At 37.3% G+C, this 72,089-nt stretch overlaps 2 protein-coding genes across 2 annotated transcripts in view; both read right to left on the reverse strand.

Moving 5' to 3' along the window:
• Positions 1–2,887: 2,887 nt before the first annotated feature.
• LOC140511738 (transmembrane protease serine 11B-like protein) lies at positions 2,888–43,335 on the reverse strand. Its single transcript, XM_072620913.1, has 10 exons — positions 42,766–43,335; positions 26,962–27,080; positions 14,983–15,101; positions 14,812–14,879; positions 11,957–12,117; positions 10,347–10,385; positions 9,940–10,114; positions 7,439–7,698; positions 6,156–6,298; positions 2,888–5,008 (listed from the first exon to the last, which is right to left on the reverse strand). Exons 1-10 carry the CDS (start codon positions 42,774–42,776, stop codon positions 4,847–4,849), a joined length of 1,257 nt encoding a protein of 418 aa, XP_072477014.1. The 5' UTR covers positions 42,777–43,335; the 3' UTR covers positions 2,888–4,846.
• Positions 43,336–67,453: 24,118 nt separating this feature from the next.
• The window catches only part of LOC140511739 (transmembrane protease serine 11B-like protein), a 10,838-nt gene continuing 6,202 nt past the window's right edge, over positions 67,454–72,089 (reverse strand). Inside the window, exons 3-5 of the mRNA XM_072620914.1 lie at positions 71,323–71,582; positions 70,201–70,343; positions 67,454–69,694 (exon numbers count right to left, since the gene is read on the reverse strand). Of these exons, the coding sequence (XP_072477015.1) occupies positions 69,533–69,694; positions 70,201–70,343; positions 71,323–71,582 (565 nt within the window). The 3' untranslated portion in view covers positions 67,454–69,532. The remainder of the gene's footprint in view (positions 69,695–70,200; positions 70,344–71,322; positions 71,583–72,089) is intronic.

Raw genomic sequence — 72,089 nt, forward strand, 5'->3', positions numbered from 1 at the left:
CCTCTATTATAGAGTTTCTTAATCTTTTTTATGTCATAGACCCCTCTGGCTTTCTGGTGGACTCCATCTCAAAATAATGTTTTCAAATATTTAAAATAAAATGCATAGGATGAGGAAGGAAATCAAAGGTTAGTGAAAATATTTTTTTTTCTCATTCAAGCTCATGGACAACCTGAAATCTTTAAAAAGGAATTCATGGGCTCCAGGTTAAGAACTCATGCTTTATGACAATACAATACAGATTGGAAGATACAATTTGTCAAAAAAAAAAACCACCCTTCAGACCTATAAATTAGTGTAAGAAGAGTATATTTTCCTGAGAGGTCTGAAATTTTCTCAGCATATAATGTCAAAAACTTGAAAAAAATGACTTAGTTCTATAGATAAATTAGTAGGTAACTAAGATTGTTAATGAACATGGAAAATGCAGCTCATAATAAATACCAGCCAGGGGATCCCTAAAGGATTGTGGAGCCCAAGGAAAGTCAGAGTCTATGGCAAAGCCCACCAGCATGTTAGCACAAATGAAAAGAGACAGGGATAGGCATGGAAACTCCCTCTACCAATACAAGTCAGCACCTTCTCTGCAATTTGTAACCTTAAGAGAATTTTTAGATTCCTGAGAGCATATGTGGCTTGCCCAAGTTTTACATAGTTAATAAGGTGTCAGGGATGGGGCTTGAACTTGGGTCTTTCTGACTGTGAAACTCTCTAGCCACTAGTCCATGCTTCCTCTCTAATAAAATCAGTTTAAAATGAGCAGTTGGTATACTCTTGAAAAGAAAAATAAATCACAAAATTATAGCCCCGTTAAGGAGAGGCAGAAGAGAAAATGATTTAGGAAGTGTTCTTCTTTGCCTTGAAAGTCTGTGGGAGCATTGTAGAGAAAGTCTGGGAGGGTCAGAAGTGGAGCCTGGAAAGGAATAAAGATATGGGGCCTCCTCCTTAAAACAAGGTTCTGAAAGGAATCAGCCAATTATGGATAGAGACCCAGTGGTGGTGATGAAGGTGAAGAAATTTATTGGTCATTGTAGAGAAGGTCCTGGAGAGTCAGCAGTGCAGCCTGAAAGACTTAACCCTTTCACCACACCTCCTCCATCATTATTCTCTGCTTGCCTCCACCCTCCTGATTAGTAGTTTTGTTTTACCTTACTTATTACCTTTTGGTTCTGGGCCTTCCATACTTTTCTTTGATCCCCACACGCAGCTTTGGGCAAGTACCCTCTTCCCACTCTGCCCCTTTCCAGTTCTTGTTCCATAATCAAATTAATATACTGTGGCTCCTGGAAAGACTATGTCATTCTCCTCTCCTATGGCTCATTTACCTGTAAGTGTCTGAACTAGAATACCCTTCCCTGGCCATAACACCTCTATGAGTTCTCTCTCCTTCTTACAATGTAATCTGCTTGAAGGCAGAGACCATCCTCCTTTCTTTATTTGTGTTTCTAGCACCTGTGCGTGATACATAGTAAGTGCCAAATACATGCTTTTTCATTCATTCATTCATTTATTCATTCATGCGCTGATTTTATGCTTATGAATTTCAAGGTATTATGAGCACAGCTGACCAGAACTGGATCTAGTAACTGTGACCAATTCACTCTAATCTATGAAGACCAGAGTACTAGAATCCTTACTTCTAAGTCATACTATTTTTGGAGCAGTGGGAGATAGTAAAGCTGCTGAAAAATTTGCATACCTACAGGACACTTAGGGTTTGCTTTGAATTTTTGCATGCATAAACACATACACATATGTGAGTGTATTTGTGTATGGGTACTTGTGTGTTTCTACTTATTTTTATTTCTCCCATTTAAATACAAGTTCTTGAGATCAGGAACTGTTTAACTTTTGTTGCCCCAAAAATTGCTTGTCACTTTTTACAAGCAAGATTGAGACTTGTCCGTTGACCATATTCATTATCCATGTTGGTGAGAGGAATGCTTTAAAGCAACCACTTGAGCCCACCATGTATTGTAGTGGTAAGCAGAGACAGTGTGCCCCAGTTCTGGAGGATATATTTTGACCTCTATGCTTGCTGTGCCTTCTCAGAAAGTACTTTTTGTCAAAGTTAATTTATCCTCAGTGCTTCTTGGAGCCATCTCTTTTCAAGTAGAAAATTATATTGAAGTTATAATCTCGGGCAGTTGATATTGACTGGGGACACATCAGAATGGGCACTAGAGCTGATGGTTTTAGAACAACCCATAGACCTTTAGTAGCACCTCTGGAGCACTGAGAAGAGACAAAGCAGTAGCCTTGCTCTGGGGACCCAGCCTACCAGCGGAATTGGCATTCAGTGATTGAGTCCAAAACTGGTTGAAAGAGCCATGCATACACGTTCTGAAGCCTCGGCATCCATTGGCCAGTTTGCCAGTACATTAAAAATAACTTAATGGTTTTAATGAAGAACTTACATGTGGAGCAATGAGGGCAATCAGCTTAGAGTTAAAAAGACTGATTCAAATCCTGTCTTCTTCACATTAACTGTGTGACCTGGGGAAAGTCATTTCTTTGAACCACAAGTATCAAATAAAGGAGGTTAAACTGTATATGCTCTAAAGGATTTCTCTAGTTCTAAATCTATGATCCTATGAAATTCAGTGTGTGAACACAATTTTCTCACAAGTAGCTTCTGGAATAGCTAATAGCAGTAATGAACATTAGTACCTGGAATCACATAGAGTTTGCAAACTGCGGATCATAAGAACTTGATACCTGTTTCCATGGGAAATAGGAGCAAATCTTAGATTGAATAAAATAAGTGAACAAATGTATTTTAAGTAGTGCCATTTAAAAGAAAAGTTACCATAGAACCCCCCCCCCCCATAGTGACCTTGAACAAAAATCAAGTAGATTGTTTTTCAATACATTTTAATTACAGAATATCACACATTTTGGAACCATATATTATAAGACTTCTACTTTGTCTATTTTCTTCTCTCTGTCTCTGCTCTCTGTCTCTCTCTCCCTCTCTCTCTGTCTCTCTGTTCTTCTGTCTCTGTCTCTGTCTCTCTCTCTCTCATGCACCTGGATAGTTTGTAATCTTTATTTTTTTACCTTTACATTTAATTTTATTTTCTTTCTCAATTACATGTGAACACAAAATTTTGACATTCTTTTTTATAAAAAAAATTGAGTTCCAAATTTTCTTCCTTTCTCCTTTCCCTTCCTGCTCCTTGAGAAGGTGAGCACTATGACAAAGATTGTACATATGCAGCCATGTGAGACATTTCCATATTAGCCAAGTTGCTAAAGAAAATACAGAACAAAACAATGAAAAATGGAAATAATGAAGAAGGTTTAAAAATATGTTTTAAATCTGCATTCACATTCCATCACTTCTTTCTCTGGAGGTGGATAGAACTTTTTCTCATAAGTCCTTCAGAATTGTCTTAGGTCATTGTATTTCTAAGTACATATCTTTCTTCTTCTTCTCCTTCTTCTTCTTCTTCTTCAATTGGGATTAAGTGACTTGCCCAGGGTCACACAGCCAGTAAGTGTCTGAGGTTAGATTTGAAGCCAGGTCCTCCTGACTCCAGGTATATATTTTCTTCATAAAGAAAGTTAATACTATTTAAAGTTTCTTCAGAAATCTACAGCTTCACTAATGATTTTTTTTTCTGTATTTAATCTATATGATTTCCTTCTTCCTGATTTACAGGAGTAGAAAGTCATAATTTAGTATAGGGGAAAAACTAATGAGTCTAGAATCAAAAGACCCCAGTTCAAGCCCCAGTTCTGCCGCTAATCAGCAGTGTGGGAGCAAATGATTTTACCTCTGCTTGTCTGAGTTTCTTCATCTATACAAAGGAGGCAAAACCTGTCCTGCTTACCCCACCCACATGGTAGAGAGAAGTCATTTATTTTGTAAATCAGAAAGTGCTGCATAAATGGCAGCTGTTGATTACACAGTGGTTAAAGACCACTGTTCATCGCCCCAGAACAAACAAGGGATTGGAACCCAGTGTTTGCATTTAGTGCTGAAACCACATATTTCCCCACAATTGAAGGCAACAAGAAAACAAATACTGTATTGTTAGATAAAATGGACTAAATTCTTCTAAGACCTGAATGGTTAAAGTCAAAGGCATTGCCAAATGCCAATAAATCCATTCAAGTAAATGAATGTAGGAAAACAGCAGAGCTCTGTGTGAAGGGTAAATTATAGTGCTAAGAACCATATGGATGGTTGCGATTTAAAAAAAAAAAAACCTATGCAAATCTGATAATGTTCCATGTTGATGGGACTGTAGGGGAGAAAAAACATAAAGACTTCTTCCTGATATTAAAAAGCAACACATTTTATGTATTGGCCATATTTTCTTTTTCTTCATTCAAACTTCTAGAATTTTTTTTTTTTATTGCTATTTATTACCTGTGTGATCTTGGCAAGTCAATTACGCTTCCTAGGCCTGAGTTCCCTCTTCAGAAAAATAAAAGGATTGGATTAGATGGTTTATGAGTTCTCTTTCAGAATTAAATCCTGTATAATATGTTAATGAATGGGGAAATAGGATATTTGGGTATGATATGATTCAACTAAATGTTAGACATGTGAGACACTGGGAACAAAAAAAAGATGTTTTTTTTAAAGGAGAATGTCACATGGTCCCTCCCCTTACAGAGTTTATATTCTGCTGGGGGTATAGAACATGTTTCCAGGTAAGCATAGTATATAGTACAGGGCATGATGGAAGCAAAGGAGAAATCAAAACAAAATTCTTTGCGGAGAACAGGAGCATTGACAATAATGTTTAAACATCCATTGGTCAAAAACATATTAAATAAGGTACAGCCATCATAGATATGTATGACTTGACATTATCTTTACAAAATGCTTTTCTCAAATACCAGTCTTGGAAGCAATCCATGGACGATAGGAAGTCACCCGTGTGTAGACACCAGGCTTATTCTCTTTGCCACAGTCATCTCCCCAGCTCACTATTCCAGTGAGGAACCAGATATTTCGAGAATTAGGGTGAACCAATGGTCCACCAGAGTCACCCTAAACACAGGAAGATATATTTATCATTATAACAATGTATTTTTCTAAACTACCCATGAAGCAAATTCCCCTAAAGCCCCCCTGAACCAATCCAGGCTTCCTGGACCCCTTAGGACTTTTGATATTTGGTTGCAAGACCACCTTCTTTCCTTCTTACTCCTCATCTAATCTGTTACTGACTGAAATAATTGGACCAAGCAATGAAAAGGTTGGAATGAGAAAGTGGGAGGGTAGAGTGGTACTAAGCATTATTTATAAACCTCTCAGGTTGATTCTTTGCTAACTTAGAGACTATTTAAATATGATGGGGGAAGCTAGGTGCTATAGTGGGTAGAGTGCCAGGCTGGAGTCAAGAAGATATATGAGTTCAAATTTGACCTCAGATAGCTGCGTAACCCCTATTTGCCTCAGTTCCTCATCTATAAAATGAGAACATCCTAGAGAAGGAAATGGCAACACATGTGTGTGTGTGTGTGTCTAGATGTCTAGATATATATATATATGTATATATATATATACATATATATATATATATATATACATATATATATATATATATGTATATATATATGTATATATAAAATCACGGGTCCGGCTACCCAAACCTTACCTCATACACCACAAAAGTAGTAGTAGGAATTGTAGTAACGGTGATGTAGGAATAGTAATGTAATAATGATAATAGTGGTAGCTGTAGTTGTAGCCATAGTAGTAGAAGGAGTCAGAGTCATAGTAGTAGATTACTACAATGTAACTAGCATTTATGTAGCACTTTTAAGTTTTGCAAAACACTTTACAAATATTGTCTCATTTGACCTTCACAACAACCACTGGAGGAACATACTATCATTATCATCATTCTGTAGATGACAGTGCTAATCTGTTATGATCAAGGAGTTAAGCGGCTTGCCAAGGTTATACAGACAGTAACGGTCTGAGGACACATTTGAACATATATCTTCCTGACTATAGGACCTTCACTCTATCCACTATAACATAGACTCCCCTCAGTAAATATAAACATATATGGAAATATAAAGTCATATAGATTAAAAGCTTATTTTTGTTAATGATTCCCATAGGTATCTAAATGAAATTCCTTATGGAAAATGCCTTTACATTGCTTCTCTTGTTGGTATGGACTTACCTGACAGGCATCAATGTGTCCTTCCATGTAACCCGCACATAACATTGTGTCAGTTATGAGACCGTCATAGGAATCTGTACTATTGCAAATTGCTGAGTCAATAACTTTCACTGGCGCTTTTTGAAGTAATTTTGGAAATGAACCTAAAGTAAATGAAAATGAGCAAATAAGCTTCCTTGAAGAATAGCAATGCTTGAGAAGAGAGAAGCCCATTAGCTGGGAAAAAACTAAACAAAGAAAACACAAAACCAACCCTATGTGATCATTGACTACTATTAGAATGGCATAAGCCTCTCAGGTCCCACTCTCTAAGGTCACCATTCAGGAACTTTGGACCATAGTGGAATGAACCCTGGACCAGGAGTGAGGAAGCCCAGGTTCAAGTCTAGCTCTGTGATGAATTAGCTCGAAGTCATTTCACCTCTCTGAGCCTCAGTTTCCTTATCTGTAAAATGAGAAAATTAAAATAGATAATCTCTGATGTCCTTTCCAGTCCTAATAATATAGCATTTAGGACTTCAGATCTAGGGAGAGACTTCCATGGATAGAGTATGAGTTATTTTTTTTCCTCACATCATGGAGATGGGGATGGGAAAGAAATGAACTATTCAATTGAATCCATCCAATATTTATTGTGTCTAGAATATGCAAGGCACTATGATAAGCTGTAGATACAAAGGTAATATGGTCCCTTCAACCAAGGAGCTGAAAGTACTAGAGGGAGTAAGAAAGTGTGTGTGTGTATGTGTGTGAAGAATTAGGTAACCATTGTAGGGGTGTGTATATGAATGTATGTGCGTGATGAAAGTAAGAAATGGGGGGAGAAGAGACACACACACACACACACACAGGCAGAGACAGACACAGAGAGAGCATAATGAAAAACTGATGGATGGGGAGTGAAATCTAACTAGACCTAAGCCTGCCTCAATCAGAGACTCCAGATCAGTGGTTCCAAGCTCTAGATTGTTGACCTGGAAGCTTTCAGGACCATCTGGATCACTTAGGGACAACACTGTTTGCATCAGTCATCTAGATATGTTCTGGGATTGTCCTTCCCTGGGATTAAGACATAGTAAACAACTCTGGCTTTCTCATATGGCATTGCCCCCAGGGGTTTTTCCTGTCAGCTCATAAGTGTCTTGAGAACAGGAGCTGTGTTGCTTTTTCATCTTTGTATCCCTAAAACCTAGGAGAGTGTACTGAACATATGAAAAACATAAATGTTTGTTAAATTGAATTCTATTCCATAAATGAATACAAATCATTATTGGCACATATACCATCCTTTTCAAGTGCTCCCCATCCTGTCACAACAACATCAGACCCTGGCAGAAAGTTCTGGGTAGCTTCTGGAAGACAAACTCGGTGCACATTATTTGTAAAAGAGACTGGTTCAGCAAGGAGCACAACAGCTATGTCATCATGGTGAGCACGTGGGTTGTAGTTTTCATGAACAATAAAGTCTCTTATTCTGTTCTTCATGTAGGGAGGATTTGCCACAGTCCCAAAACTGACAGTCCAGTCTGATATATTTTTGTACCTAAAGAAACAAAAATGGTGTCTTTGGTTCATAGGATGGAAGTGTTTTAAGGTTCTATTGGTACACAACAGTATACTGGTTTTGGATAGAATCCAACCACCAATTTTCAAATATATCTCAGATGGTAGGAGAGAGAACCATGTGTAAAGTACATCACATTAAAGTGCTACCTATCACCACCGTTATAAGTTAGCCCCAGGCATTGCTAAGGATTACAATATTTGGGAGCTTGGAGAGATCATAAAGATTTAGCTCCGCCCCATTATTATACATAGGAAGGAACTGAGACCCAAAGACTTCTCTTAGGTCACTTAGCAAAACCAGATTCGAATTGGTATGTCCAGACTGGCGTCCCAGGTGACTTTCCCTTTGTGTCACAGCTCCTCTAGGTTAACCATATTGAAGGTTTTCCATGGGAAAATAACTAATCTTACCACAAAGAAGAGTTTTATTGGACTTTTCCTTCATGATTTATGTTCACAAATTAACAAATTAAAATGTCTCCATTACTCGTTGAGTCTAGTTTAGTTTAGCCACTATGAATTTCACTTGTCCCTTACCATCTTGAGATATTTAACTTTCATCTTAGGAATCACCAGTGTTGGGCTGGAGGGAGGTAGGAAGGCTATAAACACTTATATGGTATCATATATGTGCCAGGCACTGTGCCTGGTATGTTACAAATATTATCTCATGTGATCCTTACAACAATACTTTGAGATAGGGGCCATTATTATCCACATTTTACAACCGAGGAAGCTGAGGCAGACAAGAGGGTTAACTAACTTCCCTAAGGGTCACATAGCTAGTGCATGTCTACAGTCATTCTTATGCCTCATTGAGTTTCTCCACATCCAGAACTCTCAATCTATCAAACTTATCACACTTATTCTTATTTTTATATGCAATTTTGTTTTCTCCCAATTACATGTAAAAAAAAATAAACTTTTAACATTCATTGGTTTTTTTAAGTTTTGAGTTCCAAATTCTACCCCTCCTTCTCTCTCCTTTTCCCCCTCCCTGAGAAGGTAAGCAATCTGATAGAAGTTATACATATGCAATTATGCAAAATATTTCCATCTTAGTCATTTTGTGCAAGGAAATGAAAGAAAAAAACAGAAAGAAACAGAGAAGGAAGGGAGGAAGGAAGGAAGGAAAGAAGGAAGGAAGAAAAAGAAAGAGAAAGAAAGAAAGGAAAATAGTCTGCTCAGTCTATGTTCAGATGACATCAGTTCTTTCTCTGGATGTGTATATCACTTCATCATGAGTCCTTTGGGGTTGTCTTGGATAAAAAGCAAGTTATTCATAGTTGTTCATCGTATAATATTGCTGTCACTGTGTGCAGTATTTTCCTGCTTTATTACACTTTTTATCAGTTTGTACAAATTTTTCAGAAGCCATCCTGCTAGTCATTTCTTATAGCACAATATTACATTACAATCATACATTACAACTTATTCAGCCATTCACCAATTTCCTCAATTTCTAATTCTTAGCCACCACAAAAAGAGATGCTACAAATATTTTTGTACAAATATGTTCTTTTCTCCATTTAAAAAACTCTCTTTGGGATAAGGACCTATTAATGGTATTACTGGATCAAGGGTATGCACAGTTTTATAGCCCCTTGGGCATAGTTCCAAATTGCTCTCCAGAATGTTTGAAACAGTATGCAACACTACCAACAGTGCATTAGTGTCCCAGTTTTCCCGCATCTTCTACAATATTTATCATTTTTCTTTTTTCTCATATTAACCAACCTGATAGGTGTGAGGTGCTGCGCCAGAATTGTTTTAATTTGTATTTCTCTAATCAATAGTGATTTAGAGCATTTTTTTCATATGACTGTATATAGCTTTGATTTCTCTGCCTGACATCCTTTGATCATTTATCAGTTGGGGAATGACTTATATTCTTATAAATTTGACTCAGTTATGTATATATTTAAGAAATTAGCCCTTTATCAGAAATACTTGCTGTAAAAATTTTCCCCCCAGTATTTTTGCTTTCCTTCCAATCTTGGTTTAACTGGTTTTGTTCGTGCAAAGAGTTATAAATTTTATATAATCAAAATTATCCATTTTATATTTTATAATCCTGTCTATATCTTGTTTGGTCCTAAATTCTTCCCTTATCCCTAGATCTGACAGGATTCTGTTTTCTTCCAATTTGCTTATGGTATCACCCTTTTTGTCTAAATCATGTCCACATTTTGCCCTTATCTTGGTATATGTCACTCACTCTTTAAAGCAATGAGCTGCAGTCACCAGCCATCTGTTGCTTATCAGAGATGCCCCACAATAATGTCGACCCCTGACCTTCAGGCTGGCTTGCCATGGCCATTCCCCTTCCTGAGCAGCAGATCCTCCTTTAATTCTGTCATATGCCGAGGATGTTTTTGCCCTCCTCCCACAGCCTGTCAGAAAGAAATAATCAATCAGTTTCCTTAAAAACAGGAATATTCAAGTTTCTCTAATTATGCTGCAGAGCCACAGCTGAAATGCTTCATGTTCTCTTATGAGGTTTTTAGGCAATGGATGCACTCTTTTCACCAGGGACTTTTGTATATCGTTCTTTACTCCAGAGTTCCAAAACATTATTATGTGTTATTGTTATTGTGGTTGTCATTCTAAATTTTCTCAACTTACAGTTGTTGACTGTCCTTTCAGCAATGACTTTACTGGTCTCTGAAATAGAAACAAATATAGGATAAATTTAGCACAGGGCATGTACTTCTGCTGACTTCAGTTTCTCCAAGTCATGATGTTCATGATTTGGGGTATGTGAAAGTCAGGGATCACCCAGATGGAACAGGATTTCAAGGCATACTGAAAGACAGCATCGATTCAGGAGAATAAGGATTCTACGAGATGACAGTGATTTGGGTTTTTGTCATTGGTCCACAACTACATAGTGTATACATCTTGTGCTTTCATCTAGGCTGTCCCCAATGACTGGAAGACATTGCCTCCCTATGTCCACCTCTTAGAATCTTTAGCTTCCTTTAAGGGTCATCTCAGTTGTCACCTCCTACCAAAACCCTTTCCTGATCCCTTTTCATGTTAATGGACTTCTCCTCTTCAAACTGTTTTTTCCCTGTCTATGTAAATGTTGTATCCCCAAGCAGAACAGAAGCTCCTTCAGAACAGGGAAGACTTAATTTCCTTGCTTTGGGTTTGCATCCCAAGTCAAGTACATATTGCTTGTTGAATTGAACTGAGTCAGATTGAGGCTATCCTAAAACTATCCCCCAAGGTGAATGTGCAATGTGAAGATATCTAGAATTCACATTTAGATTTATTACACAAATGATCAAAAATGGAACCTTTCTAGGTTCTCTTCATGGTACTACTACTACTACTACTACTACTATTACTACTACTACTACTACCACCACCACCACCACCACCATATTACTACTACCACCAATAATAACTATAGGAGCTAACATTTTTATTGTGCTTTAAAATTTGTAAAGCACTATAAATTAATTATCTTATTTGATGCTCACAACAGTCATGTGAGGTAGGTGCTATTATTATCCCTAGTTTACAAATTAGAAAATTGAAGCTGAAGGAGATTAAGTGACTTCTCCAGGTGACTTACCTGATGCAGGATTTGCATTTATGTCTTTGTGACTCCAAGTCCAGTGCTCTAGTCATTTAGGTGCTACTATGCAAGTAAGCTATGAGAATGCATGCCTGAAACTTCCTGAGATCCCTGCCAAATTAAAGAAGCGGCTAAAAGGATCTTCTGTCTGTTCCAAAGTGACTGAGAATATAGTATATACAGGCACATTAGGTAAGTGTAATAAATGCATCTGGCTGTGTAAATCTATATAAATCTATATAGTATATGGATAGAGAAATGACCCAGCACCAATGATCATTCATTTATTTAGCAAATATTATTGGGCATCTATAATGCACAAAACAAAGTGCCAGGTGATGTGGGGGATGTTAGATGTTATCTCACATGGTACTGAGGTCAATATACCCTTTGGAGGAATGTCATTAGGTGGAGAAGAAACAGAGTGGGGGAGGGTCATCCAAGTCCTGTGGAGGGTTTTAGGGATTCATCCTAAATTGGGTTGTACAATGACAGAGCAGTGACTTTATTTTTATAGCTAAGCTAAGAGTTGGAATAATGGTGGATTATATATTATATTATATGGCGGATTATATATATTATAACTATAAAATGAAGCAGAGATAGAATGACAGTCACATGAATGAATGAATGACATATTTACACTTGCCTGTAAGCCTAAGGGAAGAGGGATCAAAGGTTAAGGATGCAGAGTTATTCCTCAGCATGTTATTTAAGACACTTCCAATTTTTCTTCTCATATCCTCTTTCCTTCCTGGGGAAGACTTGAACATGAGCCAAATATCTGCTGTCACACCATCAGAACTTGGGCTGAAAAAAGCACAGTTGTTCATTATGTTGGCAAAGGCAGTTTTCCCCTGCATGGTCTCTGCACTGATGCTGCTTGATTGGTTCCAAAAATGTTTCTGAATGTGGGCAATTTTAGCTCAAAATAAAAACAAAGTTCCAACAATTAGTACTATAGGATATAGTGGAATAGGATGCCTCAGGAGGGAGTGTAATGAATTTCCCGTCACTGAAGATATTTTCAAGCTGAGTCTGGAAGACAGATTTTTGTGGACATAATATCTCTAATATTGCAAATAGGCTGTCAGATTTGGGTAACGATTGAATCAAATTACCTTTGAGATCGCTTCTAATACTAAGATCCAGTCCTTCATATATATGAGATGTTTATACAAAGACATTATGGATATATATATATATATATATGTATATATATATATACATATATATATACATAGTGTATGTATATCTATTAGTCAATGGCTAAAACAATACCTAGCTTTATTAATACTCTAAGGCTAATGGATACAAATTAGAGGCATATAAGAAGAGGTATGCTGTAAATATAAACTGAGATCATCTATTCATTCAACAAAGATTTATCGAACACTCAGATATAAGACACTGGGCTAGGTGTCATGGAGGACACAAAGATAAATAATGCCTGTCCTCAGTCAAGAAGAAGAGATCAAACACAGGCAAACAACTATAATACGAGGGAGAATGTGGCAAATTAGTATTTCTCTTTACCTCACCAACAAAGCTAAGTCCAGTACATTGCACATGGTAGGAATTCAACAACGTTTTGAAAGATGAATGAATGAAATGCATGAGCTAAGTTCTCTGAGAGTTTGAAAGAAGGAAAGATCACTTTTAGCAGAGGGTGTTACAAATAAACATGGAGGCATGCCATTGATTTGTGGGGCCATGAAGACATTCTTTATGGTCAATAAATCAATTGAGGTCTTTAGTCTCTCTACCATTCTGAGGCTGCTTATAGGTAACAGATAAAATCAAGGAAAACCAGCCCTTCTAGGCTAGTATTTGTTTAAAGCTGGTCCATTTTACCACAGTCACAAAGCTGACTGTCTTGAAAGAAAGAAGGGCCAGAGAGTTAGATGAGACTTCCATGTGGGAACACAGGAAAAGGTGGAGGGATGCAAGGTCACAGCATAGCCTTGCAACATATGGAATGTAAATCCTATAGGATATGAACTAGTTGGGGGCAAAGATTGATTTCTTTGTACAATCCCTTGCTCATAGTAGGCATTTAATGAATGTGTGTTAGATTGAATAGGCTTTGCTGACAATCACCTGGGATTATATAGAGAAAGGAGGTTATATATCTTTTTTTCTTATTGGGATAGGGATAGTCAATAAGTATTTATTAAGCTCTCACTGTGTGCCAGGCATTTTCCTAAAAGGATCGAACTAGACCTGTGATTTCATTAGTATAGGCCCAATATCAATGCATGAATTCCTGAATATGAAAACTCTCTCTACTGAGTTCTTATCCTAGAGTCTGTAAACTTGCTATAAAACACATACACACAAACTTATACATGCAGTGATAACTTCGTTTCAATATAATTAGCTTCTTTGTAATCCTATATATTTTATTTTATTCATTTTAAAACATTCTGAGAAGAGGTCCTTAGCCTTCATCAGACTGTCAAAGTTGTCCATAAGACAAAATTACAATTAAGAATATTTGTCTACAAGTTCAGGTCAGTATCTTCTCTGCAATATGTATTAGAAGGGAAGGGAATTTACATACTGCCTACTGTGTGCCAGATACTGTGTCAAACACTTTTGCAAATATTATCCCATTTGACCCTAACAACAATCTGTTATTATCCCCATTTTACAGTTGAGAGAACTGAGGCAATCAGAAGTTAATGACCTGCTGAGGGTTGTGTAATCACTATGTCTCAGAAGTAAGACCTGAACCAGGTTGTCCTGGCATTTAGGCCAGATTGGCATTTTGTCTTTGTTATAAATAATACGCAGCATCTTGAAAACGTATTTTCCCCTTCTATTCTGTCGCAATCCTAGTGAGAGGAAAGCCTCCCATAAGGTAAATTCTCAGACATTCAAAGGAAAAAATCGAACATGGATGATTAAAAGTCATCTGATATCAAAGTAAAAATAATAACTAGCATGTTGAAGGCATTTTAAAGTTTCTGAAGTATTTTACAGATAATTTAATTTTAATCCTTTCAACAACCTTCTAAGATTGGTGCTGTCATTATCCTAATTTTGCAAATAAGGAAACTGGGGCTGAAAGGTCAAATGACTTGCCCAGGACCACCTAGCTGGTCTGAGGGGGAATGCGAACCTGACTCCAAATATAGCACCCTACCCAATGGCGACCTGATTGCCCTATGTAATATTATATCAAGACCAGAGATCAGAAAATAATCGTTTATGATGTGAACACCTATTTAATGCTACGTATTTCCTGATTTATCATTTCACAGTTGAACAGTTTAACATTAAACTGTTCACACCTTATGGGAAAGGTATCTTTATTTTGGGGATTTACACTGAACATTAGACAGCCCCTTGGGTTAATGCCAGATATTGGCCTCTTATTGAATGTCAACTGTAAAACTCAGATAAGTTTTTTTTCTGATAGAAAGAACTTGCAAAATAAAGACTTGTATGATGAGTTAATCACTTTTCAGGCTGTTTGTTTCTGAATAAAACTTGACTTACGATAGCTTGGTGACTTGAGAATTGATATATTGATTGTGTATGCTAGAAGCTTGAAATGCGTCAATCATCTGTTAAGAAGAAAAAAAAATGAGTTAATAAGCCAACTCCAATAGCGTGTTTCTATTTCATGAGAATTTATAATGAGGTGAGTATAGGCAAATCTGAACTTACCCGAGTCTCAATCATTTTGCTCAGAGCTGCAGTTTCTTCTGAAGTCTCTTTTTCATAATTGCTATTGTATGGAATACCTCTAACTTTAAAATTCCCTTGATAGTAGTAGATCTTATTTTCTATGAAAGAAAGAAATGAAATGGGACAATATAATTGGAAGGAAACCCAAGTCCAGATCCCTCCAAGAAAAAAGAAAAGATATTCAAGACATATTTAATTTAGTAGATGACTCTACTATGCTCTAGAAACCTCTTTATCCCAGAAGCTCAGTCAGAACCTACAATGAACATCTTGGAACATCTTGGAACATCAGTCCTTGAGGCCTCTGCCTCTGATTGGGTGGTTCCTTCTAGAATCTCCATTTAAGTAAGGTGCTTAGAACAACATGACCTTCATTCCTCTCCAGTCTGCTCACAAGACCTTCTCTTCCATGCCACCTGCTCCCCACACAGTCTTTCTTTTTCACCCTCCTTTCATGCATTGTCTTCTGTCATTAAAATATAAATTTTTTGTGAATGGAGACTATCTTTCTATTTATATTTACATTCTCAGCGCTTAGCACAGTGTCTGACAATAAGTGGTTTAAAAATACATGTTGACAGACTGAAAATTGAAGGTAACCAAGCACATTTGACTTGTCTATGGATAGAAGTCTTGATACCAAATGAGCAGTGTAGAAACTTTTCCTTGAACCCAAAATAAAGTAGAGAAAGGAATCCAACAAGGATGAATTGGGTAAAGGTCAAAAGAGGTTTGTTGTTGTTGTTGTTGAGTTGTGTCTAACACTTTATGATGCCATTTGGGGTTTTTACTGGAGTGGTTTGCCATCTCCTTCTCCAGCTCATTTTATAGATGAGGAACCTGAGGTAAACAGAGTTAAGTGACTTGCCCAGAGTCACAGAGCTAACTGACTGAGGCTTCCTGACTCTAGGACCAGCACTCTATCCACTGCACCATCAGTCTGCCCCTATTAGTAAAGGTAGGTGTTCATTTTTATTGAAATAGTACCTCACATTTATATAATACATTAAGAATTTCAGAATGCTTGTGTATATCAGCTCATCTGATCCTCACAACAACCTCATGAAAGTTTTATTGTTATCTGTATTTTGGAGAAGTGACATATACTTTAGATAAGATTTTCTACTAGAATCAATTAATAAATATTGGGTACCTACTCTGCAACTAGGATTATTCTGATGGCAATGGGAGCCATCTTTCCTAGTGGAAAAGGTTCCTTCCTTGAAGCAAATCCCACCTCATTTACTGGGAGGAGAAGTGAGGTTGGTGACCTGCACAGACCTCCCTCACTCAAAACAAAGTCAAGTGCAAATCCTGTCATCATTTCTCCAATGGTACGATCACGAACACAATCTCTTGAGTAGACACATCTGGCTGAATGGGGACCCAGCTAACTGGGTAACTCAGTTCTTCCTCTCCTGTCTGCCTCCCCCTCCCCTTCCTTCTCCTCTCCAAAGAAAAGTAAATTTGGATGGCCAGAAAATGCCCAGTTGAATTGGGTTTTACTGGCTAGTTTCCTCCCCTCCCCTCCCCTCCCCTCCCCTCCCCTCCCTTTCTCTCCCCTCCCCTCCCCTCTTCTCTCCTTTCCTGTCCTGTCCTTTCCCAAAACCTTAAATCTACTGCACTCTGAAGCTGGGACGCCAATGGGCCCCTGCCTAAGGGCTCTTCTGGACCTTTCCAGCTTTAGAGTGATTATCAATAGTAACTGTTGCTTTTTCCCTCCCATCCTGATGTCTTTCTTTTTCTTGCCTTCATTAAAGGGGCTATGCCCTGGTTACTTCTTAAACAGGCCTATTCAATGAATGGGCATTACGTCAACCTAAATAAGTCCCTGCAAAGATCTCACCCTAAAGTACCCAAGGCCTCCCAGTGCATCCTGGGTGATCTCCAGTCATCCTGATGAATATCTGTTTGCTGGACCATTCAGATGACTCTGGAGGAGAAGTGAGGCTGGTGACCTGCACAGCCCCTCCGTCACTCAAAACAAAGTCAAGTGCAGGTCATGTCATCATTTCTCTGAGGGCATGGTCTTCTTCGGCAATGAAGGACCAACACAACGATATACCTCATTTACTTCCTTGTGTAACCTGAGCAATTTGTTTAGCCTATGAAGCTCAGTTTTTTCATTTGTAAATTAAGACTAATATTATCTATGATAATTATCTTACAAGATTATTGGGAGACCCCAAAGACATGATGAAAGAAAAACAGTTTGCAAATTTTAAAGCATTATATAAATTTCAGTTATTATTATCATCTTACAACACTGAAGGAATATGTGAGAAGTGTTAGATGTGGTCTTTGCCCTTAAGAAGTCTGCTTTGGGTGATGAGAATAACAGAGGTTAAAAACAACTAAAGGACAATTTGAAATTACACAACGAAGAACAAAATGTGGTTTGGGACTTTAAGTAATAAAAAAATGTAGAGAAGGAGGAGCTATCTCAGGGATCATTGTGACATTCATTTTAAGATGGTATTCTGTAAAGATGTTAAGAATGTGCATTGCAATAAGCAACAGGTTATATCAACAAAGACAGAGGATCCACGTGGAATGTTGGAAGGCAGAGTTTGAAGAGTCAATTAGTTAGGACAGACTATAAATTAATCAGCAAGCACTTCTAAAGGGCCCACTAGGTACACAACACTGTATTAGGAACTACGGATACAGAGATGAGGATTGGTTATAAATTAATCATCAACAATCATCTATTAAACTCCTACTATGTGCCAGGCACTATGGTAGGCACTAGAGACATAAAGAAAGAGGAAAAAATGGTCCCTGATCTCAAGGAGCTCATATGGTAAAGAGGAGACAATATGCAAATCAATCAACACGCATTCCTACTATGCATGAGGCATAAATTTGGGATAAAAAAACAAAAATGAAGTCATTCTCTTCAAAGAGGAACATACACTTAAGATTATAGACTTCAAGATAAAAGAGGTATTAGAAGTAATTTAGTACAATCATTTCATTTCAAAATGAGGAAATTGAGATACAGAGAAGTTGCACAGCTAGCTAGTTAGTGGTGGAAGCAGGACTTACATCTTCTAATTACAAAGCTAACAATCTAATATAAAGGAAGAACAAAGCTACAGGGTTGGTGAATGGGAGCATAAAGAAGTAGATTGACCTATCCCCTTCAACAAGCAATGACATTGAGTTCCATCATGGTTATAGAATTGGAGGGTGGAAGGATATACTTTTGGTGAGAAGATGGTGAGTGAAAAGAAACTTTTGGTGAGAAGAAGAGAGGGTGAAGTGAATTATGAAAGTTCTGCCTGAAATAGTGGGTCAGGTGGGGGCAGTCCCCAGTGAGAGCAGTGGTCCCCAGAACAGAAATTCCAGAGATGAAAATGCTAATGAAATGAGAGTAGACTCCAGAATTGAAGATCACCCAAAAGCAAAGTGAAATGGCAGTTTTCCAAAATTGCTACTAGCCTACCAATAAGAATGACAAAAGCCAGATCTTATTTCTAGGAGGGAGAATTTTTCAATAACCAACAAAAGTAGGTGATGTTTGTATTTCTGTCATGACCAAGTGCTTACTGTCTATTCACTCCACATATATAAGTACCTTCTCCTAGAAAAAAAGGCAAGGGTCTTAGGGAATGCTTCTTCACTATCCAGGTTATCAGGGAAAAATCAAGCCTTCTTTAACAATAATTCCAGTGGAAATAAAGTAATTGTCCATCCATTGAGGAATGGCCTTGCAAATTGTGATACATGAATGTAATGGAATATTAAATGTGTGTTATAAAAAATGATTATGAAAATGAAGAGAAGAATGGGAAGGCATATGATATTGAAGTAAGCAAAACTGGAGAAACTATATATACATATATATGTTGTATGTGTGTGTATGTATATATATATGTGTTGTGTGTGTGTATACATATATATACATTATCTCATGGTATCCCCTTAAAAATTCTGTGTAAATGAAAATAACCATAACAACAAAACCTGAAACTGAATGATATGTAATTATGATGATAAGGTTTCAAAGGAGAGAGGAAAAAATTCATCTCCTGGTTTTTTTTTGCAGAAATATAGAAACTATGAGTACAGAGTATTACATATGGTATGGGGATAAATTAAAAGATTGGTAAGTTTTGCTTAACTTTTTCATTTCTCTTAGAAATCTCTGTAAGGGAAAGAGGAAGAGATTTATATGGGAAATGAAGGTAATATAGAATCAAAAGATATCAAAATAGTTATTTTAAAATAAAAATTTCAATTAAAAAGGGTTTCCATGAGAATACAAAAACGAAAAAATAATTGAAAGATATAGAAGAGGATCTAGAACTGTATTAGCAAATTGTAAGGTGTGAAGGGGGCAAGACATGGAAGAATATGATACAAAGAAAAAAGGACCAAAGGACCCCTGATCTCTTAGAACTAAGGAAAAGATATGAGGTTCTTCTCAAAGAGGAAGGAGTTGGACCCTCTAAAGAGAAGCAGCTGTTTATCTTCCAGAGAATGATGACAAGATGCTCACAGGTGAATGGCAAGTGGAAGATTATCTAGGAAATGTCACAGAAAAAAATACAAGCAACAATCATTAGTGACTTCCTGCTAAATGATATCGAAATAGTTATTCACCAACTTGATAACAACAATAAAACAGGTAACTGTCTTCAACGGGTATATTTAAGATATCACAGAGATTCTCCCAAGACTTGTCAAATTGGGTGATTAGGAACCATTTCTGGTGGTTCATATATGCATAAATGATACTAGCAGAAAAAAAATCTAAGAAGGATTGCTAAAGATTATGACATACTGACATACGACATACAATATCACTTGTTCCCCTAAGGTCTTCAGTTTATTGAAGACCTTAGGGGAACAAGTGATATTTTCACCACCACCAACTCCAAAGTGAAGTCTGGAAAGTCTTTAGGAAAGAAATGCAGATTTGGGAAGTTAGAGAAATGTGACATGAATAAATATATTGTTACAACTGGGTTCAGAAAATGAGTTTCTCAAGTATAATAGGGCAAAAAGGTCTGGAAGTTTAGTTAACTACTCATTTAATATGAGTCAACAGTGTGAGAATCAATGAACTGGGATCTAGCCCCCATATTACTGTAACTCAGTAGGTAAGTATTAAAGAAACTCAAAGCTCAGAGATAATTGAATGATTGGTCTGTGATTGCATAACTACCAAAAATTAGAGGATGAATTTGGACCCAAGTTTTTCTGATTTCAGTACAAAATGATAGCTAATACATGCTGCTGTCTTTGAGTAATTTGATACATTAGAAAACATGAGTACTTTTATGATCTTGGGCTGCATTAGATGAGATATACATAGCAAGACTAGGGGAGTAATTGTCCTACTGCAATCTTCTCTGACAGGTCATATGTGTTGTGTTCAGTTCTTGGCAACACATTTTACAGAGAATATTGATAAGCTGAAAACTATCCAGAGCAGGATAATTAAGATGGTGAATGGTCTTGAGATCATACTGCATGAAAATAGGTTGACAGAACTGGAGGATATTTAGAATGAAAGATAGAAGACCTTAGGGGGAGGGGTAGAGATATCATATTAAGGGACTGTCATGTGGATGGTAGTTGAGACTTGCTCTACATGACCTCCTGGGGCAATACTAGGAGCAATAGGTAGAAGTTGTAAGGAGACAGATTTAGACTTGAAGTAAGGAAAATTTTTCTGACAATTAGAGGTATCCAAAAGTAGAATGGACTGTCTCAAGAGGTAGAGAGTTCTCCTTCACTGGAGGTCTTTGGGCAAAAGACAAATGTCTATTTGTTGGGTGTGTGTTGAAGGGAGGCTTTTTGTTCAGGAGTGTAATGAATTCAATGATCTCTGAGGTCCCTTGACAATGCTGATATTTTATGAATGTGAATAATAATGGCTGACACTTCTACAGCACCTTAACATTTATAAAATGCTTTATATACATTATCTCATGGTATCCCCTTAAAAATTCTATAAGTCAGTGACTTACTCTTAATAAGAAGTTTACTCAGTGAAGGAAGCAGTATTTGCATCCAGACCTGTCCTGACCACAGTCCTTTAGAGATTCTACTCCGTGACCAACATTCCAGGCTGCAGCTCTGGCAGTACATAGGCTAAGCTAGGGGACAAGAATGGTGTTGGCTTCCTTGTCTCCTGAAAACAAAAGGACTAACCAAGTGGGAATTCATGCCAAAAATCTTACCTCAGTTCCTGCTGCCATCTAAGGAATAATTACCTTCTTTAACTGGTATGCCTAGTTGCCACGTTGACTGTGGAGGCCAAGGGGCTGCATATTTTTAATATTGGTATCTCTTTAGTTGGTTATTTTAATCTCATCCTTACACTTTTGTTGTATTTCATAGAATACCTTAAGCCCTAAACCTGAATCACTGGACTAGACTACATTAGGGTTATCCATAAACAACCACACTGCTTTTCCAACTTCCATAGCTTTTGATATCTAGTTTATACAATAATTATATCTTACTCTCTATTTGCTCATGTGTCCTACCTCTTCTCTTCTCTGTGCAACTCTCCTGGAGAATTGATCGGCTCCTGTGGGCTCAATTATCTGTGTCTATGCAGATGACTCTCAAACCTACATATCTCACTCTTATTTTTCTCCTAGACCCAAAGACTGCCTCTTTGATATCTGTACCTGGACAGTCATATCCAAAACAGACTCATTATCTTTTGTCCCTACATCCATCTGTCCTCCTAATTTTACTGTTTCTGCTGAGGGAACCACTATCATTCTAGTTTGTGACCTCAACTAATCAAGTAATCCTCAACTCTTCTCTCTTGCCACTTCATATCCAGTCACTCACCAAGTCTTTTTGATTCGGCATTTCATATCTCTTACATACACTCCTTTCTCTTCTTATAGAAGTATGCTGACACAGCAGGTTCAGGAAACATTTAGGGAGTCATTCAGTTTTTGTGGAATATATAACTTCCTATAAATGGGAGCAAAGTATCCATTCCATATTCTTAGTTAAGTTTCTCAATGTGCTTTCAGAGGTTTGCTGTTGCATTCATTACATGGTTGTGGGTTGGTTTTTGTTTTTTAATTTTTCTGTGGGATGCTTTGTGGAATGAATCACAGCTCAGAAGAGGCAGAACCAAAACCACTTCAAGGATCAAGTGTGAGTAACTAACAGGTCCTGGAATAGGATTAATCTCTATGTCAAACCTGGAGGAGCAAGTTTCCAATAAAGGCTTGGGAACAATGCCCTGGGTGTGGCTACAGTCAGTGGAATTATTACATCTCACTTCTGCCAGGTATCATTGCAGCATTCGCCCAGGCCGTAGTAAAACAGTAAGCATCCATTGACTCCTGCTCGGCAGTCTCCTAGAGCCAGTAATTCTTTCAAACTGACTTCAGATGAATAATTCCAACGACAGAGAGGTGTGGTCATTTCTTTAACCACAACTAATTTAACTAATGGAACTCACTTGAGGAAGCATAAATTATTTCATGTCAATGAATACACCATAACTCAGGTTTATAGAGTCATTTGACATTTACCAAGTACTTCTCTCCTCTTGTGAGGGAAGTAGTATAAGTACAATTGTAGTATAAGTACCCACTCACTTTCTCTCCTCATTTTACAGATGAGACAACTAAGGCTTAGAAGGATTGACTTGTTCAAATGGCTAGTGTCAGAGGTGGGATTCAAATCCAGGTCTCTTCCAAAACCACATCTGTAACACTTTTCATTACAGCACTCTGACTCTCTAATACTTAATTGCATTTATATAGCACGTCAACGTATACAAGATAATTTGCTTTTTTTAAAAAGAAATGGCTGGACCCCTGGAAAAACTTTGCCCTCCAGTTCTACCCACAATGACTTCAGCTCTTCTTGGGCTAAGAAAAACAACAGTCCTAAGGGTCTTTTGTTACTTAGCCACCTCCTTCTCCTTCTTCTCACCATCCAGAATGTAACGAGTCAAGGGTTTCTTCTCACTAAATCTCTGAGATAACTGTGAGGGGAAATTCACAATTTACATCTTTGTTTTAGACTCTAAGTTACTTTACTTATTAATTATATTTTATGGGACTTTATTGCTGACTCCTTCCTTAGATTTTTTCTTTTGTGATTTTCTGGGTACTCTTTGTACCTAGAGATGCTCTGTGATGTTTAGGTTGGTGAAAAATATACGCAGTTTTCACCTTTCCTTTTCTTTATCAGTTTAAAGCATTCTTTTGATGAGCTTTGCAAGATCTACTCCTCTTATACTCAAATATTTATATGTTCACCTACTTTCAAGTCAGATCTTTACCTGCCTTTCCTCACTCTTCCTTGCCTCTCTGGTTTAGCTCTGCAGGTGCTAGCCAAGGACCTGCTAATGGGATTGTGAGTCCGATTCTCCAGCTTTCTAAACTGACTCTTTAAACTCTGAATCCAAATCATCACTGGAAATTTTAATCAGTTACATTCACAATACATTTATATATCTTCTTTTAAACTAAATTTTACTTCTGTTCAAGGTGGATAAGACAATGTCAATGTATGACTAACAGAAAGCAAAGTCTTTCTCATTTTGCTTCAGTTTTCTCGGCCAAGGATAATAACATTTGAATTAGAAAAAAAATACAAAAATAATTCTTTTACAACTGAAATTTAAGAAAAGTCAGATGCCCACCTGCCCTTGATGACTGTATTACAAAGACCAGATGAACTAGATCTCAGGGTACTGAAAGAACTTGGTTTGTTAAATTATGGTCAGTGATCTTTAAAAACTGTAGTGAAGAAGAATGATGGTGCAAGAATAAAAAAAAGGAAAAGGTCACCAAGTATGAGATCTTCGAACTGGATGCTAATGAGCTTAAATTTGATTCCTGCCAAAAATTCTAAAATATGTTACTAAATCAATTCTTATTAAGCATTTAGAAAAGGAAGTGATGCTGCTAGCAAAAGTAAGTCAAAAGCAGATAGAGTCCCATATACATGAAAACATTGGCAACACAATTAGTAGTAGCAAAGAAATAGAAACGAATGCCAATTGGGGAATGTTTAAACAAGTTATAGCACATTAATGCAATGGAATATTACTGTACCATAAAAATAAGTTAATATAAAGAATTCCGAGAAGTATGGGAAGATATATGAACTGGTGCACTGTCAAATAAACAAAACCAGTAAAATGATCTATGTAAATGATTACAACACAAATGAAAGAACAAAAGATGAAGTGGAATGTTATATAATGACCAAACAGTCACAAAGAAGAGAGGAGAGACTGAAACTCCATTCTTTCTTTGTAGAGGTGGGGAGGCTACTTTGTAGAGTGTGGAACAATGCATTTACTGTCAGATTAGGATGACGTGCTGATTAAATCTGATTAACTGTTTTCTTTTTTGGTTTTATTCTGTTACAAGGATTTGTTTGCTGATTAGACAAGGGGGAGAGATGCATTCAGGAATAAGTGATGTGAAAACAAAATGTGTTCATAGAAATTTAAAATTCAAGTGAAAGAAAAGTAAATGAAGTGGTAATCAAAGAGAGTCAATACAACTTTGTCAGGATCAGATAATGCTACCCTTATTTCCATTCTATTATTATTATTATCTTAGTAGACTTGTTAGCTGAGGGAAATTTTGTATGTAGAATTTGCCTAGCTTTTAGCAAAGTCATATCTTGTGGAAAAGATGGAAAGATAGCCTAGATGATAGCAGGTAGCTTCAGCAGGTAGATTTAGAATTAGTTGAATTTCTGGACTGAGAGAGTAGTCATTAACAATTTGATATCAACATGGAAAGAGATCTCAGGTAGAGTATTCCAGGTACTTTTGCTTAACCTTGTGGCATTAAACATTTTTATCACTGACTTGGATAAAAGAATTGTTTATAGCATGAGATGTAAAGCTAGGTGGGAAAGGCAACAGTCTGGAAAATTATCAGGATATTAAAAAGGTCTTGACAGGAATGCCAGACTTCTATAAAGATTAAATTGAATAAGGATAAAGTTGAATTCTTACAATTAAGAATATCAATTTGAAATACAGTATGTGGAGACATAGATAGACATAATTCATCTGAAAATGATTTTGGGGCTTTAGTGCACTGTTCAATATGAGTCAACAGTGCAACATGGAAGCTAAAAGAAAGTTAATATGATCTTATTCTATATTGGAAAGCATTGTCCAGGACTAAGGAGTTGATAGTTCTCTTGTACTAATCTCTGCTAAGGTTACTTCCGGAGTACTGTGTGAAGTTCTGGGAGACACATTTTGGCAAGGACATTGATAATATAAAGAGGGGACCCAGAGACGATGAACCAATTGGATGAAGGAACTTGAGGGGTTATATGAGAGTTATATGATGATTTCATAGCAGCTGAAGGAGAAGAGAATGCTATGCCTGGAGAGAAGATCTAGAGCGGACATGATAGATATCTTAAGTATTTGAAAGACTGTCACAAAGAAGAGTATGGATTTATGTTGTTTGGCCCTAGCAAACAGGAACAACTGGATAAAATTCCAAAGAGGCAGATTTATGTTTGATGTAAGAAAAAACTTCCCAATGATTTAAGCTACAAAAGTGGAATAGGCTGCTTCTGGAGCTAACATCTTCCTATTTGCTGTGTTCAAAGACCAGATGGCAATGCCTTGGTTATGTCGTAGAGAAGATTCTTGGTCAGTTATGGCCTTGGAAGTTCCTTCCCATTATGAGTCTATGTGAGGAAGCTGTACCCGAGAATGACTATGTATCTTCAACTACATTCCAGAGAAAAAGAAATACTGCAAGGTTTAATCCCCTGTTTCTCATGCTTCCTCTCCCTGGCTCCATTTCATTAATGTGAATAATTGCCATTCTATGAGCAATGGTGAGAATGATGTATTAGCTTAGGAATATAGTTAGAAACCTACTTCCCCAGTCCTACCATAAGCTATTTAGTATTTCCATTAAACTTTGGGGAATTCCATTGTTTAATTTGTGTTCTGCCTGTTGCGTAAGAAACCAAACATTTTAACTTCCTACTTTAATTTGCTAAATAATAATATCATTATCGTATTTATAATTAGCATAATATAAGAATAAATATGGGCAGCTAGGTGGCAGCTAGGTGCCTGAGTTCCTCATTTATAAAATGACATGGTGGAGGAAATGGCAACCACTCCAGTATCTTTGCCAAGAAAACCCCAATTAGGGTCACATAGAGTTAGTCACAGCTGGAAAACAGCTGATCAACAACAAAAATAAATATAAGGTCTATAATCAGTAAATGTGCTATTTAATGAGTTGTATATCTCTTGTAAATTGTGCTACTTCTGAACTACCTACTTGCCTACTTGCCATTATATCAACTATGGGCCTGTCTAATGTAAACAACCCTAACAAAGCTGGTTTGCCTCAAGTCAGTTGAAATCATGTGATCACTAGTCAGGGAGCTGACTAGTCATAGCTCAACTATTTATTGCATCTGTAATCTTATGTAAATTGCTTTTCCACTCTGGACTTCAGTCAGTTTCCTTAATTGTCAAATGTGAAGTTAGACTAGACTAGGTTCTCAAAGTGCAGTCCATGGCTCCCTGGGTTCCCAGACACCCTTTCAGTGAGACTTTCATGTCAAAACTATTTTTATAATAATACTGAGTTATTATTTTCCTATTAAAATACACCCCCTCACTGTCTTCCCTCTATCCCTTTCTGCTCTCTTTCATGTGTTGTATTCTCCCATTAGAATATAAACTCCTTGAGGGTGTAGACTATCTTCTTCCCAGTCTTTGTGTCTCCAGGGTTTAGCGTAGTGCCTAGTACATGATAAGTAAATAAAGAAATGCTTGTTGCCTGTTGCCTGCCTGCACAGCAGGTTTTTAAAAATAAATTTAAAGGAAATCAATATCCCTTAAGGAAATCATTTTGAATATAGATGTTATTCATAAGTATTCATGTGTAGTTTTAGTTTTGAAAGGGAAGTTTGTGGCGATGGAAAAATAATAACATTGTCAACACTGACCAACTGCTAGAAAATGAACAAGAAGACCGATCGTGACTCCCAAGACTGCTAGTACTCCGAACACAATAAGGGCAGTCATCCATAATGGCAGCGAGGATCTTTGGGAAGATACGACTGGTCTGAAAAGGAAAAAGAGAAAATCAATGAGATGATAATAGCAATTCCCATTCAACTTTACTTCCCTCTTACTCAACCCAGAAGATCTAAAATTTTACCATAAATAAAGACTTGGGGAAGTCACACGGTGGCCAATCCCCAAAAGGGAGGCAAAGGCCAGGAACAGGCATTTAGTAAGTGTCTGTTATGTGCCAGGCACTGTGCTAAATGCATTTTATAAATATTACCTCATTTTATCTTCACAACAACCCTGGGAGGTAGGAGCTATTATTTTCTTGATTTTACAGTTGAGAAAACTGAGGCAATCAGAGGGTTAAGTGAGTTGTCCAGGGTCACACAACTAGTAAATATCTAAGGCCAGATTTAAACTAAGGGCTTCCTGATTATAGGCCTTGAGTTCCATGCACTCTACCACCAGCTGCCTCTGAATATCAAAATGGACAAAGAATATGAGCAAAGAGTTTTCAAAAATAGAGTACAAACCATTAAAAATCATGTGGGGAGGAAAAAAGTTTCCAATCATTAATAATACGGGAATTGAAAGGAAATAGGATTGGATCTGTGAGTTCATTGGCATAGGAAACCAGGTTGAAAAAAAATCTCTTAATGCAGGTAGGCACTTTCTTTGCAACTCATAGTCTTAGAGAACAGCTTTAGCTAAAATGCTAGGTGACTTGTCCAGGGTCATACATCCAGCAAGTGTAAGAGGTGGGACATGAACCCAGGTCTTTCTGGTTTCAAGGCCAGTCATCTAGCCACTAATAATGAGAAACAGAAATTAAATCAATTCTGTGCTTTCATTTTCTACCTATTAAATTGAAAATATAATAAAAATAAAAGAGCAGTTGCGAGAAGACTTGCATATCAGTACACTGTTGGGTAATCTTTTTCTGTAAAAGCATTCTGGATAACAAGAACTATATGAGAAAAGTGAAAAAGTTTTAATCTGGTTTTACCATGATTTGTCATATAACCAAAAGAGGCAGATGGCAAAAAGAAAAGTCTTCATATGTTTCAAAGTATTTATTGCAGCACTTTTTGTTATAGCAAAAAACTGGAATCAAAGTGGGTACCTATCAGTTGAGAGAATAGCTGAAACTTCAGTAGTACGTGAATGCCATCAATCCATCAACAAATATTTATTGTCCACCTACTATTTACTAGACACTATGGTAAGTTAATGCAAATGTGATAGAACACGATCTTGTCATAAGAAATGTTGAATATCAGGAGATCAGAGAATCTTGGAAAGGCAAGTAGGAACTGCTACAGGAAAATAAGCATACCCAAGAGGAAATATAAAATGAACAAGATCACACAAAGGAAAATAGCATGAAGTAACACAAACTCATATCAGTGGAAAGACCAAGTTTGATTACAGAGTTAATAATGAAAAATATCTCCTCACTCTTGTGGAGAGAGTGATGGATTACAGATGTGGAATGAGACAAATGCAACCAGACATGGTCAACGTGTTTGGTTTGTCTTGCTTATCTTTACTTCCTTTTTAAAGGAGTGGGTTGTCTTAGTGGGAGAGAAGAGTTGGCAAGTGATAGCCATGTAAAAATAGCATTACTGAAATGTAGATATTATCCTTCTTTTACAAAGGTTATATTCCCAACCCACTGTCATTGGGGCTTATGTGATAAAAGAATCATTATCCTCATTTTAGAGATGAAGAACTAAGAATAATATGGCTTGTCCAAGATCACAAAGCTAATAATTATCACTATTACTATTACATGATGCTGCCTTTTATCATACAGACTTCTTCTCAGTTTAACCTACCAGACTGATACCTTTGTGAAGTTGTTTAATGTATTACACTGTATACGTTATCGATCCTAAACCGAAGCACTGTTACAATATTTCATCAGTCTGTCAACCTGTATAAGTTGTCTTCTCTTTAATTACACTTACGTTATCCTACAGCATGATACCATAAGATATAAATGTAATGGGACAGCTTAGATATTTTTGGTTGAATCTTTGCCTTATATTTCTTATTCCACTTTATTGGATATCTATTATTACCAACTTATCCTTAACTTATTCCGAAGTCTTTGAAAAATTGTAGATGAAACTACTGAACAATATCTACCTCTAAGGATAAATTTTCTACATGCTCATAAACATGTATTACACAGCAACATTCTCAATGAATTTCTAACATCATTACGCATGCTTATTCCAGACCCTGATGTAGAAAGAACAAGAGTGTGTTACTGGTAAATATTTAACAACTGGCACTCCAAGAAGAAAAAAGTATGCTCAACAAACTTTTAAAATTAACCTGCATTATTAATGTTGTCCTTCATCACTTCATTATTCTAGACAATCAATCAAACAAATAAACCAAGCCCTAATTTGTAGCATTTGCCAATGTCTGAAGGGTGTGTTCACACTGAAAATTTGATAATCAGGTCCCATGAGAAGATAATTTGATAATCAGGTCCCATCAGTAAGAACTGGCTCCAGCACACCCCTGAGAACATCAGCAGTATAGTGAAAAAATCACTGCTCTTTAGGTCAAAAGATCTAAGTTTGAGTCCTAAGTCTACCGCTTATTAACTTTATGCATCTAAGACTCAGTTTTCCCACGTATAAAGTGGTGATAGTAATGTTCACAATTTATACAAATGTTGTGAGAAAACACCATGTAAATCTTAGAGCACTATATAAATTTAAATTATTATTATCATACTTATGATGAGGATTAAAACTGAGTTTTATATTCTCTACATTAAGTTTTCCTTCTGGCTTTTCAAAATGATAATAAAAAGATAGGCTATCCATGTTTCCACTAAAATAATGCCCTAGTGATGTAATCAAGCATGGAGTCAAATAGTTAAGGTCAAATGAAGGAAAATCATTCCCTGATTCATTCCCCTCTCAAAGAGGAGGCTTCTTGATTCTAGACCCATCATTCTACCACTGTGCCACCTAGCTGTCCAATAAAGATGTACAGACAAGAAAAAAAAAAACAGGTAGTCTGGTCACCCACTGGTCACTGGTACCAGGCTTGGAGCCAGGTAGATTCATGCCTCTAAATTCAAATCAGGTTTCAGTTCTGTGATCTGGGATAAGTCACTACTTAACCTTGTTTGCCTCAATTCCTCACCTGTAAAATGAGCTGGAGAACAACTGAAGAGCAACAATAGGGGGAAAAAATCTCACTTGAAACTTTTTAACCGTATCAGTGAGTGGCCTACACTCTACTTTTCAATGTTTCCCTTGGTTTTGTTTTCATATGCAAGAAAACACAACTACGTTAGCACCTGGAAAGGGGAATTACTCACATCTGTTATTAAAATCAGATTTTTCCAAAGTTCATTGTTCAAGACCAAAAAGCTGTCAGAATTAATGTAATTATTGAGTAAAGGAAGTTCTGCCAAGGTAAGAGTGACAAGATGCTTTCTTTTTATTTTTAGTGTGCTGCCAGCACCAGGATGTGCATGGGAGAGGTATTCTGACTCTATTTCCCCACCTAGTATTTGGCAACAAATTTCAGAAGGAGATTAATTTGTGGAATGCAAGGAAGGGAAAGTAAAGGCAGTGGGGGGAGGTTAATGAATGAAAGGGGTGGTCTAATCCCAGTCCTTTTGAAAATATCTTGGAACATCTATTCACTACAGTAATAACTCCTTTCAAGCTTTTGTATCTTTAAAATATCAAATAGGTCATATTGTTTAATACACACTTGTAAAAAAGAAGAAGATTTAGTCTGGTTGCTATATTTCCTGCTCTGACAAGCCCTAGCATCATATCCGCATACTATATGTCTTTATAATACAAGTAGACAAACTTGATACTTAGTAAGGAAGCTGTCCTATTTCCACACAGAAAGAAATAAAGCAAATGAAAATATCTGTTTCTTCCTTCAACCATAAGGCAATGTCACTTTTTTTTTGCTTTTTACCTATGTGTTGTCTAATTTTGTTTAATGTAATTCAAAAAAATTAAAATCCCCAAACTTATTAGAGAAAGGAATGCTATCCAGGCTTTTTGGACAACAAAGGTTGTTATTGCCTTATTTTTATAACCTAGGAACTGTTATTCCTAGGAATTTTATTCCTAATTACCTGACTTGGCCATTGAAATCAGCATCAACCATGTAGTGAGCAGCTACTGAATTCCAGCTCAAATATTTTCTCCCCTTCTCCCCAACCCAGATTCCCTCTGGTTGAGGGTGAAGAAAGGGTTGCCATTTACAATCAATCTAATGAATTTCTGCATGAAGATGAACATTCCACTTTTACTTTCAGAACATCTCTGCTTGTAGCTCCTGGAAGTACCATTATTATCTCACTGAAGTAATCCAATTTCACCCCTGTATAACCTTTTGCATTCTGTCTGTGATTTAGAAGCATTGTAATTTATGCTTCTTATTACATAGGTTATAGAATCAATTGCTAATAAAATTCTTGACAAGTGATCATATAGAATATAAACTCCTTCAAGGTGAGGACCATTTTGTTTTTGTCTTTGTAACAGTGTCTGGCACATAGAGGGTTTTTAATCAATCTTGCTGGAGTGGAATGAATTGGATAGAGCCTATGCTCAGACGACATTTGTGATGGGATCGAAACTTGCCTTCTCGTAAGGCACTCTGTGCATCTTGGGTAATCCTTGATCATTAAGAAATCTTCCTTATATGGAGTTACAGTCTATTTCCCTATAACTTCTGCTCAATTGGTCTTTGTTTCCTCTTCCAGAAATAAGCAGCATAAACCTTGAAACATTTTGAAACTCCCCTGACTTCCTCACACAAGGCAGAAAATTAAACTCATAGTGATAAAGAGTAATGTATCATGTTTTCATTGTGATAATTCAAAGTATATACATATACACATATATATGCATGCACATATATATATCTAATGTATGTGTACAAAGACACAAAACAGTGTCTAAAAGCCTCAGTTCAGTTTTAATATTTAATATCTAAAATAGCATTAATATTTTTGGAACACCTTGTATTGACAGAAGCAAAACTCATTTATATACATACACATACATATAACTAAATTTAATTATGGATTCAAGTAAGGTCATGCTTTGGATAGATTTTCTGGAATGGAAATGGAAGCCATCTTCATTTCATTAGTATTTTTTGAATTTCATAGTTTATGTTTCTTAAGAAGAAGCTAAACTCATCAAATATTTTCATATGACAATGCAATCTTTTGACCAAGGCACATGGCAAATAGATTATTAACCTTAAGAATAGTCATGTACAAAAGTTCAATTATTGAACAAATTAGCTCATTATTTTCCCTCCTGCCTCAGAAACGGATTGTCTTCTAGTTGTAAAATATACACAAGTTTTGAGATGTAAAGAGAGATATGAAAATTATAGAGATGAAAGTAGCAGAATATCAGAATCACAAAAGGTGACAACATACCCAACCAATGTTCATCTAGCCCCCTGCTTAGAGGTTACCCTAGAGATTTTTCTAGTTTAATCCTCTCATTTTACAAAGGAGGAATCTTTCAGGCCATTGAGGTTGAATGACTTGCCCGCTGTCACTCTGCTAGTAGTAGTAGCAGCACTAAAACCCAGGTTTTGTGACTTACAACCCTATGGTCTTTAATTCTCTGTATCTCAGAACTGCATAAATCAGTGGAGGGCTCCTTTCGCCATGGGAACAGATTTCTGTCAAGCATGTTCAGAATGTGGTTAAGTGCCTTCAGCAGAATCAGAGGAGGGGAATCTAAGACTCCAGTATTTTCTGTGCTGATGCTTTGTAGGATTTTTTTTTAATGGTACACTGATCATGGTACAGGAGTAAAAAAAAATAAAAAACCACTGGTTGTAGAGTCAGAGGACCTGAATTCAAATGGAATGCTCACTATATGTGTGACAGTTGGATAAATCACTTGAGCTCTCTGGTCCTCAGTTCCCTTATCTGTAAAATGAAGATCTTGGCTTAGATGACACCTAAGGTCCTTTCCAGCTCTAGATCCATGATCATTTGATCATTATGTGGTAGACAGATCACTAATGATTGGGATTTGAAAGTCTTATAATCTGGTTCTAGCTATACCACTTAACCCCTTTATTACTTAGTTTCCTCATGTATAAAATGAAGGATTTGATGAAGTTCTATGGAGCATTTTAGCTCTGAATTTCTGTGATTTTAGAGATTTCACTTAAATCTATTGACATCCTACTCTAATATTCCCTCATGGAATAGAGATGACTTTCAATTCCAGCATATTGCTGATATATAGATTCTGGCAGGTCCTAGCAAGCTAGAGAGTCTTTAAATGTACACCTGGTGATTGTCACGTTGGCCTTCTAGCTAATCCAGATTATTTCAGGTCTAAACTCAAATCCCACTTTCTACAGGAGGCCTTTCCCAGTAGTCTCACCCACTCTTCTTTCCAAAACTTTCCTCTTTCAGATTACCTCCCATTTACTCTATATCTTGCATATACAAAGCTATGTGCATATTGTTCCTCCATTAGATTGCAATCTCCTTAAGGGCAAGGACCGCTTTTGCCTTTCTTTATATCCTCATCTCTTAGCATAATGCCCAGCACAAGGTAAGCACTTATAAATATTTGTTAATGAAATGACTGATTGTGATCCCAGGACCAGCCTAAATCATTTTGAAGACACCCGTCAACTGACAAAGCCAGTCACCTGGATGACCATAGGATAATAAATGTTTGGATCACAACAATTCTTAAGGACCGTTTCTGATCTGTGGGGAATGTCCACGCTGATGAAATCCTAGATCTTCGAAGGAATGAAGTAGAGATTTACTTTTTAGACAGAATGCTCCTAATGCAAGTCCAGGGGTAGAGAGAAGGATAGGGATTAGCTATCCCTTGACCAGCTATGGGAGCACTCAGTTGTCAATCTACAAGCATTTATTAAGTGTATACTGTATACTGTCTGAGGCCCTGAGGATTGAAATATAAAACATTCTGCATAAATTCCACACTTTAATTCTAATATGTTATACTCTAATACAGAGAATTGATTTTGTGCTATACAAAAGGCCTTGGATGATCATTTATCAGTTGTTCCTGCTTGCTCTTTAACTAGAAAAATCTAGACAAAGCTTTCTTCTGCAGCATTTTCCTTCAGACACTGGGGGCATCAGCAATATTCATCCTGTCAATTTTATCATGCAGGTGCCCTAAATAAGTGAAAGAAATGCAATGAGCATCTCTAGAGAATCTTTCTTAATTTGGCACATACTTGTCCAACACCTGCTAAATGTCCAGTACTCTGTTAGCACTGCCAAAGATTTGGAAGAAGTAGAAAAGATATTTAAAAATCTGAAATCACTAAATAGTACATGATAAAGTGCAAAATCAGGGATGCTCTACAGACAGTAACTGTGATAGGAAATTAGAGATCAGAGAGATATAAATATAGATTTCTATTACTCTGGTTATTAATAGCAAAATTAGCATTACATTAAAAATGTTTTATATTAATTATTATATTAAATTAAATTTTATTAAACTGATAATATTCTGTGGATAATAATTTCAAGGTAGAGATATGATGAGTCGGTTTCAAAATAACAATACGGTTTTCGATAGGTGGTAAGGGACTGGGACAGAGGCTGGGAGAGAAGCTAGAGAGAAAGGATGTAAGTAGGAATGAACATGCATGGAGGAGCAGGAGAAGAGAGAGGAAGAGGGGATAAGGTGGGGGGAAAAAAGAGTCAGGTGGAGAATGAGGGAAAGGGCAGAGTAGGAAGGTTAGCTGGGTAGAATTTGTGCAGAGACCACAATCTCAGGAAAAAAGAGTTTTGTCCTTATACTTCATGGGGAACTTTTGAAGGTATGTGAATAGGAGTACAATACAATGAAAGAAAGACTTTAGGAAGATGAATGTGACTTCAATGAACATGATACATTAGAATGGGAGATTCTTTTGGATAGCAGTCCAAAGTGGAAACTAATGTACTAAGACAGGAATCACATGAGAAAAACCTAAACTATGATTTTGACAATCAGAATAGTAACGGACAGACATGAGAAAAAAATATCAACAAGGCTAGGTAATTAATTACTATTGTTACTTAAGGTCAGACATAAATCAGATATAATATTTATATTTTGATCTTTCATGACTGAGAGAATGATGGCACTCAATGGAAATAAGAAGTTAAGAACAAGAGTCCATTTTGTGGGGAAGAAGATTAATTCAGATTGGACATATGGAACTCAAAGTGATCTATCTGCAAGCAAAAATGTCAAGGAGGAATTTGAAGACCCAGGACTGGAACTCACTTAGCTTCCTGACCTCCTTAGTTTTTTCATCTGGAAAATAAGGAATTTGAAATAAACGGTCTATGAATATCCTTCTAGTTCTATACTGATGTATTCAGTACATTATGAATTCAGATAAAGAAGGAATTAGGGTTGAAGATAAGAGATTTTGAAGTCAAGTGTGTAAAATTTCTAATTGAAGCTATATTTTCCAGAGGGAAAAGTATAAAGAGAAAATCCTAGAATGGCAGAATATTAAACCTGTAAGAGACTCCAGAGATCACCTTTTCCAGTCCCCCATTTTTTTGATGAGTGAAATGAGCCTCAAGATGTTAAGTGACTGAAGCCTCATGTACTGTTAGAAATTAGGTCTGTATTAGAAACAGCTTTCTAGTCCTTTAGAGATTTCAGTTTGTTTTTAGTTTAAATATTTATTAAATCTATGTCTTTTCCTCACTAAACATGTCTCTTTTTTTCCATTTTAATTGTCATTTATTTACTAGATTTCATCTTTTTTCCCAAATGTCACTTCATCATTGGTTTTTCTTCCTCCCATGACTGTCTCCATCACCCTGCTTCTTAATGTCTTCATTCATTTATTCCCTATCAAGTTCAAAGTATTGTTCACATTCCCAGGGATGGGTGGCTAAACTTTTCTAGCTCTGGGTCTTCAACTGAATCTCACAAGACTTCAGCTCCATGTAAACTTATCTGCTTCCTGTGACCACTTGGCAATGTATATGCCTAAGTCTTATTGTGTTCTCCACATCTCTTCAGAAATCCATTTCTCTGGAATCCATTCACATCATTTTATCTATCACATATTTTTAAATTTAGCTTCCTTTACTCTTATATTAGGAACCAGGAATCATATTTGAGAACAAAATGTTTACAGGAACAGAGTAGGGAGGAACTACAGAGGCCACAGAGTCTAGCCCAAGCCTGAACAGCCATCTCATCAACCACACAACTGACAAGTAGCCATCAAACCTTTGCTTAATTACCTCTTCTTACTTAATTACCTTTCATTGATAGAGTTTGTTTTCACATCTTACCCTATGTTCCTTTCCCTTCCTTCTTCCAAAGAGTCATTTCTTATGACAAACAACTTTTTTATAAAGGAAGGTGAGAAAATGTGTTCAATAAAACCAATCAGCTCTTTGAAAAAGAAATTTGACAGAACGCAATGTTTCGCTTTTGTGCCAACTTCTCCTGCTGCCTCTGCAAAAGAATGAGGAGAGATGTCTTCTCATGATTCTTTTTGGGGGCCAGACTTCTTCATCATTTCACAGCAGTCACTTCCCATTGTTTTCTGGTAGTGTTTTTTTTTAAATTTGCATTGTTATTGTGTGTATTGTTTTCTTAGCTCTGCTTACTTCCATTTACATCAATTTATGTAAATTTTTCCATGCTTCCCCCTGGTCATGTTTGTCATTTCTTTTAGCACAGCATCTTGCTTTACATTCAGTTTTTTATCTGTAAACCATTGATCCATTTTGACCTTATCTTGGTATGTGGGTAAAGAACTCACTATTTGACTCTTACTCTTTACATTGCATCTCACTGCCTCAAATATATAAACGTTGTGTCCTTTCTGTATCATACGAGCCCCTTGAGAATATGGACTATTTCATTTATGATCTTTAAGGCAAACCTTGCAAATGTCTGCTGAATTAAATTCCTGACTGGATTTGTCGGTATGTCCACACTGACTCTCAGTGTAATAATGGCCTAGATATAAAAGAGATTTCATTTGTTGAGAATCACATCCCTCGGACCCTGTGTCTGGAAGTTCATAACACAGCTTAATTTGAAATCCACTTTGGAAACTATTTGAGTAGAACCACAAACCAAGAAAACAAAACAAAACAGTAGCACCATATCCCAAAGAGCATCAGGAGGGAATAACTCTCCTAACAACAGCCTGGCTGTGTTCTCAATCACACCTTCTCAATGGACTTTCCCCACCACAGAATAAAGGGTCATGCCCTAGTGGATCTTCCTATTTCCATGCTCCTCTGTCTTTTCTCAGTCTTCAGTTTCTTTAATCACCTAGAACCCTCATGTGACCCTTGACAATACCTATGGAACCATATGGAAACCCATCTTCTTGCGTGATACTCTTTCTTCTGGTCCTTTTTTATGTCTACAGAACTAAAACTAGTAAGGAACCCCTGGGGATATGGCCCAGAGCACCAAGAAGGGGAAGGAGTCTATGGTTCTGTCTTCTGAGTCACAGATATCTGTGATGTACCTTTTTTCCTGTAGAAATCACACCAAGAAGGGCAGGGTCACCACAGAGAAGAAATATACTCCCTCCTACGTGCCACTCTTTCAGGATCACTATCATACCCATTTCCAAGCCCGCCTTGCTACAGTGCCATTACTGTACCCAAAATGGAAAGACCTAGTGTGCATCACCTTGCTTAGAGATTTATGTCACACAGGATGCTCAGTAGTAATAGATACAATCGTCATATAATCATCTAGATAGCTGTACCTGGGTCTCTTTTTTCTCTAACAATTCAACTGAATTCGCCCTAGGTGCCGGAATTTCCAATTATGTTTGTGTCTGTGTCCTTGAATTTAAAATTACTTGTCATGTATCTTTGCTAGATAATCCGGTATTTCCATTCTTCTTAAAAATATTTACTAGTGATGACTACTAACACCTCTCCCAGGGATACTGTACATTTTAATAGGTAACACTTAGTAAAATACCCTAACCCAAAGAAATGAATCAGTGTTGGGGGGAAGCTCAAGTATTGTATCAATCTGAGGAGAGAGAGATTTTTTTTGAAAGGGTGTCTTATGATGTTTCTTTACCTACGTAGAAGTCTGGCCCACCAACTTTTGTCCCCCTCCAAAACCCACAGAAAGTCTCTCCCTCTCTGTGTCTCTCTGTCTCTGCCTCTCTCTCTGTCTCTGTCTCTACAACAAATTTTTATGGATATTGTTCAGCTAAAGGAAGAACACTCCCTTCCCTCACTCAGTGAGCACAGTTTGTGAATGCTCTTTGACTCATATATACACTGTCTCTGACTCACAGTAGTGTTCCAACCGAATTAAAGAACTTGTCTTTAAATGAACTTCAAACACTCTTCCATGAACCCTTATATCTCTCTAATCTTCAGCCTCTCTGTGCCTACTGGTTCCTTTTCTGTTCCCCGTTGCCTGGACCACATGTCCTTATTGTTACCATCACCATTGTCTGCTCTGCCTCCGCTGCAGCTGTTGCTGCTCCAATCTCTTAAATGGATTACATGTCTGGAAAGAGCCAAGTTGCTCAGCTCTGCACTCCCTGGACCTTGTGTTTCCCTCTTCTTCCTGGTCCTTTTCTATTCTGTCACCCTGGAGGCTCTTCCCGCCCCCATTCCCAAAGAACTATAATCAAACCAACACCACTATAGCTTCTATAAGGGCATGTTACGAATCTGCTTTATTGTGTCACTCATTGTCTTTGTGACTTCCCAGACTGTGACTGTTCTCTAGCCACCTATGTGCTCCTCCCCTCATTAAAATGTGCTCTCCTTGATGGCAGGAAATGTCTTTGCTTTTTCATTTGCCCTCCCAGTTGTGGAGGAGAGGATCCATAACTACCCTTGAAACCAGAAAGATCTGGATTCAAGTCAGGCCGTTGATATATATTGGCTGTTTGATCCTGGACAAGTCACTTATCCTCTCGGTGGTCTAGGCAACTCTCTAAGACTATAAGTTATGGAGAAGGTGCCAACCTTCATTAGTTGTTACAAGAAGGGGTCAACCTCTAGTTGTGGAGGGAGTTTTTTTATTCCGGGGTTCCCTATGTCAATGAAATCACAGATTCAATCCCTGTACCCTATCCTATTCCCCACATTTGCCATAATACTTCTCAACCTACCTACAACATTTGGCATGCACCTTTTCCTCCTGAATGCTGTCTTTTGAATTTCTCTTCTATTCTGATTGGTCTCCTAACCTCTCTGAACCCTCCTTCCCAGTCACCTTTACTAGTTTATAATCTTTGTTATGTCCCCTACTGATGGGTATTCTCCAAGGCTCTCTCCTAAGATCTTTTATCTTCTTTTGCCATTCTCTGTCTCTTAAGGACCTTATCAACTCTCATGGATTTAATTTTCAGTTTTCTGCAGATGCCTTAGATGTATGTAGCCAAAGCTATTTCTACCCTCAGTTTCAGTCTTGCGTTAACAATTGCCTACTAGCTAGTTCTAACCCTAATTCCATTTTAAAACCTAATTCTGTTTCCAACGCTAACTCTAACTCTAATCTCAACACTAACTTTCAAATCATAGGTCTTTTTCTAATTCTAATTTCATTTCCATTTCAAAATCTTCTCTAGATATCTCACATTAAAACATCTCATTATCTTTCTCCCCCCAAAAGCCACATCTCTTCCAAACTTCCCTATATTTCTGTCTAAGCTATCACCATTTTTTGAGTCTCCCCAAGTCATAACCTTGGTATTATTCCCAACTTCTCACTTTCCTTTAACCCATATATAGAATCCACTGGAAAAGCTTTCCATTCATTTCTCATTTCTCATCTATTTGCACAGACAGTATTATAGTTCAGACTGTCACCAGCTCTTGGCTAGATAATTTCAGTGGTCTCCTAAGTGATCTCCCTGATGAAAGCCTCTCTCCACCTGATTACCAAGTTGATATGACTTAAGCAAAAATCTACCTGTGTTACTTCTCTACTCAATAAACTCCATTGTCATTATTTAGTCAATTTCAGTCAAATCAGATTCTTCATGACCCCATTTGTGATTTTCTTGGCAGAGATACTAGAGTGATTTAACATTTTTTTCCAGATTATTTTATATTTGAGGAAACTGAAGGGAACAGGCCACATTTGAACTCAGGAAAATGAATTTTCCTGATTCCTGGCCTAGCATTCTGTCCACAATGTCATCTGGCTGCCCCTTCAATAAACTCCAGTGGTTCCCTATTGTATCTAGGATAATATATATTATACATACATAATATACATATATATACACATATATGCATATTTAAATTCCTGTTTAGACTTTAAAGCCTTCGTATATATGTATATGTGTGTATATGTATATAGACACATATACACACACATACACACACACACACACACATATATATATATATATATATATTCCTCTTTTTAAACTTTAAGACTTTCCATTACCTGCCTCCAACCTATCTTTCTAGTCTTAATATATTGTCTCCCCTACCAGACTGTAATCCAACCAAACCAACCTCCCTCTAATCCTCATAACTACACTCTTGCTTCTCCATGCTGTCGTACTGGCTATCTGCCATGTCTAAAATGTACTCCCTCCTCACATTTATTCTAGACTCCCTCTCTTCCTTCAAGATTAAGTTCAAAGCCTCCCTTCTCCATGAATATTTTCCTGATGTCCCCACCTGCTAGTGTCCTCTAGTGAGTAGCAACTAACTCACTGCTAGTAAGTTGGAGCCAACTCAAACCAACTCTTGAGAATCAATTGTTACATTTTCATCATGAGCATTTACACTTTAGAAATTGTCAGATACTACAAATCAGTGCTTGCTTTATCATTTTGTTAGTTTCCAGACTTAAGATAGTGGTGGAGAAAATGTTAATAATGCAGTTCAAACTTGAAAATATGCAATGGATACATTTTTTCTCAGAGAGTCAGTTGTTAAATATTTAGCAATATACCACTGTCTCCCTCCTTGTCTTGTATTTATCCATGTTTGTTCTCTTTGTGTGTATATATACATGTTTATGTAGATGTATATATATATACACACACACAAACATGCATATACATATATACATGCATTTACATCTACACATATGTATATATACAGAAAACATACACATGCCATATACGCCTCTTCCCATAGAATGTAAAATACTTGTGAATTAGGATTGTTTTCTTTATATTTGTATCTCCAGCACCTAGCACAGTGTTTGACACGTAATAGGTACTTAATCCATGTTGATTGCTTAATTGATTCCTTTATCCAACAGTTAATTTTCTTGGCCTGCATTTTAAAGAATGATGAGTGTTTATTCCAAAACTCAATAGAATAGAAGACAAGGGCGAGTAGTGGATAGATAGGTAATCTTAGAGAAAAGAAGACTTGGGTTCAGATCCTGCTACTAATCCACCCTGGCTACCTAACCCTTGTCAAGTCCCTTCCCCTCTTAATACCCCCAGGAAACTCTATAGTTTAGACTACAAGTTTCAAAATAGCTGCCCAGCTGCATTGGTAGAAGTAGTTTCCTTACCAGGAGCTTGACGTACCGATAAAATCATGGATCTAGAGTCCCTTCTTCCACCAAGAAAAAAAAAACAAAAAAACAAAGACAACCACCCTAAAATAAAGCATAGTATTTTAAAAAATCAACTCATTTGTAATCAAATCTAAAATATTTTTCATTACACATAACTCAGTTACAATTCATTCCATGTAATGGTGGAAGCTTGTTGAGGGAGGAAAGTATTGTTATATTACATATAATATCAAAAACTGTGGCTTAATGACTGTGGGTGATGCTAAGAAAGGCAATGTTGCATAATGTTGTTAGAGAGCCAGCCTTGGAGTCAGGAAGCCTTGAGTTTGATCCCTGCCTCTGACAGATAGTACCTGTCACCATGGACATGTCATTTCCTTCTAATCACCCCTAGGCAAGTTTCAAAGACTATTAATAAGTGAAGAATTCCTGATTTACATACTAGGACTTCCTTATTACAAGTGAAATTATATCTTTCTTCTACAGAATCACAAGATTGGGGAATTAGAAGGGACCTCAGCAGCTATCTAGTCCAATAGGAAAGGAAGACCCACTGTAACATACCCAACAAGTGGTGGTCCATACTCTGCTTGAAGATTTCCAAGGAGAGGGAACCTACCATTCCTTTGCTTTCCTACCACTCCCCTCCCTCCCCAAAGATTATGCCCTTCAGTGCTATTGTAGTATTCCTATGTGTTGTTTGTTCACTTATAGGAAAAGATAAGAATTCACCCAAGGTAACAGATAGAAACAGAGGCAAATAGGTTTGAGAAGCTCAAAATACATAAAGGAAGGCATTTTGGCTATAAAAGGTTTTTACCTTATGTTAGGAAATTACAAGGTATAAAGAGTATTATATTATCCCACATTTAAACAGCAAGATAAGAAAGTTTTCTGTTTCCTCCAACAGTCACATATTAATGACATTTGCACTCATGGTATGCCAGTTTGATATCATTCCCTAGGCCAAGTAATTTTCCCCAAAACCACCACATTAAAATCTACAGGCCCCAGGGCAAGCAGGTGATACATGACAGTATCAAGATGAGAAATCCTAAAGAATATGAGAAAACTACTAATTGACATTAAATTGGATTGGTTTATTGTACCACTCTGGGAGGTGGGTAATGGAGGCATTGATCCTAATCCTATTTATGTCAAATAGTAGGCAGGCAAATCACTTACCTGTACATCATGAACTGAGGATTCTGGTGATGATAAAGATAAGAGGACCTCCTGCGTTGTTGTTCCCCTGATGAGTGCTTCAAAGGCTAATGTACTAACTCCAGGGAGAGTTAGGGTTTTATGGGTTGTGAGAAAATGCAAAGAGCAATTAAGATGGAACTTGTCTGACAGGTGTGGATGACAGCAGTTATTCTCTCTGGTTTCAAGGAAGGAATGAAAAAATGTCCTTGAGTTGGTTATTTAGGAAAAAACAAAAGCCCAAAATTGGATTGAGTACCTCAGAGGTACACCCAAGATGTGCCACCACAGATTGGTGAATCAGAATTCTGACTCAGATTAACCAATTCCCTCACAATGTGCATGCAACTCCTCCTTAATTTAAACCAACTGTAACCAGTCCTAGAACTTGTTGACAGCTAATTTCCACATTGATCTGGAAAAATCTAAAAGATTCTATCTGTAGTTTGTATTTAGAACTGAATTTGATAGGTTAGAAAGCAGAGAATCTCAGCGCTATCCCAGTAATACAAGTTAACCAAAACTGGAGCTTTTATTTACTAGGAGGTATGATTGGTGACTTCACATGTTCCTACAATGTAGGGGAGATGAAGCTTTTCTATGTGATATCATAGGACACTGAAAATTTTAATTACTCATGGGAACATTTTGTTTTACCCTATTTTTTCTAAGGTCTGGACCTCTTAGTTTACATGAGCTCTTCTTTTTCTGTCTTTGACAATGTTCATGCCTTCTCTACTAGGGATAAAAAAAAAGATTCGATGTAAGGACTATGGCAGTCAGAAGATTGAGAATCCAGTGCTCTTCCTGGAATGGGTGGAATTGATCTCTGACACTTCCTAGTGGTATGTCTGTGGATTAGACATGATTTGTCTAAGACTTAGATTTCTCCTCTGTAAAATGAGGATCACAATACTTACACCATTGACCTCACAAGGTCATTGTAAAGAAAGCACTTTGTAAACATTGTCACTTTAAGGAACCTTAGAAAACTTTGCTCTACTGCCCATTCCAACTGCCATTCTTTTCCTTTCTTAGATTCAAAGGAACTGAAGGTAGGGAAATAACAGAAGGGAAAAGGAAGGAAAGAGGGAAGGAAGGAAAAATAGGAGGGATAAGGAAGGAAGGAAAGAAGGAAGGTAGGAAGAAAAGGAAAGAAGGAAAAAGGCAGGGAGAGGGAGAAAAAAGGTAAGGAGAAAGGAAGGAAAAAGGAAGGATGGAAGAAGGGAGAAAGGGAATGAGAGAGAGGGAGAAGAGGGAGGATGGGAGGAGGATAGTTATAAACATACATACGGAAGGAGAAAAGAAGCAAGCACTTATTAAACTCCTACTATGCCTCAGGCATTGTGCTAAGTGCTTTACAAATATTATCTATTTTGTTATTACAACAACCCTGGGAGGCAGGTGCTATTATTATCCCAATTTTATGGTTGAAAAAAACTGATACAAACAAAAGTTAAGTGACTTGCCTAGGATCACACAGTTAGTAAGTGTGTGAGATAAGGTTTGAACTCATGTCTCCCTGACTTTAGGTAATGTTCTCTCCACCTTGTTACCTCACAGAGAAGCAAAATATTCTCCAGGAGCTCACATTCTAATAAGAGGAGAAAAGCATACATAGGAGGTTGAAAACAACTTGGGATATTATATCTAATCATTTCAGATAGAAAGGTCTTCCTTTCTCCTGTCCCTCTATTGCCAACTCATGATTAATCATATCTATTGACTATCAGAGCATATTCCTTCCTCTTGCTCCCTCAATCACACATACTAGAATTCATGTTGTCATTGGAGTGATAGATATATCATCCTATAATTTTTTAAAGTTGCTGCAATTCTAACCATGTTGGGTTGCCAGAAATGAGGGATAAAGAACAACAAAGAATACTGTAAGAATGGGCATGAAAGAAGAGGTCAAAATTCCAAAAACATGAGGAAATTTCCAAATGGAAATATGAGGGAGGAAATAGAACAAGTAGCGCAAGAAGGTAGAAAACATGGAAATTGTAAAATAAAGGGATATCCCAATGGAAACAGCTGTCCTGAATGCCCATCATCTAGAAATCAGGGGAAAATCAGCCATTAGAGAAGAGAGAAGTTGTCTGTGACAAGCAAAAAGGCTATCTCATTATCATAGACTGGAGAGAAGTAGGAGATAGTAGGGATTGACATCAGCCAATGTGAGATGAGGAGAAGATGAAGTTTGTTGTGAATTCCCTCAAATGTTTTTTTCCTGAGAAGTATAAGGCATGGTACCAGATTGAGAGGATTGAGGATGAGGTGACATTTGTTGTTGTTGAGTAATTTTAGTCATGTCTGATTCTTCATGAAAAGAAGAAACCATTTGAGGTTTTCTTGGCAGAGATACTGGAATGGTTTGGTATTTCCTTCTCTAGCTCCTTTTACAGATGGGGAGACTGAGACAAGCAGGGCTAAATGACTTGCTCAGGGTCACACAGCTAGGAAGTGTCTAAAGCCACATTTGAACTCATTAAGGAAATGAGTCTTCCTGACTCCAGGTCCAGCACCCTATTCACTGTGCCACCTAGCTGCCCAAGAGGTAGCTTAGGAGGCTTGTAGAAGAGAAGATTTAGAACAACTATGGTGAGGGGGATAGAAAATAGATTAAAGAGGAGTAATGATATTTCCTTGCAGCAGTGAGGGCCCATTAGGAATTAGATAGAACCAATCTGTAATAGACCCTTCACCATGTTTTTTTGATTTCTTGCAGTTCTGTTCAACAGCATTTGAATAGGTGCAGAAGATGTAGATAGTAGGAATAAACCAATTATGAGGTCTGTCAAAGTGTGCTTGAACAATAAGGAAAAGAAAAAAGAAATTTGAGAGTGAAGTATGGTGTGCAACTGAGCTGGTTCACCAAGGGTTTGAGATTAGGAAAAGAGGATAACATAGACAGAATCAGGGTGACAGAGAGATTATAGGTCATAGTGATCATGAAGAATGTTAGGAGATATGAGCATAGGGAGAAATAGAAAAAAATAACAGTTCAAGAAATTTCAAAGATTTTGAACATAGAAGTAGAAAAAATTGTGGATGATTGTAAGATCAAGTATATGACCATACTTGTGTGTGGCTTCCTCTTGCTCCCCCAAACATATGTACTAGAATTCATGTAATTTTTTTAAATTGTTGAAATTCTAACCATATCGAGTTGCAAGAAATGAGGGATAAAGAACAACAAAGAATAGTGAAAGAATGGACATGAAGGAAGAGGAGAGAATTCCATGAGGAAATGGAGGTCACTGGACTTGGATAGATTGAAGTTAGATAAAGATTGAATTTAGAGTAGATTGGAGTTAGTTAACTAGGAAGTCAGGGTATTTGAGGAAAACTCAAAATGTATATTGAAGGTCCCTAGTATGAAGGAAAGTGTTGAGGTGGAGAGGAAGACTGTGAGTTATTCACTAAACTCATTGAGAAAGGTGGGAGAATGCCCTGGGACAAGTAAATAATGGCTACCAGAATCTTGAGTATATGATAAGTATACATTGCACATAACTCAAAAGAGGAGTCAGTATTGAATGTTACTAATAGAGGGAAAGTCTGGAAGCAAAGGGGATGGAGAAGTGTTCAAAGATTCTGACTTCAGCTTATCAGTGAGGTATTAGTGAACATGTAACAGGCAGTACAGTATAATCCAGAGAGAATGAGGTCTCACTGAGTACCACAAAATGTAAGAAGCAACAGAGGAAGTGGTGCAAGATGAAACAATGTTTTTAATTTTTAAAAATACGGAGTAGATATTCCAGAGGGCATAACAGAAGGAGCAGGCAGATCTATAGTCTAATATTGTGGCAGAAGGATTGAAGGAAATGAGAATGAAGGAACACACAGCTGGGTTTGGAAGAGTGGTATCTTCTTTGACAAACAAGGATTCAGTATCTCTGGGATAGAAGGAGTAAGGGGAGGGAGAAGTTGCGGTGGGTACATGTGAACCACCGGGGAATGATTCCAAGTAGAATATCAGTGAAGTCCTTTGCTAAAAGCAGGTCTTAAGAAGGTTCTAAATTGACCCTCAAGGTTTCATCACAGCCTTCAACATCCTGAACTATCCTGTGACTGTGCCCTAGGAGACATCGGGAAGCACCCTTCACAATATATATAAGCATGCTATGGTGCGTTTCCAGTCAGGAGTCTGGAGCTGCTGTGTGCCAGGCTGACTGGAGCAAGTGTGAGCCAGTTCTGGCCCCATTGTGGCCAGGGGAAACTAGAAGCCCAGAAGAGCCAAGAGATATGCCCTGCCTTGGAGCAACCCCAAAAAGGGGCTCTCTGGCTCTCTGAGGGCAAGGACGTCCCTACTTTTTATATTTGTGTCTCCAGAAATTAGCACATTGTCTGGAACATAGTAAGCACTTAAATGTTTTCATTCATTCATTCATTCATTTTCATGGTGCTGAAAAGTCTGAGTCTTAATGGTTAGGAAGAAAGATGGCTAGCATCTTTAGATGCTTTAGATCATTTAGATGAGGACTCATCTAAAGTAATCAATAAGAATGATGAGAATAAGACAGTAAATCAATGTGAGTTCAGTAACTGATATTGAACCAACCGTGTTTATCAATCAGCTCACCAGTCAGTTTGATAGGATATTTCATGCAATAACAAAACCAAAGTCCTATTCCAATACTTCATTTTAGCGTGAAGGTCCCTGGGTTGCTTAAAGTTATCTACACCAGCAGGGTGAAAGTGTTGTTTGAATCTATCATGATGGAAAGGCTTTGAAAACAGTTCTGACAGCAAAATGTGTCTGCTATGTGCCATTCTGTGGCTTACCAATGCCACTTTACAACACTGGGGGCTTCCTCTAAATACTACCTCTGGCTAATCCCAGAGCCCCAGTATTGTAAAGCAAAATGGCATTCATAAAAAAAGATGTTTTATGTTCATCGTAAGGAACCTGAAGGTAAATCCTGTCCCTGATTTAGACAGAGTCAGAGATTTGTGACTTACCATTAAATTAGGAATGATGTTACTCATCCTACATTCTCCTTTACTCCCTTTAATCTGACTTCTTTCCTTGTCATCCTACTGGCACTGTTCTCTCCAAGGTCAGCAGTCATTTTCCTCTGACCAGGTCTTTCCTCAAATCTTGTCATTCCTGACTGCTGAAGTGCATTTGAAATTCTCATTTACTCCCTCTAAAAATAGTTTTCTTTCTTGATTTTATGATGCTGAGATCTCATATCTCCTTCTATCTCTCCAGATGTTCCCTCTCACTGACTCCTCTTTTCTTTTCCACCCATTGACTATGAACATTTCTCAAGCTTCAGACTTTAGATTTCTGACCCTCTATATTCATTATGTGAACTTAGTCATTTTTGTAAGAGCATAGATTCAAAGCTAGAAGGGATCTTAGAAGTCGTCTTGTCCAACCTTTTGGAACTGAGACCAAGAGAGGGAGAATGATTACCCTGGTCACTCAGATGACCAGTATTCAAAGAGTCAAATTAACAAAGCCAGAATTCAAAGACAGATCATCTGATCCCAAACCCAGTACTCTTTCCACATGGTTATAACCACCAGCTATTATGGATGACTTACAAAGCCACACCTCAACTTTAAATTTTCCACCATCTTTCCAGTTCATGTATGGAGTATCTAGCACCCCCTGAAATTCAAGAACTCAATGGCTGCCTCAAGAAAAAGACACCTCTTTTGATCTAATTCATTACCATCAAAGGCTGCCAACATCCTTGTTCTTTTTCAGGATTAAAAACTTGAAGTAATTTTTAAAATTACTCTCCTTTTATCCTCCATATCATTATGTTTGGCTGACTCTTCCACTGTTATTTCTCTTAAGTTTGAATATTCCTCTACAATCTATGGACACCCATTTAACCCAAATCATTTCTAATTTATGACTAGACTGTCTTATTAACCTCAATGATTAAAACAAAAAAACCCCCACCTCCCATCAAATCTTCTGTTTATGAGGTTACTTTTCAATGTTTGTGATGAGCATATATGACTATGACAATACATGTGACTCTGTGTCTGTTAACTGCCAGTTAGTGGTTCAGTTAGATGGTTACAGATAGACAAGATCTAAAACAATCATACTTAAAGACAAGAAGTCTCAACATACTAGATCAAACAATGGATCTTTTCCCCCCAAAATTTATTAATTTATTTGTTTTCAGTTTCCAACAATCACTTCCATAAGTTTTAAATTTTCTTCCTCTCCATCCCCAAGATGGTATGGAATCTTATATGGGTTCTACACATACATTCTTATTAAACACATTTACAAATTTGTCATGTTGCATAGAAGAATTAAAAGAATGGGATAAACTATGAGAAAAACAAAACAAAATCAAATATAACAAAATCAGCTTCATTCTGCATTCCAACTCCATAGTTCTTTCTCTAGATGAGGATGGCATTTTGCATCATGAGTCCTTTGGGACTGTTTTAGGTCTTTGCATTGTTGTGAAGGTCTAAGTCTCACCTTGCACACTGTGACTATTACCATGTATAATGTTCTCCTGGTTGTGCTCATTTCACTCAGCATCAGCTTAAATTAAGTCTTTCCAGGTTTTTCTGAATTCCATCTGTTCATCATTTCTTAAAGCAAAATAGTATTCCAATATATTCATATACTAAAACTTGTTCAGCCATTCCCTAATTAAGGGCATTCCCTTGATTTCCAATTCTTGGCCACCACAAAAAGAGCCACTATATTTTTGTACATGTGGGTTATTTTCCCACTTTTATGATCTCTTTGGGATATAGTCCTAGAAGCAATATTGCTGGGTCAAAGGATATAGCACATTTTGATAGCCCTTTGGGCATAATTCCAAATTGCTCTCCAGAATGATTGGATCAGCTCACAGCTCTACCAACAATGAATTAGTGTTCCAACTCTCCCACATCTTCTCCAACACTTATTTTCCTGTTTTTTCATGTTAGCCAATATAATAGGTGTATGATTCCTCAGAGTTGTTTTGATTTGTACCTCTAATCAATAGTGATTTAGAGCATTTTTTCATATGACTATAGATAGTTTTAATTTCTTCCTCTAAAAACTGCCTGTTCTTATCCCTTGACCATTTATCAATTGGGGAATGACTTGTATTCTTATAAATTTGACTTAGTTCTCTATATATTTTAGAAATGAGTTGCAAAAATTCTTTTCCAATTTTCCACTTGCCTCCTAATTTTGGTTGCATTGCCTTTGTTTGTGCAAAAACTTTTAAATTTAATGTAATCAAAATTATCCACTTTGCATTTCAACAAACAATAGATCTTTTAAGAAGGAGAAAGGCTGAAGTATCATCAAGGGAGAGAGAACACTTTACAAACTCATAAAATCATATTTAAAGCTCAGAAGGGAGAGGTCATCCAGCCAATTTGTTGAGGTTCATAGTGACCAGAATAGACCTGCTTCTTTGAGAGCTAGGAAGCTGAAGTAGAGCAGAGCAGCCCAAATGGTAGTAGGAACTAATTCAAAAACAACAAGATGTCTGCTATTTGCTCTGATGACCAGGATGGTTCAAATTCTGACTCAGCTTTGACCTTCTTCTTTAGCAACATGTATCCAATTACTCATATGTCCTGCTGAGTCTTCCTTTAAAATGTCTCTTGTAGCTGTCATTTCATCATTACCACTGCTTACCCAGGCCTTCTTCCATTTATGCCTGGATTATGATAATTAGTCCCTAACTGGTTTCTTTTCCCAGCACACACTGCTTTCAGATTCATCTTCCAGGATGTATACCTTTTATCTCCTCTTTAAAAATGGTTCCCTAATGCTTTTGAGAAAAAGACCAAAATCCTTTGTTCGACATCCAAGGCTCTTCCCAGTTTGGTCTCTCTGTTTAATCTATTTAATAATTCACTTAAGCGTGGTCAGTTGTAGATCATTTTGCATATAAACACAGCAAACTCTTTCATACCTGTACACTTTTGTTCCCATTGTTAAATCTCTTGGTTCTGAACTTCCATTCTGAGACCATGTTTTTCTTCACTCCAGTCATTTTTCACCTTGCTGTTGCTGCCAATTTCCTCTCCAAACTTAAGTGATCAAACCCCAGAGGAGCTAAGCCACTCGCTTTGAAACTCCCATCCTGGATACCTGTTTCTTCTACTTCCTGACCACTACTCCCCATTTTTCTCAGAAGTTAATGCAAGCTTAGAACCTTCTAGAAGATAGGGACTCAGAAGAATGCTTGGTATATAGTAGGGACTTAAAAGTATCTTGATTCATTCATTCATCCAAATGCTATACATTCTTCAGGGATCAACTCAAGGACTACTTGCTCCACTAAGCCTTCCCAGACAGGTTCCACTTCAATTGCTTCCTCTTCTGATGTCTTCTAACATTTACTAACTTCATCACTCCATTTGCATTTACTTATATCTAGCTTTCAAGTACTATATAGTTTTTCCCCTAATGATATTATAAATTCCCAGGGGAACAGGGCTCTGACTTATACTGTTCTGTATCCCTCACAATGTTGAGCATATAACAGGGGCTCAATAAATGTATTATTTAGTGGAAGAACTCTGGATTTAATGTCAAGAGATCTGAGTTTGAATTCTGGCTCAGCTACTTATTGACTGTGAAACCAAGGGTGAGTCACTTCCTCTCTCTCAGCCTCAGTTTCCTTATCTGCAAAATATATGAATTGGAATAGACGAGGGGTAGGGAATTGTGACCTGAAGGCCACATGGGGTCTTCTAGTTCCTTGGGGATGATCTTTTGACTGAGTCCAAGTTTTACAGAACAGATTCTTTTATTAAGGGGATTTGTTCTGTGAAGTTTATACTCAGTCAAAGGGCAGCACTTGAGGACCTAGAGAGCCACATGTGGCCTTGACACTGCAGGTTCCCCACCCCTGGACTAGATGATGTCTAAGGTTCCTTCCAGCTCTAACATTGCATAGAAATGAACTTTTCTAACTCTTCTAAATTCAAAGCTACATTTGCATCAGATGGAATTCTAAAGAATGATATTTTATTGGGGACTAAGAAAAGAGAGAAATCAAATTAATTTTAGAATGCTTTTGTGACTAGACAGAGACTTATAAGGTTGAAGGGTATCTAAGCAATCCTTAGCCTTTAATTTGAACAAAATTTGATCATTGTCTCTATATCACATATCTATAATTGCCTCATTCAATGCAGTTCTTACCATCATTAAATTTCATTACGGTAATAAAATAGTTTGTGAGTGTGTTTTTATTTTTATCGAGACAACTTATGTGAGGGGAGTAATAAATTTATATAGCACTTCAAGGTATAAGAAACATTTTCCTTACAACAACCAAATAAAGTAAGAGTTATATTATTTATCATCTTTTTATAGAGGAGGAAACTGAAGATCAGAGATGTTAAATGACTTACCTGGGTCACAGAACTAGTGCATATTTGGGCTATTTCCCTTAACTCCAAGTCCAACACTCTTGTCACTGTACTAAAAATATCATTGATAACTTACTACAAGAAATGGTAAAGAAGATAAAGATTGCTGGGTAAAATGGATTTTACTGACACTAGAGTTGGAAGACCTGAGTTCAAGTCCAAGTTCAAATACTTACTAGTTAGAGTAGCCATAGTCAAGTTAAAACTACCTGGGGTCTCAAATTCCTCATCTACAAAACTGGAGTAATAATTCTTTCATGATGCACCTCAAAGAGTTATTGGTAAGATCTCATGAATAATGTACTGAAAGCACATTTAAATTGTAACGTGCTAATTGGTGTTATTATTTACTGCTACTGCTGCTGGAAAGCTGTTGCCACAAGAACAGATAAAATAAGTAAGAACAGAAAAAGAAAGGTGGCTGATAGCTTTCTAGCTCATCTGCTTGGACCTATTTTCTACCTCACTCCCACTATATATACAATATATAATAAGTATTTATGACATGTAAGGAACTGTCCTACTTCCTAGGGACCCAAAGAGAAAATGAAACACTCCCTGATCTCAAGGAGCTCACATTCTTTCCAAAAGCTCCTATGTCCTAAGAAGTTCTTTCAAAATGGCAGAACTTTTTCAATCACCTTCCTGCTCAGGAAGCTATAGGAAATTCCCAATTCAATCCTTTCCTCTTCCAAACTTTCCCATTACCACTGAAAGTACCACCATCATCCCAGTTACCTAAGCTAAAAACAAGTGTCATCCTCAACTTTTCACTCTTACTCACTTTATGTATCCAGTCAGTTGCCAAATCTTGTCATTTCTCCTTTTGTAACGTCTCTCACATTTCCCCTTCTCTCTACTCATACAGACTACGCCCTGGTAGAGACCTTTATTTCCTCACATCTGGACTATTACAACAGCCAACCAATTGGCCTTCCTACCTCAAGTCTTTTCTCACTCCCATACATTCTCAAATCACATGCCAAAATGATCTTCCTAAAGTGCAAGTCAATAAATTCCAGTAGTTCCCTATTTTCTTCAGAATCAAATACAAAACTCTCTGTTTGGCTTTTAAAGTCACTGAAACCTGGTTTATTCCATGAACTCTACTATATGGTTACACCTTCTTACTGGCTACCCCACCCTTCTTCTTAACTGTTATCTACCTTAATAAAATCTATGTCTCTTTATTCTTTTCCTCAGGAAAAGTAAACTCAGAGAGATTACACCAGATAGTAAGAATTAGAACCAGGATATGAACCTAGATCTTCTGACTTTAAATTTAATGCTCTAGATAAGATGCTTTTAGAATAAATCAGTGGGCAGGCCTTCTTAGTTCTAGAACATCATATTCTTTTAAATATATTCTATTCTGTTAGCTTTGTATTCAGGTATTTATTTTTATAAAAGCATTTTATTGCTTGCTTACGTTCAACTTGACCAACTACTATCTACATATCCTCTAATGTAGGAAGCAAGAAAGTTCTGTTTTCACAGTTCTGGGGGATCAGCGCTGTGACTTAGCATGGTCAGGTTAGAGGTCAGAAACTGGTGCACTGGCTTAACAAGCTGCTTGAGGGAAAGCCTATCAGAGAGGAGAACATGAAGTCATGTGGCAATGGACAGTAGGGCAGGAGGTCCAAAATTCGGAACGCTATAAGAAACTTCCATTATTCTGAAAGCATTATAGTCTTCCTATAACCTTAGTGGGGAGGCTACCCATCTGTTCAGGAGGAATGGACATAAAGATTAATAAAAACTTTCCTGATTTCACAACAGGTATTGTTCTTTGCTTAAGATGAGCATGTTTCTCACTGTTGGGGGCTTGTTAGAGTGGCTCACTTCTCAGGAGAAAAGATAAGGTCTGGAGATATTTATGCCTCCCCCAAAAGAAATCCCAAAGTGCTAAGCATCAAAGATATGGTTCCCTTCTTGTGTGTACAAATAAGCACACACAAATACACACACACACACACACACACCCATATTGTATTGCAGCTTGAATAGTTTGAATATTTCAGGAAGGGTGGAGTCATTCAAAATAACCAGAAAGCAGTAAATATACTCAAATATTATGAACAAGTTTACAAAAATGCATAATTAAATCAAAATTATGTGGACATTTGGGTTTGTAATATGCTTACAAAAAAGGGAGGGAGTTCTTTTCCAGTTCTCAATCTGTTAATATATTAAAATTGACCAGATTTGCTTACCAGAGAAAAATAAATGAAATGTAGAGAGAATAACATAGAGTAACATAGTCATCAGTGGGAGGGACAGGCTAAGTGTCTAGTCAGTGAAAAAACAAGTGATCATGGGAAATCCAAGCATCAGGTAATGGGAGGAAGAGGGGAGCAGCACAAGCAGATAGATACTTGACAGCAGGAGATCTGGTATTAGCAATATGCTGTGCAGTTGACATCAGTCACAGGAATTCAGGCATAGGATTCTGATTCCTGGAAGTACTGGGAGAGCAAGATAGAACTCCATTGCTAGAGGAGCTAAATCATCATTCTCAAAACTCAGGCATGTGAGTCACTGAACAGAGAGTTAATGGAGACAGAGTTCAAGGTAAGTGCTCAATCACAAGGAATAAAAAAAAGGATTCAGTTATTAGATCCTGAGTTCAAGGCCAAAGCCAAACTGACAAGGCTGACTCAGTTTTGAGCCAATACATTACTGGCCTCCAGCTTTGCACATCCCCTCTGCCTAGGAGGAATCTAATAGTCTGAACTGGGCTCAATCTACATATGTAGGTTGAGGCATTCAATCAGATGATCAGTTGTCTTGTGTGTTGTGGAAGGGAGTCATTTTCAAGCATAGGGTGGACTTTTTAAGGCCAGTGAGATCCTTTTCAACTCTGAAATTCTATAGGTCTTTAAACCTACAGTTGTTCCATTTGACTAGCTTTGAATTTATGAAAGAGGGTAATATGAAAAAGGGTGAGAAAGGAAAGTAGCAACATGATTGTGGAGAGCCTTAGGAGCTTGTGTTCTATCCTACAGATCATAGGAAACCACTGGAAGTTTTTAAGCAAGGAAATGATCTGACCAGACCAGAAAGACTGGCAATTGTGGAGGAGGTTAATTCAAGAAGGAAGAGATTGGAAGCAGGGAAAAATCAATGAGAAGGCTATTATAATAGATCAGATGAGAAGTGATTAGGGCCTGAAGTACCATAAGTGTTGTACAAGTAGCAATATGGGAATATATATGAGAAATGTGGTGGTAAAATCAAGAAGATTTGACAACTGATTTTATTTGGGGTTAAGAGATAAGGGAGAAGGGAGAGACAGAGATGACTAAAGTAAAGAACCAGGTGACTGCAGGAATGGTTTTAAGCATATTCTTTTTGAGATGCCAATGGAGAAGGCAGGAAATATCCAACAGAAAGCTGCCAGTGTGAGAGAAGAATTCATGAGAGTTTCAAGTTAAATATTATAAATTTGGGAGACATCTGAGTGATATTTTAATCTGTGGGAACCAAGGGAGAGAATGGAGAATTCTAAGGAACATCTATAAGAATCAGGCAAGAAGAACAATAATGATCCGGTAAAGGAGAAGAGTGACCAGACAAGTAGAAAAAGAACAAAGACACAGCAGTGTCCTGGAAGTGAAGCAAAAGGTACTAGAAGAAGGGAGTGAAACAACATTTGGTCCATCAGTCAGTCAACAAGCATTTAAGAAGTGCTCCCTATGTGCCAGGCACTCTTCTAATCTCTACGGTTAAAAAGAAAGACAAAATAGTCCCCTTCTCTCAAAGATCTCACATTGTCCTGGAGGAGATAATTGTGTGCACATAAGACATATCTAGTATTTCAGAAGGAAAAAGTAACTGAAAGAGGGTATCACTAAAAACTTCATGTAGAAATTGGAATTTAAGCTGAGTCTTGAAGGAAGTCAAAGCTAGGAGTCAGAGATGAGGAGGAAGCAAATTCAGATCTTGGGGAAAGCCAAGGTCTGGTCAGCAGGTAAAATGTCCTGTATGAGGAATAGGAGGCAATGCAGGGTAGCTGACTGGTACAATGCATGGAGAATAAATTTAAGATGACTGGACATTTAAGAAGGGACCAGGTTGTGAAGGGCTTTAGCTTCCAAACAGGATTTTCTATTTTATTCAGGGACCAATAGAGTACCACTTGAATTTATTGACTGGGGTGTTTTATGATCACTACACTTTTAGGAAAATCCCTTTGGTGAATAAAAGATAAATTGGGAAAGTTACAAAGATGTTACAGGATAAAGACTCTGGAAAGTCAACAAATTTCGCAGTTAAGAAATTATTAATAAAATAGTAATTTCGGTAAAGTGGTAGGGTCAGAATTTATATTGAAAGATTTTGAGAAATGAGTGGATGGTTAGAAAGCTAGCAGCTAGGTAGTGTAGTGGATAGAGTTCCAGGACTGATGTCAGAAGACTCTTCTTCAAATCTGGGTGCAGACCCTTACTAGCTATGTAACCCTGGGCAAGTTGGCCAAGGAGCTCTATTTCCCTCAGTTGTTCATCAGTAAAATGAGCTGGAGAGGGAAATGGCAAACCACTCCAGTATCCTTACCTAGAAAACCGCAAATGGAATCGGAAAGAGTTGGTCATGACTGAAATGACTCAGCAACAATAAAAAGAAAGCTAATAGTGTCAGAAATCTTGTTAAGAAAGCAAATTTCGGGAGTTCAAGAGGCATAATGACTTGCTTCAAAATTCAAATTCCTAAAGTGTGGCTGACCTCAGTTAGAACAATATAACAGCAGAAAGAACCCTGGACACTTGGGAGACCTGATCTCTACTCTGAAATCTGCTACTTACTAGTGTGTGGATAAAAAGCCATTGTTTCTCTCCCTCTCCCCTTGGACTTCCAAAATACCAAATGTTGGAAGCCCACCACTCATCAGACTCCTGTCTTATTAGAATGACTATCTCATCCTTTGTGAGTATCTTTTGTTTTATTTTGGAGATAGAGTCTCCCTATCTAACAAGCTGAAAGTACAGTGGCCACTCACAGTCTTGACCCCAACTGACCAGCAAGGGAGTTTTGGCTGACATTGTTTTTTGACCTGGGCTGTTTCATCCCTCCTTAGGCAGCCTTGCAGCTCCTAGAGCATAGAGGCTCACTATATTGGTGCCAGATTCACTGCAGACATTATCAGCTTTAACCCCATCACAGTCCAGAAGTCCTGAGCTCAAGCAATCCACTAGCTTCAGCCTCTCCAGTACCAAGAATTACAAGTGTAGGAGTTGGTCCTTTGTGTTTGGAAGGCAAATAGACTCAACCCTGTGAATTATAGGGATTTGACAAAAGAGCAGATTTATGAAGGTTGAGCTTAGGAGTAATTATGAAATATAGAGTTTTGTGGATCTTGGGAATCAACAACAGTAGTAGCAGAAGAATTTATAGGACCAAAGAGACAGAAACCAACTTTGATAGATCAGGAGATGTAGTTAAATGTCGGCAGTGGCCAGCTCATATTTTGTGCAGTTTAACGAATTTCTTAAGCACCCTAAAGATGTTAAACTAGCTCACTACCTATGTGCCAATTTATAAAGATAAATGACTTTTGACTCAGGAAGGATCTTCACAGTAACCAGCCATTATATAATCTTTAAAATTCTGATGATTAAAATGATGGCATATTAACAGTGAAAAATACTTATGGAAAACATGGGTGTGCTTGAATGTCTGAAAGTTATGATTGGTAACCTAGACAGTCATTGTCTGACCACCTTGAAAGCATCATATGATCTATGTAAAAATGTGCAGTCATCCATGCACATTGTTGACCCATTCTCAGAAAGGAATTGCCCTTCCAGGCATAGTAATGGATTTTCCATGAGCCATTTATATCCTCTCACCTATTCTCCCATGTGAAAGTATGAATTTTGAAAGTGGCTAAGAGTTATAAATGCAATCTACATGCATGGAAATGATTTTCCTTGAATCTAACTTCAAAGAATTCATAGTAATAGCATTTACTGTGTTAATACCATGCTCTATCCTCTACACTCAAGTAATCCAGGAAGCTATATGATGTGGTATATACCAGGTCCAAGTATGTCCTAAATAATTTAAAGTAGGCTTCAGCATCCAACGGCACATAGGATAAAATTAGTAGGGGAAAGGATTTTCTGGGACCGTTAGAACTCCGGAAAAAAAAAAAAAACAACCTTCAAAGGAGAAAAAGTTTGTCTTTAGTTTTTTCCTAATTATTTTCTTCTCCCCTCTCCTACCCCTTTCCATTGCCTCAAGTCATCTGGGTCCTTGTACTATCTTCTGTGTGTTCCAAAGGCTCCTGTTGTAATATCCCACCTACGCCTACCTTTGAGGTATCTCAGTTTTCTTATCTTCTTCATGCACTCTATGGTCCAGCCAAATGGACTACTCGCCATTCCTCATTCCACATTCCATCTCCTATCGCCATGCCTTTATAGGCTGTCTCCTATGACTGAAATGTATTCTTTTCTTACCTCCACCTATTAAAATCCCTAGTCTCCTACAAAGTTCTGCTTAATGATCTCCTCCTGCACGTTGTTTTTTACTTGTTTTCCTAGCGTCTGGCACCTCATACCTCCCACTAGAAATTCCTTTGCATTTACTTTGAACACATTTTGTACCTACTTAAATGTGCACATATGATTTCATTGGCCAGAATGGGTCCTTTGTTGGTAAAGACTGTTGTACTTTCCTTTGTGTCCCCCACAACTAACATATCCCTGGTATGTGGTGAGTGTTTAATAAATGACTTTTTTTATTACATTCTGCCCCTTCCTCTAATTGATTAGTTCATCCTAGGATCTCCATTTTAATAAAAGTGCGAAAGGTACACATTTTCACAACTCCCCAGACTCCACTCCTGACTCTCTGTACTTTCTAAAGGAAATTGTGGAAAATGCACCAGACAAGGAGTTTAACGACCTACATGCTGGTCCTAGGTCTTTCACTAACAAGCTGTATGATCCTACAAAAGTTACTAATCCTAATTTCTTACTCTACAAAATTGACATAGTAATATATTCTTTCACTAATATTTATGAACTACAAAGTCTTATTAAATTGAAGATAATATTCTTAGGAGAGCAATCTGGAATAAATAATATGCACAGCACCCAGAAAGATAACAATGACTTGTGATACTGCATGAATAATGAGGGAGGGGACCCCTAAGTCTATGACCTTGGGAAACACATGACTTTACATATATGGACAAAACACATGTGTAGCAAAAGAACACTCTTGGCCAAGACAACTTACAGCCTCAGTATTGTCACTGATTATCTTCTGGTGATGTTTTATCATGTTGATCTTCACTAGGTTTCTCTGCTAGCAGTTTTGGTGCTGCTCTCTGCTGCTATCTGTTGGTCATCTACTGAAACACATTTCTTTTCTATACTACTGCTATTCTCTACCATCATCAGTTTTTGCTCTGCAGCTATGCTACGGCAGGGGAAGGTTTACCAGATTTTTCCCTTACAGCCCCAGTGGTTGCTGCAGTTCTTTTGTGTGGCAAACCCCAGCCAACCTTACCCAGACAACTAAGTTCTATTTTGTGAATTCCATTTTCCCTGGTGCCATTCAGTTTGTCTCAGTGCAAATAATTGAGTCATTGTCTATAATCTTTTAAACTCCTATCATATCTCAGTTTGCTAATCTGAGTTGAATTTCCTTTAAACTCTCCAAGGGGCCCCACATAGCAAAACTGTATAGGACTTGGTGGAGGTAGGGTGAGGAGATTTTTTTCAATCTCCATAATGATCTTTGTTGCCATGCAAGTCAATTTAGAAGCAAGACTGAAAAGTTCTGGGTAGAACTCATAAAGTTGGCGAGCTTTCACCTTTCACCCTTCCCTATATGACTGAACAAACAAAATTGCTATATATTATCTCTTTACTATACACTATAGTAGAGTAAAATGTAATAGAATACAGCATAACAGTATAGTACTGTATAGTTACAATACCAGAAGAAATTAGATGGTACAATAGATAGACCACTAGCCCTCAAATCAAGAAGACCTGTGTTCAAATCCAACCTCAGAGACTTACTAGCTGTATGACCCTGAGTAAATCACTTAAGCTCTGTTATAATAATACCTACTTCTCAGGGTTGTTTTGAAGATCAAATGAGAAAGCATTCAAAAAGAGGGGTGTATAAAGAAAAACTGATCCCTAACTGGTAAGACTTGAGGGTTGGAGGAATGAAGATAGTAGGATGGAGAGCTCAAATGAATATCCATTCACCCACAATGAAGAAAAATCGATGACTCTCCTTTTAATGTGTACTGACCCCTTCTCAGAATTAAACCTTAATAACAGTTGCACAATTCCATGGGGAATCCACTCTGAATTTACTTTATATCTTAGGATTTATAATCCAAGAGAGATTTTTTTCTTCAGCCTCTATTTTCCCTCTTAACTACGACTTGAAAGAAATTAATTATTTGTCTAGAATGTGTCATACTAGCTGGGAATTGTTCATGTTTACCTACAGAAACAAAGCTAACAGGTGAATAGTATAGTGGTACCTACCTTCAGTCACCCATGAGATAGCCAACAGAAAGATTCCCAAGAGACTTAGTGCATTTAGTGAATTGCTTTAGGTTAGCGTTCTGTTTTATTACTAATAACGATAACTAGTACTTATATAATATTTTAAGTTTTGCATAGTACTTAACAAATATCTCATGTTATCCTCACAACCACCCTGGGAAGTAAATGCTATTATATATAATTGAGAAAAGTGAAATGGGCAGCGGTTAAGTGACTTGCTCAGGGCAATTAGAGGCCAATTAGGTGGTACAATAGAGAGGACACTGGTCCTGGCATCAGAAAGAACTAAGCTCAGACCTGACCTCAGGTGGGAACTTGGGCAAATTGCTCAACTTTTGTTTCCATTTCCTCAACTGTACAATGAGGATAGATATCACCTCCCTCCCAGGGTTGTTGTGAGGATCAAATGAAATATTTGCAAAGATTCTAACGCATGGTAGATGATATATAAATGTTAGTTATTACAACTTTGTGTGACCCTGGGCAAGTCACTTAAATTCTGTCTGCCTCAGTTTCCTCAATTCTAAAATGTGAATAATAATAGCACCCACCTCCCAGGGTTGTTGTGAAGATAATATGAAATAATATAGCGCCTGGCATATAGTAAACACTTAAGAAGTAGTCATTCCCTTCCCCTTCTGTAGGACACACAGCTAGTTAAATGTCTGAGGATCTGAGGCAGGAATGCAGGTCTTCCTGCCTCCAGGCTCAGTGCTCTAGTCACTATATTGCGTTTGCTGTTTTCAGTTGTGTCCAACTCTTTGTGACCCTATTTGATGAATATACCAGGGAAATTTGTCATTTGCTTCTCCAGTTCATTTTTCAGATGAGGAAATTGAGGCAAACAAAGTTAAGTGACTTGTCCAGGTCACACAGCTAGTAAGTGTCTGGGACCAAATTTGAACTCAGGATAATAGTTCCTGACTCCAGGCCCAACAATCTATCCATTTCACCACTTACCTGCCCTCTGTATTATCTAGCTGCCTTAAAGTGAGATCATCTGCCTGAAATGATACTCTGGTGTGATATGAACTCATGCACTAGAGATCCGTGCCTGTGTTTATGAATAGATGGTGACTGTTCTTTAAGAACAGCTCGTTCCACCCAGTCCTGAAATTGTTGGAGCCAAGATCAGCTCTATGGGATGCTGATGTCCAGTGATTTAAGATGAGTCAGTCAAAAATTCAGGGGATCTCCTAAAGGTGAAGAATGTAAGATGGAGGGGATGTAGAGATATAATGCTTTGTCAAAACTGCAAGCCGCTTCCCAGAACTTAAGATCTTTCCATTCTTGAGATGTGGCACCTCACCACGCATGATCCCAGTCCCACTTTCTCCAGTTGACTAAACTGACCCCTGCTGATTTGCAGGCTAACACTTTGAATTGGCTCATTTGATCTGGACCTGCCTCACTCCCCTTAAGCCTCCTTTCAATTCTCATTGCAACTTTCCATCGCTCTACCTTTCCCTGCCCTACTCTGGTTTGCCCAAGCAGTTAGCACAGTGCCTGGAAAATTGTAGGTGCTTAAAAAATGTTTGTTGACTGTTTTTGTAATCTTGACCTTAAAGTTAATCAGTTCAACTTTATGCTAGCATTCACCCTTGCCCTTCTGTCTTTGCATTTCTTCCCAAATTCTAGTCCACGATTTTACCCCTCTCTCCCTGGCCCTGAAGTATCATCTTCTCTGCCACTCTGAGCTATTGAATGCAAATGGAGGGGAAAAAAACCACACAATTTAGAAGATTGTGTCCACCACAAATTTATGTTATCTAATCCCAACATAGCATTCACTGGTACAGGTTAATCCACTTACCATTCCCTGATTAACTCACCATCCCATATCACCAGAGGCTTTATTCTAAACCTTCCTTTCTCTTTATCTTCATGTGTAACCCCTAAATCTTTTTGTTAACAGGAAAAAACTGGATCCTATTTTACTGAGGCCATCTTTCAAAGACTCTCTTCTTCTATAATGCAATATCACTCTCCCCTATCATTCTCTACTCCTTTGCTCCAGCCTTAGAGGAAGAAATAGTCCTTCTCCTTGACAATGCTAATGTATTCCCTGATCCCATCTGCCTCTGTTTAGTTGTATGACTTTGGCAAGTGGTTCAGTGAAGAGGAAATAGTGTTATACTTGCTCACTTGAGGAATGTTAACCCAGATTGTAGTTTAAAGACATCTTTTCTTTATTCAAGATTCCTACAAATGTTGCCTAAAATCTTCTTGGAAAAAAAAGTTCTTCCTATCATAAACTAGTGAAGTGAATTTTAAAAGAGCAATTAAACCTCTAACTTTTTAGTCCTTATTTAAAACTATTAATTCAAGAGCTAGGGCAGTTAGATGATCCAACAAATGGAGTGCTGAGCCTGGAGTAAGGAAAACTCATCTTCCTGACTTCAAATCTGGCCTCAGACACTTACTAACTGTGTGACCCTGGGCAAGTCACTTAACCCTGTTTGCCAATTTTCTCTTCTGTAAAATGAGCTGGAAAAGGACATGGTAAACCACTCCAATATATATGCCAAGACAACCTTCAATGAGAACATGAAGAGTCAGTCGAAACTGAAACAGCAAAAAATATAAGGGCTACAGAAAAAGTACTGTTTTGAGGAGTGAAATTTGAGGAAAAGTAGTAGTCATTTTATTTCTTCAGTCTTCATGCTTACACAGTGTTCTTTATGAGCTATCATAATTGTAAGTACCAACAATTTCTTGAGTGGTATTAATTGATTTCAACAATAGGACTTTGGGTTTGAAATTTTCCTTATCCTTTACCTATTTTACTAATATCTGACAGAACATTATTTCAATATATTTTAATATATTCTTCCTGTTTTTTATATTGTTTTTCTGAATGTTTTTCTTTAATCAACCACATCTTCATTGAGTGTGCATTATATACTTAGGACTATGAAAAGCCCCTTTCCAAATGTATTTGGTTATTTCTGCCTTGTAAATTGTCATGTCCTGGTCTTTTGCTTTTCTTTTCCTTTTTAATCCTCTTATGTTATTAGTTTGAATCCCCAACACCAGAAATATATGACATGTGAGGTGCACAGAACCTGGAAGGATAGAATATGAGGGACATGGGAGGAGACCCAGAAAAAGCAAACAGAAACCTTGATCTAGACATAGTTTTTAAAGGCTGCTTCTCTGGAGAAGCATTCCTGAGTAGCCAGTGTGAAAGTATAAAGACTTTAGCATTAGGTTGCTTTTTAATTATAGATAGATAGATAGATGTTATATTATATTATGTTGTATATTGTTTCAGCTTACGATTTCAAAGCAGTTTGGCATCTCCCCTCATTAATGCAACTCATCTGTAACTTATAGTCTTAGAGAGTTGTTTGGGGCACTATGATCACATAGCTAGTCTATGTCAAAGGAAGACTTGAACCCAGGTCAAGAATATAATACAGAATGGCTCTCTGTCTACTGTCCCACATGTACAAATTAAATGTTGGTACGTCAAGTAAGTCATTGTGATGTATTTATTACCCACGTGACTGAGCAAGTTATCTAAACTTTCACAGCTTCACTTTCCTCATTTGTATGATCACGATTCCTTACCTACCTCACAGCCTTGTTGGGAGGTTCAACTGTGATAAAATTGTATATATGCTTTGGAAATTTGATATACACAACAAATGTGTAGGGTAGTGTTAACATTGCTGCTGTTGTTAGCAAAATGAGCATCAGACCAGAAATCCAGAGACTATTTTCATTGGAAGCTAGGTGTTTTTTCTAGGTAACCAAAGCAGGGAAATACTATAGATACACCCGTTCCTGACTAGGTAAGTTACCTCTGAATGGAGGTATTACAGTGAAAGAAACTATAAAGCTAATCATGATTGTGATGAAGCCCCATCCAAGTTTATAAAACTTGTCAAAGTTCGTATTGAGATAGTTCTCTACAAATTGAAATCAGTTCTGAAAACTTTTCCAAAGAAGAGATGCAAAAATCTACAATCTATACAAAAACTTGAACAGTGCAACCAACATCGTGCTAAAAGGTAACTAAGTCACGTTGCCTGAATTTTTTTTTTAACTCTTCTGAAGTCAAAGTGCTGTTTCATGAATTAGAACCATATGGTATTACTGAAACAGTACAGGTATGAAAGTCACAGGCTTTTGTGTCAAAGATGATCTTGGGAGCGCAATGATGCCTTACTTTTATATACAGGCTTGCTTTTTCAACATCATTTATTCTCCTAGTGTTGCTGGGTGAATCATGCATGACTATAAGAATGAAAAACAGTGGAGAAGTACATGAAGGAGGTGAGTAGTATGTTGCCTGTTACACATGAAGAACTGCGCAAAAGAAGAGAAGTAAAGGATACCTTGAGGGACATTTAGGACTAGAAAAGGAAGCAGGCTGGTCGTGTGGCAAGAGTAAGGGATAAACTATGGGCAGCCCACATGCTCCAGTGGTATTCATTCAATGTTTAGAATCTCAGAGATAATCCCTGGGCATATTGGGTAGAGGATTTATGGGAGGACATGAACAAGAGTTGTGTGCGTAGGATGGGAAGGCATGGATGTGGTGAGACTTATGTCACTAAGAGGAGTTCTAACATTGATGAGCACCCACATCCACTGGAGAGCCAAAGCCTTAAAGTCTTCATATATCACTTGCAAAGAAAGAAAGAAAAGCATTGTGTATCATTAGTAAAAAAAAAAAAAAATGCACACATGTTAAAAGTACTTTGAAACTCACCCTCACTTTACAACCAGAAAATTTTAAAATATAGTAAAAGCTAGAAATAATGAATATTGAAGTTTCCATAAGAATTTCCCGTTCTGGGAATGTACACACCAATGTACTGCTGCTAGAACTTTGAATTGATCCAAACTTGTGGAAAAGTATTTGGAATTATGCTATAAATATCATTAAACTATTTATTCCTTTTAGATCTTAAATTCTAGTGTATGCTCCAAGGAAGGCAAGGGTGTAAAGAAAAGTGCTCCATTTACTATAACATTCATGGCAGCAATTTTCTTTCTTTTTTTGGTAGTAGCAAAAAATTGGAAACAAATAAGTGTCCATCAATTGATTAGTAGTTGAACAAATTGGGGCTGTTGGTGGTGTAGTGGATAGAGGGCTGAGGCTTGAATCAGGAAGACTTATCTTCCTGAGTTCAAATCTGGCCTCAGACACTTACTAGCTGTGTGACCCTTTCCAAATCACTTAACCCTGTTTTCATCATTTATTAATGAGTTGGATAAGTTGGGTAAATGAGTTGGAGAAAGAAATGGAAAACCATTCCAGTATCTTTGCAAAAAACTCAAGCAAATAAAAAACCAAAAAACAATGAAATGGGGTCACAAAGAATTGGACATGACAGAAAAATGACTGAATCCTGAACAAATCATGGTATATAAATATATTAGAATACAATTGTACTATAAGAGACAAAAAAAAATGAGGAATTAAAGGAAACACAGGAAGATGTGCATAAACGGATGCAGCTCAAAGAAATTAGAACCAGGAAAAAATATAAATAATAACCTCAGTAATATAAATTTAAGTAGCACCAAAGTACATCACAAATTGTAGGCAATGATCAGTCTTGATGCCAATGGACAAATGACAAAACACACTTCCCTCCTCTTCTAGTGGAAGGGTAGGGGATTATGGAGGAAGAATGTTATATATGTTGCCAGATGTAAGTGCTTTGCTTTGTTTTAAAAATGTTTCTATGAGGAGAGTTATTGACACATGAATCTGGCATAGAAAACAAATGAAGAATTCTTTTTTTAAGAAAAAGAAATTCATTCTAGTAATTGATGAGGTATGATGGAGAGGAACACTAATCTAAAAGTTAGAAGACATGAATTTCAATCTCATTTATGCTTTCAACTGGCAGGGAAACACTAGGAAAATTGAATAAAATTTTTGTGAGTTAATTTTCTCAGTTATGGGAGTTGAAGCTGATGATTTCTAAGGTCCTTTCAGACACCATCATTCTATATTTCCCACCAACTATCATAATTTCCATTATGGAATCAGATTTTAGAACCAGATGGGACTTTAGAAGGGATCATATAACTAGAATAATATGCAGAAATTATCTATTAATACGGCTCCAGAAATAACAGACAATATATCAATGTAAGTAGTTGGACTGGGAATAGGAACAGCTTCTAGTCGAGGCCTCAGCTTCTACCAAAGGGGAATTCCCATTACTGGATTGTTAAATTGAATTGGTTACAGGACTACCTGTTGTCCAACTCTATTATTTTGCAGGTGAAGAAAATGAGAGGTTGGCACTTGCCCAAAGTCATAAAAATAATTCCAGAGACAAGACTAAAACCCAACAACTTATTCAAAGTTTATTTCCATCATACCTGGGTGCGATTATTTCTGACTTCAATTGGGAATCATACCTAATATTTCAATTTATTATTTTTTAACTTTTATTCCATATTTTCTAATTTATTTGTACATTGGCTAATGTTTACTTGATATAACTTCCCAGGCTGGACCAGCTCAGTTATTGATAAGTAAATCATCTTTTGCACATGAGAGACAGTGTCAAATATGTCACTCATATGGCAAGAGTGAGGACTCCTGCTTCATTGATATGCATGGAATGTCAAGAAACCTACTGGAAGGGCCCCATCATTATGGATGAACCATCTTTGAAGGACTAATGCCCATAGACAAAAGAAACACTAGATCAGAAAACACAGCTAGTTTGTGATCCTCATTACTGGAGGCACAAGATCACAGATCCATCCAAGTGTCACAGATCTCTTTAATACATCAGTCAAAGGGACAACTGATTTAAAGTTTGTTCTAGTTTTAGTTTTCAGTTTTATTTTTACATCACAGTAAAGAGTTCTTTCTATTTAACATCTGTAATATCAACAGATATTTAGAGAAAATCCAGAAAGCAAGTATTACTTAGCACTCTGAAAGAAAAAGAAAAGGAAAAAGAAATTTGTGAAGGTTTCCATAAATTAATACAGAGGGCAAAGTAAGCAGAACCAAGAAAACAATTTTCACAGCGATCACAATCATGTAAGGGGAAACAATCCTGAAAAATATCAAAAAGTGTGTGTGATGTGCACTGTAACTTGTCCTGACTTCAGAGGATTCATAGTGAAAACAAGCTTCTGCCACTCAGCAGAGAGGTAACAGTATAAAAAGAGAGATGGCTCATGTGTAGGTTTGATTTACTTGTCTATCCTGTGTTACAATGGTAATGGCAGAAATTGATTAGTCTCAGTGGTGTGAGGGGAAAGGAGAATTAATTTTTTTGAGTTTATTTTAAAAAATAAGAAACAAACTCTCACACAACTTTTTCTTAAGTGATCTTACAGTTTGGTATGGTGATTAAACCCTGACAAATGCTTATGCAAGCAAAAAAAATCAGAGTCACAGAAACAAATGCTAACTGTTCTTTTCAAAATGTATCAACATGGAGGAATTTCTGTATTTAGTTTCCAGGAGGCTGTGAATGTATTGTTCTCGTTTTAGGGATGAGCTAATTATTACAGAAGGCTCAAGCCTTGCCTCCCTTCGCAGAGTTTCTTGGGAGCTTCTGGCTACATTGACATAACTTCCTGGTCCAAAAGGGGTCCCACCCAGATGTGCTCAGTGCCCTTCCAGCTTGGTGGGGAGGCAAAAGCTATGACAGTCATCACATCCTGACCTGCTAAATAGATGGGCTTCCATATGGACAGGCAGGACATCTGTTGAAGACTCAAAAAAGAAAGTTTTTGTCACCAAAGTCTTTGACACTGTCAAATACTTCAACAGCAGAAACACATATAACTTTATCAGAAGAAAATTACATGAACAAATGTATTAAAATGTGCTTTACTACTGTACTCTGAGGACTATTTTTTGTCTAACCTGCAGCTGAAACTTTTTATATTTGTTGTCCCCTCCCATTGGAATGTAAATTCTTTGAAAATAGAAATTGTTTTGGTTTTCTATCTGTATGCTCAGAACTTAACACACTGCTCTGTACATAGTAAGTAATTAATAAATTTTTCATTCATTCATCTCTCTCATTTCTTTCATTTCCAAACCTTTCATCTTCACTGGCTATCCCACATGCCTGGATTTCTCTCCTTCCTCATCTCAATTTCTTGGCCTGCCCTAGCCTTCTTCAAGTGTCAGCTAAAATTCCATTTTCTTCAAGAAGCCTTTCCTAATCCCTCTTAATGATAAATGTATCCTGTCTGTGTTTTATTTGTATGTAATGCTTTGCATGGTGTCTCGTATAAAATAGTGAGATCCTTGAAAGTAGGGACTCTTTAAATTTCTTTGTATCCCTAATACTTAGCCCAGTGCCTGGCACATAGTAGGTATTTAAAAAGTGTTTGTTGACTTATTAAAAGTACCTACTTTGTGCCAAGCACTGCCCTAGGAATCATAGAACCAGAGAGTTTCAGACACACTCGAATAATGTTTTGTTTCTTTTCTATACTGAGATGAAAACAGTTTGAGTCAGTTGTATGGGCCGGATCTGTACAAAATTTAAAAAAAGAAACAATTGTGAGAAATATTCATTTTGGATCAGAATGATAACATTAGAAAAATTCACAAAATATAAATTTAGACCAAAAAATTCACTAATATTTGCCATTTTCCCCTTTGCTTCAGTTTCATTGAGGAGTAAAACAAGTACATTCATATGATTGTCTGTATTCCCACAGAAATATAATATATGAATAAGCAATTTTCTAAGCATGCTTTGAAGACAATATTTTGTTCATTTTTCAGAATACTAAAAGGATACATATTAAACATGAATTCTTGATCAGTATTTGTGACTTGCAATAATCTCTGTTATACTCCAAATATTATTTCTTTAGATTCCAGTTTTGTTAGCAATCCAGTCACGGTAGAAAGTCAGTCTGGTGTAGACACCTTGCTTGTTCATTTTACCACATTCTTCTCCCCAGCTCACTACTCCAATAAGGTACCAAATACCTCTAGAATGAAGTGAAACTAATGGTCCACCAGAGTCTTTCTAAAGGAAGGAAAAAAAATGTTTATCATGCCATATCTATTTATTATTATGCTTTCCTTCTAATCTGATTCTTGTATATGTCCATATATTTATACATAATTTTACCCATAAGAATGTTAGCACCTTGAGGGGAGGGACTGTTTTTGTGTTTTGTGATCTTTTTGTATCTACAGAAATTAATGCATTGTACGAATTTGAAAAATGCTTATTGATGGATGGATGGATGAATGGAAATCAACAAATTTCTTTTATACAACATTTCCATGGAGCTGCCTAGTTGCCTAGATATCCAAGGAAAACAACAACACTCATCTCAATTCACTCTTCACACTTTTATTCTTCCTTGACATCTGCCATGCTCACCTGTGAACACTCTTCCTTCCTCTCTCTGCTTCCCCCATGCCTGGTTTCAGCTGCCCCTTTGTGCATTACCTTCCTTCAATTGAATATAATTTTCTTGAGGATAGAGATTGTCTTGTTTGCTTGTATTTGCATTTTAGACCTACCTTACAGGCATCAATTTTTCCACTCATATATCCTGCACATAACATGGAGTTTTTAATCAAACCAGAATATGCCTCTGGGGCACTGCAAATATCTGTATCAATGATTTGTACAGTGGCTTGTCGAAGTATCACTGGGAAACTTCCTGGAAACAACAAATGATGCTCTTAGTAAGCTACTCTGTAAGAGACATAGGAGGAGAAAGAAAACATATAGTTGTATTTCACTACTCTTGATCTCTTCTTGGGATGATTTAAATCTTGCATGGTCACCAAGATCCCTTCAAGATGAGATATCAAGCAATGGAAGAGTGAATTATATTTGCTACTCTTACATGCTAGGCCTTTGTCTCACTCCTCATATCTCTGGGTCAGAAATTAACTAGATTCCAAGTGCCCATCAAAGTCTCTAGACAAGGTGTGAGGAACCTGCAGTCTTAAGGTGATATGTGACCCTCTAGGTCCTCAAGTGTGACCCTTTGTGAAGTTTGGATTCAGGTGAAGGGCCATGCTTGAGGAATTAGAGGGCCGTAGGTGACCTCAAGACTGCAGGCTCCCCACTCCTTCTCTAGACCCTAGGGTTGTTTCAGATCCAGTTTCTGGATCTACTATCAAACTATAAGGCTTTTAAGTATTCTTAGGCATGAGTTTCTTTTTTGAAGGGGAGGAGTTCAGGGGTAGGGGTAGCAATAATACCCAGGGCAAGTGAGTGATCTTCAGAAGGTCTTTGACACTTAGACAATACCTGGCACATTGGTAGGCACTGAATAAACGCTTGTTGACTGGCTAATTCTTTCTCCTAGTGCTTTCTAACTTCATGGTGTTACAAGGGCCAATTTCCAAATACTACCATTGAACTTTTGACTGGTAGGAACTTTGGCATAGACAGGTAATTAGCACTTTCACTGGAGTTGCTTCCCACTCCCACAGAGCATCTGCTCAGATTTTCAGATTGTGCTCACAGATGCCAACCCCATTTGTACTGACTTACTGAATTGTACTTGGAACTGTCCAGCACCAGGAATTGGGAAACAGGAAATTCTTTTGATTACCCTTGCATGACACTCAACAGTCTTCTTTGTGGCACCTTGCATGAGGCCATTTAGTTTTCAGTGAAGAACTTACCATTCATAGAAGATATTCCCCATCCTGTAACAACAGCCATATCACCTGCTGAAAAACTCTGAGTGGCTTCAGGAAGACAAATGGCACGAATGTCTTTCATGAAAGGGACTTCTTTAGTAAGTTGTACCAAAGCAATGTCATCACTCTGTTTAGGAGGTTGATAATCTTCATGAACAATGATGGTTTTAATATTTCGTTTCATGTAGGAATGATTTACCAGATTTCCAAAAGTGACAGTCCAACTTTTGGTGTCTTTAATCCTAAGGACAAAGTTTAATTTGGATATCTTCAGCCTCCATGTCAAAGTGGTGCTCCTTGGATTTATTATTTCATTACATTAAGATTTTTTCAGGTAATCTATTATGTCCAGTTTTCACACCAATTTGCCTCAATCTAGCTTTCTAGTTCTATTTCCCACGTGCCACACAAAAACTCAGTTCCAACCAGAACTCCTGCCAAAGTGGAGTGTTTACTATCCCCGTTATTTTGTACTTTCCCATCTGTAGTCTAACTTAAATTGAATTCTGTATACATAAATAGCAGTGAGGAAGTGGTGACCCCATTTAACAGGGGAGATTTGAGCTAGAAGATTAGAGATAGGAGCATTGTAAGGCAATAGGGAATTAGACACTGGTAAGCATAATAGACTCTAGCCTATAGTTACTATGGCAGACATTACACTAGTGCCCCTTGTAAAGGTGAAACCAAGCAACATAGTATCCATATAGGAATTAGAACTATTCACTACCTATATTGGTTAGGTTGTC

This window comes from Notamacropus eugenii, chromosome 6, assembly GCF_028372415.1.
Source record: "Notamacropus eugenii isolate mMacEug1 chromosome 6, mMacEug1.pri_v2, whole genome shotgun sequence".
Classification (NCBI taxonomy): Eukaryota; Metazoa; Chordata; class Mammalia; order Diprotodontia; family Macropodidae; genus Notamacropus; species Notamacropus eugenii.

What these genes read in the sequence shown, in the direction of transcription:
- LOC140511738 (XM_072620913.1), bottom strand. An exon ending in TGTTCATTTTCTAGCAGTTG is followed by an intron (nt 15,102 to 26,961) that starts GTCAGTGTTGAC and finishes TTTCTTTCATAG; the next exon opens with AAAATAAGATCTACTACTAT. An exon ending in GCAGCTCATTGCTTTAAAGA is followed by an intron (nt 7,699 to 9,939) that starts GTGAGTGACATA and finishes TTGTTTCTTTAG; the next exon opens with GTACAAAAATATATCAGACT.